The sequence below is a fragment of the Nelumbo lutea genome, chromosome 2, assembly GCF_056320005.1.
Source record: "Nelumbo lutea isolate HS-2025 chromosome 2, American lotus-T2T, whole genome shotgun sequence".
Lineage (NCBI taxonomy): Eukaryota > Viridiplantae > Streptophyta > Magnoliopsida > Proteales > Nelumbonaceae > Nelumbo > Nelumbo lutea.
Genome location: NC_142685.1, coordinates 16,739,958 through 16,806,954, shown reverse-complemented (window position 1 = coordinate 16,806,954; position 66,997 = coordinate 16,739,958). Strand labels below are relative to the sequence as shown.

General features: G+C 35.1%; 5 protein-coding genes and 2 long non-coding RNA genes across 14 annotated transcripts in view; 5 read left to right on the top strand and 2 right to left on the bottom strand.

Moving 5' to 3' along the window:
* The window catches only part of LOC148868865 (pentatricopeptide repeat-containing protein At1g20230-like), a 5,000-nt gene extending 2,272 nt beyond the window's left edge, over positions 1 to 2,728 (top strand). For both annotated transcript variants that reach the window (XM_088972420.1, XM_088972421.1), the window contains exon 2: positions 1 to 2,728. This exon is cut by the window's left edge and continues 437 nt beyond it. In XM_088972420.1, coding sequence (XP_088828546.1) covers positions 1 to 2,135 — 2,135 coding nt within the window. In that variant the 3' untranslated portion in view covers positions 2,136 to 2,728.
* Positions 2,729 to 7,156: 4,428 nt separating this feature from the next.
* LOC148868864 (mitochondrial uncoupling protein 1-like) lies at positions 7,157 to 21,694 on the bottom strand. Its single transcript, XM_088970482.1, has 9 exons — positions 21,289 to 21,694; positions 19,624 to 19,842; positions 19,435 to 19,513; positions 19,119 to 19,252; positions 18,935 to 19,033; positions 18,622 to 18,726; positions 17,278 to 17,352; positions 8,095 to 8,181; positions 7,157 to 7,491 (listed from the first exon to the last, which is right to left on the bottom strand). The coding sequence occupies exons 1-9, from the start codon at positions 21,598 to 21,600 to the stop codon at positions 7,462 to 7,464; spliced, it is 1,140 nt and encodes a 379-aa protein (XP_088826608.1). The 5' UTR covers positions 21,601 to 21,694; the 3' UTR covers positions 7,157 to 7,461.
* A 10,857-nt stretch (positions 21,695 to 32,551) lies between these two features.
* LOC148868863 (uncharacterized) lies at positions 32,552 to 34,402 on the top strand. 2 transcript variants are annotated; one of them, XR_016107853.1, is made up of 2 exons: positions 32,552 to 32,799; positions 32,865 to 34,289. It is a non-coding gene; the product is annotated as an uncharacterized LOC148868863 (long non-coding RNA). The 2 variants fall into 2 exon arrangements; XR_016107854.1 differs by having other exon boundaries at positions 32,647 to 32,799; positions 33,705 to 34,402.
* A 7,497-nt stretch (positions 34,403 to 41,899) lies between these two features.
* LOC148868862 (uncharacterized) lies at positions 41,900 to 42,936 on the top strand. The gene is made up of 2 exons (XR_016107017.1): positions 41,900 to 42,323; positions 42,460 to 42,936. It is a non-coding gene; the product is annotated as an uncharacterized LOC148868862 (long non-coding RNA).
* A 2,130-nt stretch (positions 42,937 to 45,066) lies between these two features.
* LOC148868861 (LIM domain-containing protein WLIM2b-like) lies at positions 45,067 to 52,466 on the top strand. Of its 6 annotated transcripts, none has more exons than XM_088972911.1 (7): positions 45,067 to 45,681; positions 45,761 to 45,807; positions 45,928 to 46,092; positions 48,115 to 48,214; positions 48,312 to 48,346; positions 48,473 to 48,562; positions 51,979 to 52,466. In XM_088972911.1, exons 3-7 carry the CDS (start codon positions 45,955 to 45,957, stop codon positions 52,192 to 52,194), a joined length of 579 nt encoding a protein of 192 aa, XP_088829037.1. In that variant the 5' UTR covers positions 45,067 to 45,681; positions 45,761 to 45,807; positions 45,928 to 45,954; the 3' UTR covers positions 52,195 to 52,466. The 6 variants fall into 6 exon arrangements, with proteins under 6 accessions (XP_088829037.1, XP_088829040.1, XP_088829036.1 ...); XM_088972913.1 differs by having other exon boundaries at positions 45,135 to 45,681; positions 45,931 to 46,092; XM_088972914.1 differs by lacking the exon at positions 45,761 to 45,807 and having other exon boundaries at positions 45,931 to 46,092.
* Positions 52,467 to 54,299: 1,833 nt separating this feature from the next.
* On the top strand, positions 54,300 to 55,926 carry LOC148868860 (DNA sliding clamp PCNA-like). Its single transcript, XM_088972908.1, has 4 exons — positions 54,300 to 54,943; positions 55,068 to 55,220; positions 55,310 to 55,407; positions 55,550 to 55,926. The coding sequence occupies exons 1-4, from the start codon at positions 54,625 to 54,627 to the stop codon at positions 55,778 to 55,780; spliced, it is 801 nt and encodes a 266-aa protein (XP_088829034.1). The 5' UTR covers positions 54,300 to 54,624; the 3' UTR covers positions 55,781 to 55,926.
* A 1,631-nt stretch (positions 55,927 to 57,557) lies between these two features.
* LOC148868859 (putative sugar phosphate/phosphate translocator At3g11320) lies at positions 57,558 to 63,277 on the bottom strand. Its single transcript, XM_088972907.1, has 4 exons — positions 62,191 to 63,277; positions 61,538 to 61,641; positions 61,201 to 61,429; positions 57,558 to 58,275 (listed from the first exon to the last, which is right to left on the bottom strand). The coding sequence occupies exons 1-4, from the start codon at positions 62,629 to 62,631 to the stop codon at positions 58,129 to 58,131; spliced, it is 921 nt and encodes a 306-aa protein (XP_088829033.1). The 5' UTR covers positions 62,632 to 63,277; the 3' UTR covers positions 57,558 to 58,128.
* Positions 63,278 to 66,997: the final 3,720 nt, after the last annotated feature.

The following is a 66,997-nucleotide window of genomic DNA, read 5'->3' as shown; positions in this document are numbered from 1 at the left end:
ATTCAGCGGTTAGGCCGAATCCTGCTACTTTAGCAGGGATTTTGCCCCTCTTTTCTGATTTGAGAAGTTTCGAACTTGCAAAACAGATACATGGACTCATAGTCACAAGTGGGTTTGAGTATGATAAATTTGTTGGGAGTGCTCTTATCGATGTTTATGCAAACTGTGGGGGTTTGGGGTATGGCAGGCTCATCTTTGATAGAGTAAAAGACAAGGATATAGTGTGTTGGAACACTATGATCAAGGGCTATGCTCAGATCAATCTATTTGAGAAGGCAGTTGAGTTGTTAAGATGCATGCACATAGATGGAAAATCTCCCAATAGAACAACTTGGGATTGTATCATTCCACAGTATCTTGAACGTGGATTATCAATTCAAAATATTCTCAACACGCTTAACCAATTGGAACTTTCAGGTATTAGACCAAGTGAAATATCTCTAACATCATTATATCAGATATGTGAACGTGTAGAAGGTATCGAACAGGTAAGGGAGTTTCATTGGTACTTAAGTAGATGTGGTTACATGTCAGACAGTGCTGTGGCTTCATGCCTTATAAGCATGTACTCGAAATTTGCATGTGTTGAAGATGGTGAAAAAGTTTTTGAAGGCATCAGTTCAAAGGAACTAGACTGCTGGAATTCGATGATTGCTTGCTATTCATACAATGGATATGCCAGTAAGGCTTTTGAACTTTTCAATTCAATGCAGAAGGCTGGGATAGAACCCAGTACTCTCAGCTGGAACACAGTAATTGCTGGATTCATTGATGCTGGTGATTTCTGGGCTGCGTTGGATACATTTTCCACTATGAGGTGGACATATCAAAAGCCTAACCATACAATTTTCAGTGCTATTCTTCCAGTGGTTGGTCATCTTACTTGTCCTATGACGGGGAAGCAGTTACACAGTGTATTTCTCAGAAATGTCGGTGAGATGAACACATTGGTGTGCACAGCCTTCATTAACATGTATGGAAACTGTGGGTACATAGACTATTCCATAAGGATTTTTGAATCAATTGATGCTAAGGATTTGGCATCATGGAATTCAATCATCTCAGGTTTGGCAAAGAGTGGATTTCTTGATGAGGCTTCAAGAATCTTCAATGAAATGAAAATGACAGGAGTAGCAGGGAACATTATCACTTGGACTACGCTGGTTTCAGCTTATGCACGGCATGGGGAAGTTGATGAATGTCTAAAGCATTTCCGTGAACTTCAATTGGAAGGACTAAAGCCCAACTCCATCACCATCTCAAGCATTCTTCCTGCATGTTCACAGTCAGCTATTTTATCTCATGGAAAATCTATTCACTGCTATATCATAAGAAGTGGAATTGGCTACGAGGATCTATTTGTTGCCAATGCCCTCATAGACATGCTTGTTAAATGTGGATCCATGGAGTATGCAGAGCGAGTGTTTAGGGGGCTTCCTCGAAGAGACATTGTATCATGGAATACAATGATCCAGGGTTTTACAGTTCATGGAAAAGCCAATGCTGCTCTGTCCTTATTTTATCAAATGTTGGAAGAAGGTGTAGACCCTGACAGCATCACTTTCTTAGGGGTTCTATCAGCATGTAGTCAAGCTGGGTTGGCTGAGGAAGGATGGAGACAGTTTAATAACATGGATTCAAGATATGGGATTATTCCTACTGGGAAACACTACACCTGCATGGTTGATCTCCTGGGGCGTGTAGGCAATTTTGAAGATGTTAGAAATTTCATTGTTCAGATGCCATTGCAACCCACTGCAAGCCTTTGGGGTGCACTCCTCTTAGCCTGTAAGACCCACCAGTATGTAGAGATGGCCGAGTATGCAGCCAACCACCTCATAGAACTACAGCCTCAGAACCCAGTGAACTATGTAACATTAATAGATATTTATGCTACTGCTGGGAGATGGAATGATGTCAATAGGGTGAGAAAGATGATGGTAGATAATGGTGTGAAGGAGTTGCCTGGTTGTAGTTGGATTGAGGTTGGCAACTCTATCCGTGCTTTCACAGAAGAGAACCAATTGAGCCAAGATGTGGATGAGGATTTAAATAGTGTATTGGTAGATTTATTAGTTGTGATAACAGATGAAGAGTATACCCCAGAGATAAGACAATCCCTTTTACTGGATTAGAGACAGAAGAGAACAGGAAAAACCAATCTGCATTGAAAAAATGTCAACAGTATTGTGGAGACAAATGGAATGCCGTGACAATGTCATAACCCATCAGCTCAAGTCATAGTTTTCGCATTCCAAAAACGGACATGGACTTTACCAGACCATTAAATCATTTTTTCAAATGTGGAATGTAAAGGACATGAGAAGGTAGAAGGAACTAACAAAGACGAAAGTTTTCATGATATTCCCACAACATAAGCTTAGAGGTGAGCCAGCTTTCAGCTTTGTGAAATAAAGAATTAAAATAAGTTACCATTATTTATGGACAAACAATCATCATTAAGATGTTTATCCAGTAAATTTTGTGAGAGGTCCAATGCACCATTTTTACCCACCAGAGGGGCAGTTCATCAATTTAAGGTGTCACTGAATTGACAATCATTGTCAAAAGCTATATTCTTAATTCAGCATTTCTTTAAAATGTTATATGAATAAATTTTGGTCTTAATATATTAATGGATAAGATTTTACACATTGGGTTGAATGTGTTTTATGTAAGGGAAATGTCAGTTTTATAAAATGCACCATGGTCCAGATTGTTTATTCTAGAACTGTATACACTTTAATTGTATAGTTCTTTATAATGTTGCTGTCATCCTCTAGCTTAGTTGGCATAAATGCAATGTGTTTAAGAAATCTATCTATCTAAGACATCTCTCTCTCTCTCTCTCTCTCTCTCTCTCTTGTCCCCCTTCCCACCACTCCCAATTTGCCATCTCAACACCCTCTCTCTTCATTCCTCTCCCTTGATTCCCTTCCCATTGGGTTCTCTCTCTCCCCCCACAACTCACGTCTCTCACTTTCTATAACAACCTAACTTCTTTCCTTAATTAGCTCAATATATGTTTTATCCTCTCCTTCACTTCTATCTCTAATTCCCCTTCTATTCTCTCCACTTTTCCATAAAAATAGAGTCATAATTTATTAAGATTTGGTTTTCCAAATCAAACAATATTTATATCTATACACGTGGTTTCAAGCAAAGAGAGGGGAATAAGGGGAACTCGATGTTTCCTATATATTCATGGCATCTTCCATTATTGTTAAATAATCTAATTCTTAAAAAATAATCCATTGTTAAATAATCCATTAGTAATGAAAATTATTAAAAATTTCTGGAAAATGTTCTACCAAAAACTATGAAATAATTACTTCATAAATAATCCATTATTTAACAAATATTAAATAATTTAATAATCTACCAAAATTAATAAACAATCCAGTATTTAATAATTTTTTGTTATTAATAAACAATCCATTATTTTTCAACATTTAGTGTAATTTACATTAATAATTGTAATTTAATAAATTTTCATTAAATTCTTACAATAATAATTTATTGATAAAAGATATTACTAATTTGCATTATTTAATAATTTTTATAAAATCAATAATTACAGTTAACAATTATCAAATAATTTAGGGAACTCTTTAACTAATTATCCATAATTATTTTTTAAATAAGTAATTAAAAAAATAAGAAATTAATCTATGAAAAAAATATTCTCCAAAACTATTTAAATAATAATCCATTATTATTCTTCAACTAGATAATGATTAAAAAAAATAGGAAAATTAAATTAGGAAATTAATCTATCAGAATTTTTTTCATAATTATTTAAATAACAATTCATTATTATTATTATTATTGTTGTTATTATTATTATTATTATTATTATTATTTCAATAAATAATTATTAAATGATTTAGGAAAATTATTAAGTCTATCAACACCAATCTAGACCACTTGGTTGACTTTGATCATACCTGGTTTTTCATTAATTAACATCAAATGGTTTACTTTTAATTAAAAATAATGTAATTTACCATAGTTATATTAATTTACATACATTTACTTTGATTAATAGTACATAATTTTGTCTTAAAAAGTAAATAATTTACATTAATTTATTGTTATTGTAAATAATTAATTTACTATACATTACTACTAATCAATAGCAATTTCAATAATTTTTTGGAAATTATCATAAAATATTATAATTTATTGTTACTTAATTTATTGTAAGTTAATTAGTTATAGAAAATTATTAGGATTGTAGGGATGTAAATTTTCCCTATAAAACTGGGGCCCTGGTTTGCCCTGCCCCGAACGGGGCAAGTTTTCTCAAATCTTAAATGGGAACGGGGCAAAGACAGGGTGGGGACAGGGAAAATATTTTTGCCCCAAATTAGGGATGTGGTTATATTGATTTTTAAAATATTTCCAAACTTTTTTCATAATCCCATAATCCTAGGATCCCATAATTTTATTTACAAAATACCCCCAAATTGTCACAATCCAATTCCTAAAATACCCCCAAATTCTCATAATCCTATTTGTAAAGTATCCATAAATTAGATTTTTTTAGGTGGTTGCTTCAGGGTGGAAAAATTTTGAGGATTTTCCATCCTGCCGGGGAATTGGTGTCTTGCCCTGAACCCACCCCGCCATTGGGGTCGGGGCGGGGATGGAGTTAAGTGTCTTAACTTACGGGGCGAGTCACAAAGAGGGGTGCCCTATCCCATGCATCACACAAGTCACCACTAGTACAATCAAATAGTGAGTTTCTTATTTCTTCTAAAATAGTTAATGTGTTAATGCATTCGGTGCACTATACTCCAGGTTTAAAATATAGATAAAATACGTCTGATATTTTGTATCGGTTTTTCAAATACCCCATACATGGCACAAGTGGAAAAACTCAACACCAATTTTCTCCCCGCTTATCAAAAAAAAAAAGGACGCATACAGACCAATTTGATGTATGTATCAGCCCATATATACATTAAAAATTTTGAATTCCCTCTCAATTTAAGTTTTGGATTTCATATTTAATAAGTCTTTAATAAATCTTTTATTAAATCATCAACCTGTTAAGCTTTGCAAGCTTTGAATTTATCTCCCATTTGAATTAGCTAACCTTATTAATTCTCAAATTTTGACAGCAAGAATCTTACCACTACAGACAAAACTACATTAAAATATCAAGAATCTCGCACTACCCCGAGATATTAGTGTTTTGCTTCCAATTATATATACATAAGACAAAGCAATAAGCTTTTCAGTTAAGCATCTTCAGTCGTTATAAAACAGTCCCTTAACCTTAAGTCTATTAGTTCCAAAAAAAAAAAAAAGTCTATTAGTTCACGCTTCACATAAACTATTCAAGTGTGTGCTTACCTTATTTATGGTCGTTTTAACCTTAGATTTTGTGTTATTAATACATTTATAAGATTGATATTAATTTCCCTTATGTATCCATGTTTATTTCAATATTTCATCATATTAGGATCCACATCTTAATACTGTATAGATCAAGGTTTTTAAAAATGGATTGGACAAGGAACCGTTCAGGGGTCTGGTTCCCAGGTCCAACAGTCCAACTGTAAACAATCCAATTATTTGGACCGAATGGATGGCCCGCTTTGATAAATAAAATAAAATATAAAAACAGAAAACAGCCAAATATCATTGTCTGGATTGATGGTTCAATAGTTCAATCGCTTGGGTCAGCGGTTTGCTGATCAAATCAACAGCTTTTGACCAAATAGTGATTTTGAGGTGAAATAGATCAGGTGACCGTTTCCCGTTTTTCCTGTCTGACCGTCCAATCCAGTCCGGTTTTGAAAACATTGGTCTAGACTCTAGATTGCCTCTCCATGCTATGTAATACCAATAATTTGAACCTTGGCTAAACTATAACCAATGTTCCTTTTTCTCTTTTTTAATGCAAAAGGCATTTTATTCTTGTTTACCTGTTGGTATTTCTTGTTTTTTCTGTATTTATGAGATTGGAAAACTAAATTGAAGCTCCCACCACCCAATACCCACTACAAAACAAGGAACAGTTTGATTCAATTAGACAATTTTCATGGTTCTTTGGTAAATCATTTTGCCATAACCGCATAAATACGCTTTAGAGAGTGCTTTCCACGTCAAAATTATATCATTTTAGTTTATCTCACAGTTGTGTCCATTTCGAAAAATAAAATCATACATATTGGCAAATACCCCCCCCCCCTTTGAGTTTCACAAATATTGTTGTATTGCATGCTGGATCTTGGTTGGTGCCTTGACCTCTTTGTAAGTTAAGGGTGTGTTTGAGGAAGACACAGAAACGTGGTTCGATTAATTAGGGTGATGTTTGGTATTGTGGTTGTTTCTGCTTGAAACACTGCCATTCCAGTACCACTCAGGCGTTTTGAGTTTAAATGTGAATTTTTCGTTTGGTTGAAACTGTTTTGAGTTAAAAGTCATAAAGCATTTCTTCTATAAATTGGTGTTGGGGGAACATCAAAATGATGTTTCCACCCTAAGCTGCTCATTTGAAGTTAAATGACCTGATTCTTAATTGGCATCCCATGTGGCAGTGTAGAGAATTATTCTGATTATATACTAGCAAAAATGGGCATATACCATCGAAAACCCATAAAACCTACAACCAAAACAATGGGTTTTTTTTGTTCTGTGTTTCTAGAACCATCAGATATACATCTAGATGTTATCATGTTAATTCTGTGCAATGAGGCAATCATCAGAAAACATTTATATTTTAAACTTGACCTTGGTTGAGAGATCAGTATAGTAGGATGGTGTCACATCGAATACAAACATTTCATTTAAACGTCTCAAGAATCAATGTCAATACCAAACACGGTACTGCTCAAAACACTTGTCCAAGGCCTTGTCAGCATAAGACCCAACAAACAAGTTTCATGGCAAAACACATTGGCAATTTGACATCAAATGCCATTGCCTCTGTAAATGTTTGAGCCTGAAATGGAAATGGTACCAAACACAACCATTATGATGTGTAACGGAACAAATTGTCATCACCACGGGATTAGGTTGGATTTACACAGCATAGGGCAAGTGACAACCAAATCCTTATTACAGTTTGAGCAGGTTGGCTTCATACAGTTTATCTGCATAATGGTCATTATCCTCTGCTTGCAGCTGCATATCACATGCTCTATGCCTCAACATTTTTCAGTGTATGGCCTATTGCTTGCCAATGTAACCAGGGTTGTTACATGTATAACCGATAATCGATCAAATTCAGTGGCAAAAAGCCTGTCTAAAAGTCCCAAGAAAAAAGTACAGGGAAAATGAGATGATTCCTCAAACAAATCAAGTTTGTGTAAAAATTACTGCAATTGTTCCATAAGGACATTTTACCAATTAAGAACCGATAACGATAAAAAAGGAGCCTTATTTCACTCCAGCAAGTTCCAATTGTTCTAAGAGCAACACCTACCCACTGATACTGTAAAGCTTCTTCTATACTTCCCTCATGAATCTTTTTTTAGTCTGTCAAGATCAAGGAGGAAAAATGAGCAAGACATGAAAGACAAGCGTGAAGGAATTTTGAAGATCACTCATAATCAGTTAAAAAAATGAACCATTGCAAGTGCCTCCATATGTCTAAATAGACTCAACAGTGAAACCAAATTTTCTATTTATTTGTTTCTTTATTTACAGAGGCACAGAGCCCACTGCTTGGTGTGATAGTAAAATCTCGGGCTGATAAGTGTGAAAACACTTGTTCAAGTCTGAGAGAAACTACTTTGTGCCAAAAAAAAAAGAAGCCAAATGCTAGGTCTGTATCCAGTCAACTCCCAGGACCCCAGCTAGTTGGGGTCATCATTGAGTAATGGCCTTTCATTTTATATATTTTATTCCTTTTTCAAATTTGGCATTACCCAACGAAATCAATGGGACTATAATCCCTTGGGGTCTATCAAAGATGAGATGGTTCTCCAGATCCAATGCTTTTACAGAGTCATTATCCCTACCTCTCTCAGAAATGGATTAAATTCGGTACTTCCTAGTATTAAACATTGGATAAAATTAGAATTTCCATAATATAAAAACAAGTATCAAAATGCATAAAAATAAATCTATAAAGCATACCTGCTCTAGAGTTAGAAACATGATCACATTCCAAGATCCCAGTCGACCAAAATTTGGAATGAACCCCTTATAAAAAGCAAGAGGCCCCTGAAAAGATTAACCATCATCACCACAATGTAGTCCTTACAAAAATCAACTGGCCCCTAAAAAACATCAACCAACTGCAGAACTATGTATTAAAAGAATAGTTCCTTATTCCAAGTTTTCCTACAATGCCAACAGCAAATACAGAGACAACTCCGTTGGTTAATGGAATAAAACATGCTATTCACACAAGTTAGCTAGTACTGGTCAAATCTTTAGAGATGATGAGACAGCCTAAACAATTGGATAAAAAACAAAATCACGTCAAAAGAACAAGAACAATATTCACTTCTAGATCGACTATAAGAATGAGAAACGAAGCATATAGAACAAAAACATCAACCCTTGTGAAGCTAGTAAAAGTATCCACTAAAGCAACTCATATTTGTTCACGAAGGATACATGACCCCCCCCCCCCCGCAAGGTTAATGTGTCTTGTTGGGATGCTACCTGTTGAAGATTAATTAGTTTTATGATGTTTTTCTGAGTAGATATTTTATGCTAGTTGTTAGATAGGAGGTGGGGACCACAGTAGTTATGTGAGTCCAAATTTTATTATGTTTTTTGAGTGTTATATATGCTGTTTTATGTTTTTCCACCCTATAAGGGCATAGTTGTCTTTGTATTGTTCTATTATTTTAGTATAAATAATAAGTGAAGGGGGAGGCCAGATTATTGCTCTCTTTTCTTTTCAACTTCTCTTCTTCTCCTTCTCTCCTCCTCTCTTCAAGAAACTACTTTCTTTCTTTTTTTTTTTTTAATTCAGCAGATTCCTACTTGGTATCAGAGCATCGGCTAGGGTTTCTTGAAGCATTCCCATGCAGCGCTGGATCAGCCGACTGCATGAAGTAGTAAAGGGCTGATCGATCTGCTATAGATTGCCCAGTTCTAAGAGTTTTTGGTGGGATCTAGACATCAGGAAGGTGATCTATTGTTCGGCATCAAAATCAGGAATAACTGGATTACGGGGAAGAGTCCCAAAAAAGTTGGACTATTTGTTTTTGATTTGATATTGGGTGCCCAGGTATTGTTAGTTTTCTTTTGATTTTCTGAAGAGGGCGGTTTGATTTCTGAAATTTTCTAAGCCTCCCGAAGTGATCGATTCACTTTTCTCTTTGTTGGGAGGCGTGGGGAGGAGAGAGATTTCCCTCCAGCTAGCGTTTTCTTCTTCCGGAAGGGTTGGTTTCTATGTGTGTGGTATTAAATTATTTTTTGAAGGTCTCCAATCTATTTTTTCTTACTGTTGAATTGTTTGAAGTAAAATGAAGAGTTGGAATACCGAGATGAAATCTACCGGTACTGTGGGATTGGGTGTTGGAGGTAGTAGTGATATTTTTGGGTCTGAGATCATTACTACAGTAAAACTTGATGGTACAAATTATTTGGAGTGGGCACAATCAGCTAAGATGGCTATTAGTGCCCGTAGAAAATTAGGGTATCTCACTGGGGAGGAGAAGAAACCTGACACAGACTCTTCCTGATGGGTGCAAGAGAATTACATAGTAATGTCCTGTCTGTGTAATTCTATGTTACCTCATATTGCAAAAAATTTCCTATGGGCTAATACTGCTAAGAAGATTTGGGATGGAGTGACTGAAACCTACTCTCATAAGCAAAATGAAGCCAGAGCCTATCAGTTAAGAAATCAGGTGATAAGTATGAAACAGGGAGAAAAACCTCTTGCTATATATTTCTCCATGCTAAAAACCCTATGGCAGGAAATAGATCACTTAGAAATTGTGGTATGGGAAAGTGTAAATGATGCAACAACTTATCACAAACTGGTAGAGAGGAATAGGGTTTTTGAGTTCTTGACAGGGTTGAACCCTGAATTTGACACTGCTAGGCAGCACATTTTTTCTAGGGAGGGTGTGACACTCTCTCAGGCCTATGCTTTGGTCTCTGGAGAGGAGAGTAGGAGGAATGTAATGCTGAGACAGCCTATGATTGACCAGTCAGCTATGGTTGGTACAACAAAACCTATGCCGAATGGAGATAGGGGGACTAGTGAAACTAGAAGGGAAGATAAGAAGGACTTGGTGTGTGATTGTTGCAAGAAGCCTAAGCATACCAGGGACACTTGTTGGAAGCTTCATCCAAATCTTATAACTGCTTGGATAAGAAACAAGAAAGGAAATGCAAATGTAGCCACTACAGGAGACTCTTCAGCCCCTCTCTCCCAAACTAATTGGGAATCCATTGCAGTAGCAGCAATGAGAACAGAATTGGAGAGGTTTGGACAGCTTATGAGTAAGAAAGATTCACCCAGCTCTAGCCTTCCAGATGGACAGCAGAATGCAGGAGCCAACTACACCACTTCCTTTGCACATACAGGTAGTTCATATGCAACTGCAAATCTTGCATCCACTTCAGGTAAGGAGGGACCTCCCTGGATTATAGACTCAGGAGCATCTAAGCATATGACTAATGCCCCTACCTTTTTTAGTTCCTATCAGTTGTGCTCCGGTAGAGACAATCTCTACAGCAGATGATTCGCATATGCCCATTGTTGGAAAGGGGACAGTTAGAGTGACCAATGATATAACTCTGTTTTCTATTTTACATGTCCCTAGACTTCATACCAACCTACTGTATGTTAGTTCTTTGACAAAAAAATTGAATTGTTCTGTGACCTTTCTTCTTGGTAATTGTGTTTTGTAAGATCTGAAGTCAAAGAAGATGATTGGGAGTGGTCGTGAAGTGAATGGAGTCTACCTTCTGGATGAGATTCCGAGACATCAGGGCCATCATGTTAGCAGCAGCAGTAGTAGTGGGCCCGAGTCAGTGAACCAGATTACGCTTTGGCACAATCACTTAGGACATCTTTCTTTTAGTTATTTGAAATATCTTTTCCCAAAGTTGTTTAAGTCTGTTCAATTATCTACTTTTGAGTGTGAGAGTTGTCAGTTAGGAAAGCATTGTACACAGTCTTTTAAACCAAATAATAAAAGAAGTACTTCTGCTTTTAATATTGTTCACACTGATGTATGGGGACCATATCAAATCTCTTCCATGGAAGGATTCCGTTACTTTCTCTTGTTTGTGAATGATTATACACAATATTCTTTGATATATTTGATGAGATCACGTGATGAGGCTCCTAACTTGGTACGACAATTCCACCAGATCGTTCTCACACAATTTGGAGTGAGAACTAAGGCTTTTAGATCAGATAATGCCAGAGAGTACTTTGAGAAGGGCCTAACCACGTATCTCTTAGGATATGGTGTAGTTCATCAGAGCAGTTGTGCATATACACCGCAACAGAATGGAGTTGCTGAGAAGAAAAACAAACACATTGTAGAGGTGGCAAGGAGTCTTATGGTGTGTGCTTCAGTTCCTGTGCAGTTCTGGGGAGATACAGTTCTTACAGTCGTACATGTGATTAACTGTGTTCCTTCACGGACTTTGGGGTTTAAGGTGCCATTTAGCCTTCTTTTTCCAAATGGAGAGATATTTCGTATACTTCTGAGGGTTTTTGGTTGTGTTTCTTTTGTTCACATTCTTGGCCCTCATTGCAAGAAATTGGATCCTAAGGCCAAGAAATGTGTTTTTCTTGGATATGCTCAGAACCAAAAGGGGTATTGATGTTATGACCCATTGTCGAGGAGCAGATTTGTCGCTATGGATGTTACCTTTTTTGAATCCACATTCTTCTTCCCGAGTGGTTCTCCTCAGGTGGAGAGTTTTGGGGAGAACTCACAATTTGTTCCTCTTCCTGTTTCTGTAGTGCCTCCGTCGGTTCAGCCAACATCTATATCAGTTCAGCCACCACCTACACCACCAGTTCAGCCAGCACCTGCACCTCCAGTTTCATTACATGAGCCACTATGGGTAGCCTCACAGCAATATTAGTGTCAGTAAATGATGGTTGACTCCACACATCCTCGACCCACACCACTCTCTATCAGTCCTTCTGAAACTCCAGATTCGGCAAATACAGTTCCAGGTATTCCTCTTGATCCTAAGCCTGTTATGTTTTCTGATGATAATGTTTCTGTCCCTAACACCATTGTTGCAACTGATCCCACTGACCTTAATCTTCCCATTGCACTTCGTAAGGAGAAGAGAAAGTGTATAACCCACTGCATTTCACACCATCTTTCCTACAATGCCTTATCACCCTCCTACCGTGCTTTTCTTTCTTCCCTGGATTCTGTGTCTATACCCAGGAATGTTACTGAGGCTCTCTCCAAACCTAAGTGGAAAACAACCATGCAAGATGAGATGGATGCTTTGGTCAAAAACCAAACTTGGGAAATAGTTGATCTCCCCCCAGACAAGGAGACAGTCAGATGTCGATGGGTATTCACAGTGAAGTATAAGGTCGATGGCAAGATAGAGAGGTACAAGGCAAGGTTGGTAGAAAAAGGGTATACTCAGACCTATGGTGTTGATTATCTGGAAACCTTTGCACCAGTAGCTAAGATGAGTTCAGTTCATATCCTTTTATCTCTAGCAGCCACCTATTCATGGCCCTTGTTCCAGCTTGATGTCAAAAATGCTTTCCTCAATGGTGACTTATAGGAGGAGGTATATATGGAAATTCCAGTAGGCTTTTATGAAAATGTTGGTAAAGGAAAGGTGTGCAAACTTAGAAAATCTCTCTATGGACTGAAACAGTCACCTAGGGCTTGGTTTGATAGGTTCAGAGGGGCACTCGTCCGTTTTGGATACACACAGACACAGTCTGATCACACCCTTTTTGTCAAGAGGAGAGATGCTTTGGTGTCAATTCTAATTGTGCATGTGGATGATATAGTGGTGACAGGAAATGATCTGGAGGAGATTGATGATCTCAAAAAATTATTGCAGCAAGAATTTGAGATCAAAGATCTCGATGAGTTCAAATACTTCTTAGGGATTGAAGTTGCAAGATCCAAGCATGGGATCTTCATTTCACAGAGAAAGTATGTACTTGACCTTCTGCGAGAGACTAGGAAGTTGGGGACCAAACCAGCAGACACTCCTATTGATCCAAATCACAGAATTAATGATGTGGATGGTGAATTGGTAAAGGATGTGGGGAGATATCAAAGAATGGTGTGCCGACACCTGTATTTGTGTATGACACGACCAGATATTTCTTATGTTGTCAGTGTTGTGAGTCAGTACATGCATGCACCTCGGGTTCAGCATTGGGAAGCTATTGAGAGAATACTTGCATATCTGAAAAAGCACCCTGGCAGAGGCATTCTTTTCTCAAATCATGAGAATCTGAAGCTAGAATCTTATACAGAAGGTCTACATCAGGAGTGTGTACCTTTGTAGGTGGAAACTTGATCTCTTAGAAGAGTAAAAAGCAAGGTCAAGTGCAGAGGTTGAGTATAGATCCATGGCTCATGGTAACAACCGGAGAAGTTTGTTTGCCTTATGTCTCTTCAGAGTTGCAACTGGTTGATGTTCTCACTAAAGGGGTGGCAAGGAACAAGCTTGAACATGATCTACGCAAGTTGGGAATGTGTGACATTTACTCCCAACTTGAGGGGGAGTGTTGAAGATTAGTTAGTTTTATGATGTTTTTCTGAGTAGATGTTTTATGTTAGTTGTTAGATAGGAGGTGGGGACCACATTAGTTATGTGAGTCCAAATTTATTATGTTTTTTGAGTGTTATATATGTTGTTTTATGTTTTGCGCCCTATAAGGGCATAATTGTCTTTGTACTGTTCTATTATTTTAGTATAAATAATAAGTGAAGGGAGCGGCCAGATTATTGCTCTCTTTTCTTTTCAACTTCTCTTCTTCTCTTCTTCTCCTTCTCTCCTCCTTCTCTCTTCAAGAAACTACTTTCTTTCATATATATTTTTTAATTCAGCAGATTCCTACTCTACCCTTCAAAACATCAACCCTTGTGATAGACTTAAAGGAAATGGAAACCTAGGAGTAGCTCCAATAGGTGATCAAATGAGATAAAGTATAATAAGATGTTTTGGTCATGTGCATAGAAAACCACCAACAGCACCCATCAGAAGCAATTTGTTGCAAGTTGAAAGGGCTAGAAGGGCTTGGGGTAGACCAAAAAGGACATGGGTTGAAGTAGTTAGAAATTATTTAAGTGCCCATACTTTAACAATGGATGTGGCATTAAATAGAACAGACTGGCGAAACAGGGTTAATATAGCTGACCCCATATACTTGGGTTAAGGTTTGGATGATGTTGATGATGCATTCTTTGTCTAAAAAGTAGAGAAAGCTCAAATCACCTTTTATTGGTTTGTCATTATATGTCTCAAGTGAGAAATCGCATTTCCCCTCTCTTTTTGGGAAGTCATGGACAGCTCCACAAAACATTATGGATGCAAAATGCAACATTTTGTCAAATAAAATGAAATTGTTGTGACAAAGCACATGGGCTGGTATTTTATGGAGAACTTATGGAGAAAAGAAGTGCTAGAGTATTTGAAAAGAAATGACACTGTGTGGAGTTCTTAATTGATCTGGCCAAAGTGAGAACAGCCCATTGGGTGTTGGCATGTAAGGATTGAGAAATTTAAAGGTGTCACAGTGCATGACCACATGAGAGGATAGTATATTCTGGCTGGAACAACCAACAGGGCTAAATTTTGATGGTCACAGTCTTGGCAATCTATGTGAATATGAAGTGGGTAGAGGATGAAGGAGGTAGAATCCTGCTTAGATTTTCAGAACCGGTAGAATTTGGAAATTCTATGAGAGCTGAAATGGTGGCTGTAATCCAAGGCCTAAAATTGATAGCTCAGCAGAACTGGAAAAGCATGGTTGTTGAAAGAGATTGCCAAGTAGTTATCACATGATTAATATCAGTCGGGAAGCCTCTTTGGATGTTTGCTTTTCTTTTGAGAGAAGCTAAGGCCTTAGGAAGAAACCTGAACTGCTCATTCAGGTGGATTCTAGGTCTGCGAATGTGGTGGCTGACAATCTAGCAAAAGCTGGGTATCATAGACACATTGTTTTGATCACTGTTAGCTGACAAGGCAAGACTGTTTATGGGGGTATGCTACTATGCTGAGACCTGGGAATAAATTGTAAACTGTGTATCATAGACACATTGTTTTGAGCACTGTTAGCTGAAAGCTGTCTTTGTATTGTCCGTGCTGTCTACCTTTGGACAGTATAGTTTCTGAGCTTTTCTTGAATGAAGTACATTATCAAAAAAAAATTATTAGATATAATATGAACTCAGTCACTTGTTCTAAGTCAACAAGCCTTAACCTTAAGCAAACCCAACTATGGAAAGAAAATAATAGTGCAACCTTCATTTCTTCTAGGAGCCTTAACCTTTAGAAAAGAAACTAAAGGCTCGGTTTGTTTGCAATGCAAATTTGACATGGATGCAAGTTTTGCACCTGGTTTGTTTGTAACCATGATTTGCTCTCCTACTTGATGCAAAAGTTGCACTTTTTTCTAAACCTATACTCCTTGGCAGTATGAACTTTGCATCCTGAAAACTTATGCAAAATTTATACCAGCTTCCTCCTACCTTAATTCTCTCTCTCTCACATAAAGTAGGGGCACATGAATTTACTTCCCATTTTCTTTCATATAAAGTGGGGACCGTATCATTCTAGTTCCATTACAAAAAAGCAAGGTCAAACCTGAAACAAAAGTAAACCAGAATTTACACTTGGCTCATTTGCATTTCTATGCATTTAGACCAATTCAAATTTCAAATACACTGCAAACAAACTGAACCAAAAGAAATGGGAAAGAAATAAATAAGCAATGAGTAAATACATGCTCTCTAGAAGTAAAAAAAGATGATGGAAGAGATGAAATTATAAAACTCAAACAGGGATATCCATTTGATTGCCCATAGTGAAGGACAGAATCAAGACACAATGTTATGCAGGTGAAGCACTTTATCATACCTTGCAATAACAGGTGCATGCAATTTCCTATCATTTAAATAGATGGCACAAATCCAAGAAATCATGCTTCTGATCTTGGTAGCTGAGCTGTATAACTACTAGATGCATGGTTTCAAATGTCACGACATTTCACTAATGCGCCCGACATATGTCGATGTCGAGATTCACCGACATGAAAATGGATGGTAATATAAAAATTACATTATTTTGGTCGACATTTCCTGTATTTCGGAAATGTCGACCAAATCGGTCCAAATAACAAAAAAAAAGACAGTTTTTCCTATTATGTTGATAGGATGTCGACTAGTGTACATCAATAATATAATATATTAGTATATTATATTAATATAATACAGTATATTAATATAAATTATTCCATTAATAATTTCTATTTAATATTTCAAATAAAATGTCTATAAAAAAGAATTAACAAAATATAAAAACAAAAGAATAAGTTAATTACTTTATAATATAAAACATAAAATATTTTCAAGTAATAAAATATTAAGTAGTTAGTATTTTAAAATATTTATTAAAATCATAAAATGTTTATTAAATTTTATAATAAATCATATTCTACATTTAATATAAAAAATCAGAATAAATTTATTAAATTTTATACTAAATCATAATTTATTATAAATTTAGTACTAAAAATCATAATAAATTCATTAAGTTTTATAAGAAATCAGAATTTATCATAATCTTAATACTACAAAAAGGAGAATCAGTTTATTAAATTTATAATAAAACATAATGTATTATAACTTTAATATTTAAAAAATCAGAACAAATGTATTTCCATTTACTAGTGTGAAATAAATATATTAGAATTTATAATAAATCATAATTAAAAATAAGAAAAGAAAATATCTGATAACCTTGTAAAAACAGCAAAATGCATAATAAATCAGTAAATTGTCATTTACTAATTTGTTATTGATATTAGTTTCTTAGCTTTATATAATCGTTGGGAATAAGATAATAGTCTAGAAATATGTATTAATGCTTCTTTTATCATTTTACAAAATATCATTGCATATTTCATAATATTTCCACAATGTCTCTAATTTTTACAATATTTCCCCTCGACATTTCCGACATATGTCCTATATTCTGGTAAGCGACATTTCCATCGACATCGACATTTTAAACCTTGACTAGGTGTAGTTTTCAAGTACAACTATGGCAATATAAGGTAACTAATTCAACTAGATGAAAAAGGGAATATGAAAGGAAAATTGAACCTACATCATTTTTCAATGTCTTAATGAAACAATCAAGTGTGCTTTTGTAGGTTGAATCTCCCATCATTCTTGACTTCACCTACAACATAACAATACAATATAAATATTGTCCTTTCTAGATGTAAAATAATATACATATATGACTTAATGTTTTATTAACAAAATGAATAAATTGGCAAGGATGTTTAACCAGTTTAAAAACAAACAAGCAACCAAATCATTTACTGCATTGTCAAAGTAAAATGGAGACATCTTATGTTAAACCAACTTCATCACAATTAAGAATATGCAAGTGAATAGCCCTCTCCATAAGAAGAGTCATTCCTTAGATCACGGAAGCCAGAAGCATTTTACAAATTTTCACTGGCACTGTCTCCACATAACCCAGAATGAATTAGAATTCAGATTGTACTTAGTAGAAGATATCTTGATAGCTAAAGAACAAACTATTTTAGTAATTGACATATATATCTCTGGTCATGGTAACCAAGGTCCAATTTTCATATGTAGCTCACCTATATGCAAAATTATGTTTTAATAACTTGATCAAAACTTTAGTAGTACTAACAGGAAAATTGTTCCATGTTAATCTTCAGAATTTAGAGAATTTGCAGTTGAAGGTCCTTCATTTTTCTTGCAGTTTATAAAAGTCAAACTTGTCCATTTGATTTGATTTTAGTGTCATTAGAAATATCTATCCAAAAAACCAAGACCCTGTGAATCCAATGTTTCTTGAAAGAGTTAGGACCTTTTTTAAGTAAGATTTAGGACCATTTTATTGATGTAGTTGACGATGAGAATTTAGTATTTCTAATTTCCAAGTCTATCATGCAGTTGCTTCAGGTTTATCTAATTATGGTAGGACAAGTAGTGAGTATTTGGCATATCTTATGAGTTAAGAGTCCACATTCCACATTTAAGGGGTCATTACTTGGTGTAATGGTAATCTCAGGCTGACATGTATGAGAACACAGGTTCAGTACCAAAGGTTAGGTCCATATCCAATCCACCCCTCTGAAGGCCCCAGATGACTGGAACCAACAATGAGTAATGAATGACCTTTATGGGTAATATATGGGATCTGCAAAAGAAGAGGAGGGTCAGATAACCAAGCATTTCCTACTCATAAGTTTACTAAACTGGAACCAGAAGGAATTAAAGGAAAAAGGAATTTGCATTTTAAGGGGAAAAGTACCATATTATCTACATGATCTCAACCAGAGAATAAAAATATTTTCATTGCTGGCAAACCACAAATGCATCTAATAAAATATTTATAGAAAAAATCATACACAAGATACTAAACCAATCAGTTTCAAGTTATAGAAAACTGACAAAGAAAGCTTACCACATCAACTGGAGAACCAATGCACACTGCAAAAAATCCGGCCCCCAAACCGGCTAGAAGATGAGTAAAAACATTATCTGTGAATCCTGGAATGTTCAAAATTGTCTGCATTGGGGTAAATATATCAGACATGAACTCAAAACATCATAGGAAAGAAAAAGACTACCAATCAAACTCATTAGGGCTGCAAGTCAGGTTGCCCGATTTGAAGAATTTAAACTACATCAGGAGGGCTCAGCCCAATGAAAACTTAACAAATTCCCAACCTAACCTGACACAAGTTGCACCCTTAAAATTCATGTTCTGATTTCACCTGTTTCACTTGGTCGTAGCTGGCCAGTTCAGCAGCATTTATGATAGCATTTCGTGCTATATTAGGCCCAAGCCCAGTCCAAAGAGCCCCTAGTCCTTCCTAAACATCAGAAAATAGTTAGTAAAGTTGAAGAAACAAATCAAATGAACAAACACCAAAGCATTTTTCTTTTTATAAACATAACTTGTCTGATTATTGTGGAATAAGCATTCAGTGCCCCAAAATAACGCCTTGGCACCCCGGGTGACAACTTTCCTTCCGCTTGGAGTCGAACTTTAACAAGATCAGTTGGATTAGCCACTGTAATAGCTAGAGCACCTATATGATTTACATGTACTGCGTTCAGCATATTGAAAGACAAATTGAATAGTAAATTAAAGCAATATGAGAAGTTAATGCACACTATAAGATAAATACAAGGGGAGCATAAATGAACAAAAAGAAGTTGATATGATGCATTTCTTAAAGAGAGAAGGGTTAAAGTCACTAGATGTACTCACCAGTCGTAAATGCAGCAAGGATTTTCTTGGATAAAGGTACATCCCCAACAAAATCATTACCAACATAGAAGGTCTTGACCTGTGCAACATGTAATTATACATAAAATTTCAAATACACACCATGCAAATCACACATATGCACAAAAACACAATTTAAAGTCGGTGGGACAGAATAAATTCAAAACTTGCCGGTTCATATAATCCGATTCTTAAACCTCCATACAGGCACTGGCGATGTAATCCTGGTATAATGCCTTTCCAGAGTGCTGCCGCACCTTCTTCCCTAGCAATGGTAGCAACGGTACCCAACATGCCCCTGTATTTAGGTGAAACCACTCCAGCTCCAGAAGCTGCCTTTTTTTGGATCTGCAGCCTAACTTTAGCAGTGTCCAAAGGAATAGTACAAAGCTGCATGGAATCCATACACCATATAGATAAACACAGAATTTGATTTTTTTTATAATTGTCAAATTGTAATATATAGAAGTTTCATTCCATTCAGGAACTCATTATAAATGTCTGAAGTAAGCCAATGTGAATTTAGCTCATTGCTTCTTATGAAGAAATTGCACTATTTAGATATACAACTGAATTAAAGCCCTATCTTCCAAGTCTTTGATTCAAACTAAAATGAGGTGCAAGTTGAGCTAAAGGGGCTAAATTGAGATTCTTTCCAAAGGAGTTTTTCAGTCATTTAGTGTCTCTATCTTTCAGTAATATTAATGAATGGGTTGACTGCTCAATAGTTCTTGGCTCTAACACCTTTTTTTTTTTTTGGAGGGGGGCTCAGTAATTCTCTAACACCATTGACTTGTTGATAAGGGATTTGTACATCTTGTTTCACACTTCACTTGATTATTTCACATTTTTCTAAAGTCTACTAGAACTAAATTTTGGAGGATTTGTTTCTACTTCATATCTGGCATCTAGTGTTATATCATTGCTTCCATCCTGCCATTGGAAAATTTTATATCACCATAGATGTCACTTTCTTTAAATCCACCCCTTTCTCTTCCCTAGGTGCCTCTCTTCAGAGGGAGAATTAAGAATATTGGAGAAGAGCAGTTCTTTACATTGCCAATTCCTATGACGGATGATGCCATCTCTCATTTCCTAGTATTACAGACATGTCATGCAAAGAATTGCAAGTGCGTTGGAGAAGACCTATAGTGGCTCCTATTGCTGATCTACCACAACCATCAGAATCTGTGAAAAGAAAAATGTGGTGTGCTTCTCGTTTCATTTAGAATTTTATTTTCTACAATTGCATATGTCCTTCATATAGTGTTTTGTTTTCATCTATTTCTATCTCTAAAAATATGGCAGAAGCCATGTCTAATCCTGAGTGGAAGGGTACCATGAAGCATAAAATGGATGGTTTACTATGCCTAGATGTATGGAGTGGAGTACAAAGAGACTTTTGCATTGGCAGCAAAAACGAATTTAATCTGAGTGTCAATATCTCTCGCTGCTCGTTTCTCTTGACCATTATACCAGTCCAGTGTCAATAATGCCTTTTTGAATTGGAATGTTGAGGAAGAAGTTTACATGATCCCACCACCAAGATACTTTAAGTGAGCTCATGGACATAAAAATTGAACCATTAAAATACATAAAGAATCGTTGACCTTAAAAAATGCATAAAGAATTGATCAAATAAGAAGTCACATAAAATTAGGAATCAAAACTTCTAACAACCGCCCAAAAATGCATTTTGGTTGCTGGAAAATGTAAAAGCATAAAAATTTCGTAAAAAATACATATAAAAAAATGTAAACTAACGTGATCAGACCAAACACAAATGGTGAATTGGTCTTGTAAACTGAAGCAACTCAAGTCAGAGATCATATGTACCTCGGCAAAACAAGCGGCGAAAGCGCTGCTAGCGAAGGTCCCAGCAAGCGAAATTTCGGTCGTTGACCTGGAACCGGCCACCATCGTTGAATACAAACGACGGCGGGAACGAAGTACGGGATGCTGGAGAACGATTTCAGTGAGGATGAGCCAGGAAGGGATCGAGGTCTTACATAGGAGATAGAATAGAGCAGAAAAGGCGGAAATAAGGAAAAGAAAACGGAAAACGGCCTTCGTTAATGGGAATCTACGAAAAAGGAAAAATCGAAGGTTGAGCAAATGGCTCTTCACTCTGCTCTTCCTCGTCATCATCAGTTACTCGCATTGCCACTGGCACTGGCACCAAATATTTCCTACTTTCCATCTCATTTGCACTCATTGCACTGAACTTATTTAATATTCACGCGAATAAAGACAAACAGAAAAAATTATTTAAAATTTAAGAAAATTAGATAAATTACGATGTACAACTGTTCCTGCTCTGCGGGAGTCTTCTGCTGATCTAAAACCGTTTCTAAACCGATAGTCAACACAATCGACGGTCTGTAGAGTGTTTAGGAAACAGTTGCTTTCATGAATGCAAGCAGTGTTGTAAAACTCAGACCAAACCGGACGGTTGACCCGATTGTAGAAGTCCAGGTTTTTATGTCCGGTTCCGGTCCAATCATACAACACTGGATTCAAGCAACCAGCTGATATGTGCTTCTGGAAAAGCCTAATACAGATTTTCCAATCCTTTGGGTGCCGTTGTGATGTTAAATGGGTCCACTTAGGGCTGCAAACGGATAGATCAGAATTTGATTCATTAAATTCGAATTTGGATAAAATGTAATCCGTTAGATTTGTATAGTATAATCACACGCCGGATTGCAATTGGATATTAAATACCATTAATGAATTAAACTAATAATGATTAAAATATATGCATTGAAATAAAGGAATCAGGGAATGTAGGTGTGCAAGTAAAGAAAAAAAATGAAAATATATCTTAACTTCTACTGCTATACAAGGTTTGTTAAGGTATCTCTTTTCCATCCTTTTCCTACATTTTTTTAAAATAAAAAACAGCCTTAGATATAAAAATTGCAATTCTTTTAAGTGTCTTGATTTTTTTTATTTTTTCATATATCTTAACTTAGGCTCTGCTTGGTGTGTCTTTTTTGTGCAACCTATCAGTTTTATAGAAATCCGGTAGTCCACGTTTTGGTCTTTTCCTATTTGGTTGGGAAAAGATCTATCCATCAAAAGTCGCAATCCCAAAAAGACGTGAGAAGCTCCAAATGGAGCTTTTCACCTTTTTTTTTCAACTCATCTTCATGTGGAAAGACATGCCTTAACCAAACGATCACCAAGCTGCTAAGATCTTAGTGCAAAAACTCACATTATCTTTTGATTGTCAAACCCCTTAATAATTGGATCTAAAGATTAAAAAACTATTTTTAACAACATATATAATGAATTTATTTTAATGTAGAATATTAAATTATTAATAAAAACTTACATATAATTACTCTCTCTCTCTCTATGTGTGTGTGTGTGAATATGTGAATGTATTTTTCCTAGAAGTGTAAATTGGATTGTACCGCCGACAACTCGACACGACGAACTACGGGCCGTGCCAAGCACAATACGATTGTATATGCCATGTTGGGCTTAGGGGTTAAGGTCCATGGCCCATTCAAGCACAACAAAATTATGTTAAAATTTTCATTGCTTTTTCAAAAAAAAAAAAGGCTTGGCCCGATTTGTGGTTTGCCTTGTCCCAAGGCTCAACCCATGGAATGACATGGGCCCGCATGGGCTTGGGCTATGGGCCATGCCAGGCCAACCCCCCAAAGTATCCTAGGGGGGGAAACACGGCCCAACTCAGCTCGCAAGCCGTCATGGCACCTATTTACACCTCTAATTTTTCCATTTCATAGTTGAAATCAAAAAAGATGTTATCAAATTTATGGTGTCAAAAATGTGCTTTTATCTAGTTATGTAATATCATGATCCATAAAAGCCATACAATTTCTTCACAACAAAAATTGCTTTGTTTTGAAAACCATGATTTTGATTATTCCCAAAACACGTATTACTTTTTCATTTGAAAGCAAACAGAGTTAAAGAACATATTTTTTGTTTTGTTTTTCTTTTATTTTCCTGATCTTGTGGTTTTGAATAGGGAAAATTCCCAATTAGTACCCTATACATTGAGCCTAATGCCACTTTTGTCCCCAAATTTTAAAACGCGACAATCCGGTACTCAAACTTTCAAAATGTATCAATTTAGTACCTATCGTTAATCAGTCGTTAAATGGTATTTGAAAAGATACAAATGCCCTTCGAGTGTCATCTAATTTTCTTTATCAACAATCCAAACGTTAACAAAAAAAAATGAACTAACCCCAATTTTTTTTAATAGAAGAGGTAAGGATTTGGAACAGATCATTTTTTTTGTCAACGTTTGGACGGTTGATAATGAAAATTAGATGACACTTGAAGGGCATTTGTGTCTTTTCAAATGTCACTTAATGGCTAGTTAACAACAGGTACTAAATTGATACATTTTGAAAGTTCAAGTGCTAAATTGTTGCATTTTAAATTTAGGGACCAAAGTGGCACTAAGCCCAAAGTATAAGGTACTAATTGGGAAATTTTCCTTTCAAAAACAAATAAAAACAAAAACATTCATGTTCTAAAACACCCCCTTAAACTAGATCCAAATGGGCTGTTACCCATATACAAACCTGCCAAATAGATGGATGTTTCAAGTGTTGTCTTCAAAGTTAATTGTTCTTGTTGCCAAAAGATCAAACAAAATAAAACCATTTGGTTTGAAAACAAATTGGTTTAGAATAAAAACACAAAAACATGTTTTTGGTTATATATGTGCTTTTTTGTTTCCAAAACTGAAACAAAAGAACGTGTTATTGAATTCTTGGTTTGAAAACACGTTAAAAAAAAAAACTAATGATTTCTATACTGCAATGTCTGAATTTTGTTTTAAAAAACATGACTTGATAGTTTATAAAACATTTTGTTTTTATCAACTTATTTTTAATTTTCAAAACAAAAAGCATAATTCAAAAACATGTTTTTATTTTTTAATGTGGCAAAACGAGAAATTAATTTAATCTTAACAACCTAAGGATAGCTCCAATATGTGATAAAATGATAAAAAGTAGACTAAGGCCCCATTTGATTTGTGGGAATAGGGGTCTGGAATCGGAATCGGAATTGACTATTTTGATTCCAAATGTTTGGTTGGATGGAATTGGAATCCCATTCCCATTTCTTGCTGGAATAGTATTCCCCCATTTGAGGGAATGGTCATTCCCTGCCCCTCCCTTGGGAATGAAATCTCATTATTGCTGATTTTAATTCACATTCTCATTTCTATATGAACTAAATAGATTATAGGAATTGACCATTCCAATTCTGATTCTAGAGGATTTTGATTCCAATTCCAACCATGAACCAAATGGACCCTAAAATGGTTTGGAGACAAGCATAGAAGACCATCAATTATGCCAATTAGAATAAATGAATTGTTATACATTAAAGGAGCCAAAAGAGTTAAAGATAGACCTAAAAAGACATGGGTAAAAGTAGTAAGACAAGATTTAAGCATTAATAATTGGGTAAATTAACTACCCTTATGTTTTATCTAATTGACTAAGTGTATCCTTACTGTTTGAAAATTGACTAATGCTACCCCTGTTATTTCTGACAATTGACTAATACTTCCCTTACCATTAATGCTAATTAAGAAAAACAAAAAAAAAAAAACTATTTCACCCTTTATTCTTAAAATTTTCAAAATAAAACAGGAAAGGAAAAAAGAAATGTTGGTTCATCAAACCCTCTTAGAGCTCTTGAAATTGGTTGACATTTTAGGAATTTTCAATTCGGTTTCTTAAATAAACTTTTGAAATAATAAAATTCTAAAAAATCTTGTTCCTTTTCGGCCTTCTATGGATCGAAGGAAAGCAAATGTTTCAGAGATAGGTAGCCAGATTTTGTAGAAAATAATTTTGTTTCCAGGGCCGCACCGCTCATGAACTACAATTTCCATTTCCAGATTTTGAGGCCTACATTGTGGGTTTTGTTTATAAGGGAGATCTGTGTGTACGCTTAGCCCCCTTGCAACAGCGGCAAACTGAGAAAGAGTTCATGATCATGGGTTGCTAAACAGGGGTTTAGCAGAAAATGGAAATCATAGTGCGGGTGTTTCAGAGATAGGATTGAAGGAAAGTGGCAAACTGGGAAGGAGGTCTTCTATGGATTGAAGGAAAGTAGTGTTTCAGAGATAGGTAGCCAGATTTTGCAGAAAATATTTCTGTTTCCAGTGCTGCACAGCTCGTGCACTACAATTTTCATTTCCTAATTTCCAGATCTCGAGGCCTACATTGCGGGTTTTGTTTATAAGGGAGATCCATGTGTACGCTTAGCCCCCTTTCTGCAGCAGGAAACTGATAAAGAGTTCATGATCGTGGGTGGCTGAACAGGGGTTTAGCAGAAAATGGAACTTGTAGTGCAGGTGTTTCAGAGATAGGATTGAAGGAAAGCGTCAAATTGAGAAGGAGGCCTTCTATGAATTGAAGGAAAGCGGGTGTTTCAGAGTGGCCAGATTTTGCAGAAAATAGTTATGTTTCCAAGGCTGCACCACTCGTGCACTACAATTTCCATTTCCAGATCTTGAGGCCTACGAGTTTTGTTTATAAGGGAGATGTTTCTAAGCTCTCCAGGAACTTATAGATTGCAGAAAATAGTTCTGTTTCTAAGTTCTCTACGGCTAATTTTTATAGCTCCATGGGAATCAGAACGAGGGAGGGGTAATATTGGGTTTTAAAAGAATTTTAAACACTATGTGGATACGGATTTTGATGGAATAATAATGGATGCTAACAGTAAGGAAAGTATTAATCAATTGGCAAAAACAATAAGGATAGTCTTACTCAATTTTCAAACAATAAGGGTACACTTAGTAAATTAGCTAAACCATAAGGATAATTTAAGATATTTACCCAAATATGATTTTAAATAGAATAGATTGACAAAATTGAATTTATATAGACAGCCCATATAATTGGGATAAGACATGAATGATAATGATGTGTGGCCATTTAGAAAGCAAATTAATGAAACACTCCCTTAGTTTTAATTAAAGGTTTTCTTTTCTTCCATATTTTGGTAAAGAATATATATATATATATATTGAATGGATTACACGGACAAGTGAATGAACTGCAATCTCGTCTCCATGGCTAAACAGTCGCCCCAAATTTTTATCATTGACTTCCTGTCTCTTATCTTTTGATCCTAAATTTATCAAATCTGTTTGCCAATATCAAGAATACAAAACCTCACACTTGGAATCAACTTTATGCTTATGAATTCAACCTAAACCCATAACTGCTAAACCATTGCAAATATTGACATTCTTTTTCTGTTCGCATTTGATGCCTACTCTCCTCCAATCTTTTCTTTTTTTAATTTTACGCCACTCGTACACTTGATTGTACCAACCATCAAACTTTGCACTTTTTTCTTTTTCTTTTTCTTTTTCCATTGGTTCATTTGGGCGATGTTTCGCATCGATGCCATTGCTCTAAAAAAGGTACACATCAGCACTACATTGAAAAAATCGGTGTTCCAGGAAACAATGACATATTTAAAACCGTTTTTTCATAAAAAACATTGATCCAAACCATACATTGGAAATCAATAAGGCGTGGCCTGGGGAAACACTGAATTTGACATTTTCTCAATTTGGAACTCGTTGTTGCCAATGGCAACAGATGTGACAGTAACGTGGCATCCAACGTGTATTATATTTAAATTGATATGGTGCATCACAATGCACCATTTTTTATGTCATTTTTATGGCATTCTATTCTAGGTTTTTTATTAGTTTTTGTCTGTGAGTGTGTGTATATTCTGTTTTTTCCCATGCAATTTCATTCAATTTTCTGATTTTCATAATTTGTTCTATTTTTTTCTATTTGTCTGGATTTTTTTTATATTAATGTATGAATTTTTCTGTTTTTTTCATGTAATTTTCAGATTTTTTGCCACTTTCCTCATGCTTTACTTAAGGCTGTGTTTGGTTTAAAGGAAAAAGTAGGGAAACCTTTACAAAACTTGTATAGGTTTCCCTACCTTTCCCTACCTTTACCCTCAAACCAAACATAGCCTAATTTCTTTTTTTTTTATATAGTCTATTCAACAATTGGGACCATATGATGAAATAGGTATTTTTTTCCACCTTTGGATATAAGCACATGGGTACCAATGCTGAAAACATATATGGAGAACTAACAGAAGGTGTTGTTGCTGCCCCAGGAAACGTCCTACTTGGCAGCAACATTTTCAAACAAAAAAAAAATTGTTTTCTCATAAAATTGTGCTTCTAATTCACATTATTCTCTAAGAAAATGATACTGTATATGTAGCATCGATGCCAAATACATACTTGAAGTATAAACTTTGCCCTCATTTACCACCACTTGTCAGCATTTTTTATCTCGTTGTCACTGTTGTATTCAGTAAATCTGTGCCAATGTTCCCTCTTGGCCCCCCCTCCCCTTCCCTCTCCCCTAAGAATATGGATTTCTTCCTCGCAAAATTGGTCTTTACACTCACCTCAGAACCTATTCAAGGGAACATCTTCCCATGAATTAAAACATACAATAACAACTTTACAGTGATGTCTCAATGCACAGTTGCAAATGTTGTGAGGTATGAGGAGGAAATCCAAATTCTTTCCCTAAGGTAGGGTTACTAATGGAATAAATCCAAACTCCTTCCATAATGTAGGGCCTTGGTATGCATTATGTGTCCCAATTATAATTGGGTTTGGATTGGTTTTGGGTATTTCTGGCCACATTGACCGGTATTGATTATATCTTTACAATAGAATACTGATATTTGTTTTGGATTCACACTCAAGCCATAATATTTAATTAAATAAAAAAAATTATAGCATTATATTATATCATGTAAACATTTGAAATAGGTAATTGTCCAAATCTATACTACTTTAAAAAGCACAAATGGCCTCAAGAATATTTCAGTAATTTTCTAAGGACAAAAGTTACCCATCTATATTTAAATTTATTGATAAAAAAAGGGCAAATAGGTAATTGGTTATTGATATTAAATGAGTTGAAAAGAGGTAATTTAAAGATATTCAATTCATTCAATTCTTTCTCATTAAATCCAACATTTAAGTTATTAACTTGCATTCATATTCATTGAATCGTATATTTAAGTTATTTTTGTTTATTCTCACCATTAAGTTCTATTAATTAAATCCATACTTAATAAATTAATAACTTCAATAACATAAAAGCTTTTGCTTTTAAAATCTACCTAGCAAAAATAGTGTTTTCAACTAGGTGGTGGTAAGAAATTAAATCATTTTGAGTCAAATGGGTTAACCATGTTCCCACGACTAAATAATAAAATTAAAAATAGATAAAATGAAAAAAATAGAAATTCAAAAAAATTGAGGACATTTTTAACATACATATTAAACAATAATAAGTATGATAAATAAGAAATGCTTTTATTAATGATGGAAATATAATGTAAAATTTAAAACCAATTGGAAATAAAAATATTTTTCTATTATCTCTCATTAAGTCCTATATTTAAGATATATTTTTCTCATCATTAAATTCTTGTAATTAAATCCACATTATTAAATTTAATAGTGTAAAAATAAATATTTTGAAAAGTACTTGAAAATAAAACCATTTTCTTCACTCCCGGTGGTAGGCAAGCAATTTAACCATTTGGGGTCAAATGGATTAATAAATAATGTCATAATTAAATAATAAAAAATTAAAATAAATAACTATGAAATGTAAAAAGTATTTTTTATTAATGATAAAAATGGAATGCCAAATTCTAAATCTACCTAGAAATTAAATGATATCATAGTCAAATAATAAAATTTTCAATAATAGAAAATACATAGAATCGTAAAAATAAACAAAAAAAAAAGATAGAGAAAATTTTAGGCACATATATAATGTTATATATTTATAAAAAAATAAAATATTGGATACATCTCTAATATTGTGCATTCATTATATTAAACAAAAATAAGTTTTATACAATAAATAATTTTATCAATGATGGAAATGTAATACAAAATTTAATGTCAACCTAGAAATCAAATAGTTTTTATTTTTAGATGGTGAGTTAGTGGTTTGAGTCAAATGATACCATAGACAAACAAAAATTAAGTGTGAAAAGTAAAAAATATTTTATATAATGTAAATGAAATATATAATTTAAAGGGAAAATTATAGTCAAAGTTGGTCGTACACCTAAAATTAGGTTGCAAGTCGGTCTAGAAACCAACAAAATTCTCACAACTAGCTCAGTATTTCAAATTATAAAAAACTCTGTCATGTCATCGGAGGCTTATGTGGTTGTTGCCAACATGGGACTTTTAGTCCATGTTGGACATAAACAAAAAACCTATACCGAAAATAGGTTTTCAGTTTCTCTCCCACTCCCTTTGTCTCTCAATCTCCCTCCCTTCTCTCTCACTCTCATAGTCATCTCCCACTTCCTCTATCTCTCCCACTCTTAGCTTCGGTCTGTAGCCAAATCAAAACCTCTCTCTCTCTCTCTCTCTTTCCCTATTATTGTTCTCCCTCAATCTTTCTCATTCTTCTCCCTCTTGGTCAATATTTTATTCTCCCTCAATTTCTATCGTTCTCCAGTTGGTGTAAATTTCATAGCCAAGAGTTTCTTGTAAATTTTTATCAAATTGGTGTAATAATTTTTGAACCATACCAAGTTGGTCTCATGTTATTTTGTACGATCTCATTAATACCATATAAGTATGTAAGAAAATAAAACAAAAGAGAGAGGGAGCGGGAGAGAAACTAAAGGAGAATGATAGAAATTAAGGGAGAAGGAGAGATCGACTGAGAAAGAGAAAGAGATAGATTGAAGGAGAACTATAGGTAGAGAGAGAATGAGAGAAATTGATATAGATAACATAAATACAGAAACCAAAAACCATTTTTATTTATTTTCAAATCACATAGTAATTGAGCAAATCAAGATAAATGTGAGTGAGATGGTGAGAGGGAGAGAATAAAAACCCTTTTTTTTATTTTCCAATCACTCAACATTAAAGGGCAATTTTAGTATAAGTTTTTTGTTGCATCCAACATGGATTAAGAGTCTAATTTGAAATGTAAAGTCGGTTGCCAGAGTTATGTTGATTTATGGATCAACTTGTAGCCTAATTTTAAATGTACAATCGACTCTGATTATAATTTTATCTAATTTAAAACTAATTCAAAAGCAATGCTATTTTCTTATCTAAATGGTGAGTCAATTATCCAACTTTTCTAAAAACCCATGATGTCATAATTGAATTACAAATATTTAAGTTTATTTTTAATCATATTGTTACTTTTGTTCATTTTCTATTTCTATTTTAACTATGATGTATCTAAAATTCAAGTAATTAATATGAAGAAAATTTTCTCACATGCAATGCATGCGCTTAATTACTAGTGTTTTAATATTTATATTCAACTATAGAGGTAAGGCATCTATAAAATCATACCACAACAATCTTTTAAAATCTAAATGTGTTTTGCATGCTACAAAGATACCCAAGTATAATACATGCATCTCTCATAGTATCAATGATCAAAGTATCGGTATCGGATATTCTATTGGATAAGTTGGATACGGATACGCATTGGAAATGCATGGGTATGAACAAAAAATATATAAAAACGCTTGGATACGCTAGTGAAATGCATACAAATCACATAAATACATTAATAATACTAAACCAAAAGCTGAATTATCTATGAATAAGATATAAAGACATGAGAAATGCAGACTTTAATAGGTTATCATTCTTTCAATTTTATAATTATAAATTTCAATTTTTATTATTTTTTGGGAATATTTATTAATTTAGTATTTTATTTAAATAAAAAATAATTTTAAATAGTAAATATGTTTTCACTTTTAACATATAATGTTTTTATTTTACACATAATTGTAAAATGAAACAAATAAATCATTTAAGGTAGATAAAATAAATTATATTTAATTTTCAGTTTTTTATTAAATCTTTTAGGAAAATTAAATCTTAAATTATTCTTTTTAGTTTTTTATAATTATAGTTTTATATTTTTCATTAATTTTGTTGGGAAATTTTATTTATTTAGTATTTTTATATAATAACTATAATTTCATTTTAAACATATAATTATGTGTAAAATAAAATATATAAATCATATAAGGTAGATGAAATATATTATTTTTATAATTATTAGTTTTTATTAATTTTTTTGAAAAAATAAATCTTAAATTATTTATTTCAGTTTTCATAATACTATTTTTTAACTTGTATTAAAGATGAATAATAATCCAAAAGTACCCAATGTACAATTTTGTCGAATTAGACACGGATACGCTTCCGTGTCAGTGTGTATCGGACCATATCCACCGATACAATGCGATATGACTTGATATAGAGGCATATCGTATTGATATACACAACTCATGGGATACGTATCCAGTCATAGTGTATCCTATATCCATAGTCATGGATACAGATATGATATGCCTCATATTGGGAGTAATGTATCGGTCGGTACCTTAATCCTTGGGTATACTCATAAGGTCATCATGTATTATCATGTGCAAATGTATTTATTCAACAAATGATTAGTGGGTTTATTGCCAAATAACATATTAATCTCAAGCATGGTTTTAAAAAAATGACTCGAAAATGGAACCATTCTAGCCACTGGTTTTATAGTTGACAGTTCGTTGTTCGGTTTAAACAGGCGGCCTGTTCTGACAAAAATTTTAAAAATAAAAAATAAGAATGGTCAAAAACCATTGAACGGGTCGACGATTTGACTACTTGGGTTAATAGATCGTTGACTAATTCAACAATTTTTTGTCAATGACTATGTTTGAGGTAAAACGGAACTGGCTGCTTGGACGGTTCCCAGGCCAAATGGTCTGACCATCTAAGTCAACCGCGGTTCAAAAACCATATTCTCAAGTCTTGACCAGCTTCCACTTCTTTGCTTGAGATGGGATTAAAATCTGTGATATTGTTGATTCTCTGTGGTAAGGCCAATGGTCCTCATGTATACTCTGCTATGTCTACTATACCTGAAAACATGTTTGTGCCATTTTGAGGGTTTTGGTAAGGCGAGTAGTTATTTGACTCACTTCAAATCACATGAACCCGATTCTATCTGAGTTCATCCGGGCACGTTGCGTCTAGGCCCTTCACTCCAAATCGTGTGAGGGGCTGAAGCGTGCGAGAAGCCTTCAGCCCCATTAGTCACCACTACCGTTAGTCTGGGTTAAGCAAAATGCGAGTTTTGATCCTCTCCTCTCCTCTCCTCTCCTATGACGAACTTCATGCTCTCTCTCCCCATCCGCCTGGCAATGATTGCACAATCATCCCCGCCGGTGACAAACAATCATCACCGGCGGCGGGATCAACCTCAGGTATTGTATTTTTTGCATCTCTTATTCTTCCAATGAAAACTAACCCTAATGGTTTTGGATGGCAGCCATCCACTCGACGGCGACTGCACAGCCATCACCGTCAGCAACAAACAACCAAAAATATACGCTGGTTTAGAAGGCTTCAGATCGTCTTATACGCTGCAGAAAAGATTTTGTGATTTTGGAACTTGAGTTCTTTTTTGCTAATCGTGCTACTTCCCAAATGCTTGGTTCTTGACGGAGTTTCAATTCATCTAGGCTCACCAGAAGTACTATTTGGATAATACTAAAGTTTGAGAATTTTAGTAAAACTGCCGATTGCCGTATTTTCTTTTTATTGCTTCGAAGGTTCAAAATGGTTTGATAATGTAATGATCTGCGAGCATTAATAATCTACCTAGGATAACCGAGACATCTTAATTCCTTCGAGAAAAAGAATCAAGAGATGAGTTATAGTCAGTTGACGGCTCCAAGTTTGTGTCGTCGCTTGTGTTAGTTCTTCGGATTTTGAGATTAGGACCTTTTGCTTCTTCGGAATCTCATAGAAATGGAAAACTAATTCTGCACTTTACTCTATCTCGCTTTATGATTTCATGGAAAACTTGCATAGTATCAATCCAACGCTTTCGTGCTCATATGATGTTGTCGAAGTCGAAAATGTCGCTCTGCCGTTGAAGCTTCGCCATCAGCTAGATAATCTACTTCAATTCGAACCAGGCAAGGCGGAGATTTGTGGATCGGAGATGTCCGATCTGACTAAAGCTCATATAGCTAATCGTCCTTATTATCCTAACTTAGTGTTTGCTTACATAGAATGTCGAAAAGTAACCGGTCCTCTCATGAACTCGTTTGATCTCCATTTGAATTTCTCGACGAGATTTTAAGTACTTGTCCTATTTTGACAGGTCGGAGCACCACCAAAATTGGCTTCGCTTCTTGAAGAATTTGGTCGCGAAAGTTATCCGAGTGGTGACTGTAGTACTGAGATCGGAATGGATCCCGAACTCGATGAGTTCATGGTAACCGTGGCGGAAGAAAAACTCACGTTTGAGTTTCGGTCGCCACCAAAATTGGCTTCGCTTCTTGTGCAATAACCGCCGGACGGATGGGGAGAGAGAGCGTGAGGTTTGTCTGCGAGAGGAGAGGAGCAAAATTCACATTTGAGTTCAGCTTCAGTCTAGGCGGTGATGGTTGTGCAATCGCCGCCGGGTGGATGGGGAGAGAGAGCGTGAGATTCGTTACAGGAGAGGAGAGGAGAGGAGAGAAGCAAGTTTTGCTTAACCCAGACTAAACGGTAGTGGTAATTAACGGGGCTAAAGGATTCTCACACGATTCAGAGATATGTGGTGCTTCCTCTGAATGCACAAACGTTGCCTGGACACAACGAGCCTGAACTGAAGCCGAATTCATTTCTATCTGTGTTTTCAAATGAAATTTTGGTTTTAATGGCTAATTTGGATGCCGCTTGAAATATAACCATTTCATTTTTTTTAATCTTTTGTGAGTATTTTTTTTTTCTTTTCTGAAGGGGCCACATCCATAATTATAATGAAACGGTATATGTTTTAAAGATAAATTTAACCCTATTTATTAAATCCCATCATTACATGGTGTCTTTCATCTTTTCATAGTGGATCTCAGGATATGATTGATTTGTGAATAAATGTAACATACTAAATCAATTCCCCGCATTTCTTTTCATAAATTTTCAACTTTTTTCGGCAGGCAAAAGAAAATTATCATTATAAAACAGCATGGGTTGTTTCAAGGCAAACATGTGCTCCACAAAATAAAAATAATAAAAAAAGAAAAAGAGAAAAGAAAAGGCTTTCATTAATTAATTTTATAAAACTTGAAATTAATTTGATTCCACTATTCTTATTGAGTTCTTACCGAGGGGCGAGAAATGGTATCTATTGATGATGACATATTGACATTGTCCTCTAAAATGTAAATATAGCTCCTTTAAGGGAAAATGTAAAAGGATTAGTAGAAGTAAGATCATTTCATATATGGAGTCCAAACTCCAAACTCGAAAGTCAGAGTAAAGTTACAAAATGATATCGGAAGAGCTTTTACCAGTCAACCCTCAACGGAATTTTGAAAAATACTATCTGATTGTATATCACTTTTATGATACTAGTTTTTTAAGCTAATTGATTGGTCACAAATTTTTCTGATATTGATGATGACATATTGACATTGTCCTCTAAAATGTAAATATAGCTCCTTTAAGGGAAAATGTAAAAGGATTAGTAGAAGTAAGATCATTTCATATATGGAGTCCAAACTCCAAACTCGAAAGTCAGAGTAAAGTTACAAAATGATATCGGAAGAGCTTTTACCAGTCAACCCTCAACGGAATTTTGAAAAATACTATCTGATTGTATATCACTTTTATGATACTAGTTTTTTAAGCTAATTGATTGGTCACAAATTTTTCTGATTTGATGATGTCTTTTCAGTTTCATAGTTAATGATTTTATGTTGCCAAAGGCAGTGTAGATCCATGTATGTCGAGGCTTAAAATCCATTTCTAAACATTCAGTCGAAAAAAAAAATACTGTATTTACATTTAGTTTATGTTTGATTTGATAGAAAATAAGAAATAAGCAGAAAGTAATGAAAGTTCTTAAATAAATTTTGTAAAATTTATTACGAACTTTTCCTCAATTTTTTGCCCCTCTTTTTATTTGCTATCAAAATCAAACACAACCTTAATCTAATGCCGTAGTTATTTTGTTTTGAAAATAAAATCATACACATCGGTGAACACCTCATCAATCTCTTTGCTGGATTATCAGAGCCAATTTATCATTGGTGAAAATTTTTGTTGTTTATACTTTTATCTTCATTTTTGGGTTTGTGTTTATCATGTAAACATATGAATAGATTGAAATTGAGCCTTGAGATACAGAGAATGGATTTGCTGAACTTGATAACTGTGTTATGGCTGGTGTGGGGCATTATGATTGATCCAAAGTCCGAAACACAACAAGCTATCAAGCTCGGCCAATCTGCTCACTGAGATATAAACATATAAAATTGGCATCCCTCTTTGTAGAGGCGCTGATTCAAACCCGCAAAAGGGCAGGCTGTCTATGTTGTAAATGCCAATGAACATGTGGATGCATCCCTACTAATACTAAGGTTGTGTTTGATAAATTTGAAATCTGATAAGTTAAAAAGATATTAAAAGGGTCTGAAATTTGAAAAGCGATATAGTTGTTTTTTGATTTTTTAGAGGCTCTGAATAAAGAATGTTGTTTGTGTTTGATCAAACCTTCAGCATCTAAAATTCACTAATTTTATTATTTCACCCCTAAATTAAACTATTTGGTTGCAGTGGCAAGGAAGAAGAAGAAGAAAAAAAAAAGGGGGAGAGGGAGAGAGAGAAAGAAGGCTGGAACTCATTGCCACTAGTTCGTCAGAGGAGTTGCAGCAGCGAGAGGAGAAAAAGAATAAAGGAGAGAGGCGAGATTTCAAGGGTATTTTGGAATTTCAGCCGGGTCTGGAAGGCATATGAGCACATTCAGCGCTGGCCCATGTCTTATTATTTCAGATCAGAAAATGATTTTCAAACCCAAAATTATATACACTTCCAAACATCTCTGACATCTAAAGAGCAGCATTTTCAGACTTTAGAGATCTGAAAAGTATTATCAAATGCCACCCAATTCATTAACTCTTCAAACTGGGTCTTACATATAACATCTCACCCCTATCGGCCTAATGTGACATTGCATGTACCCAAAAAGAATGAGGAGAAATAGAGAAGAGAGAAGAGAGGAGAAGAGAAGAGATGCATACAAAAAAAAAGCAAAGAGATATTTAATAGTGGATATAACTTTAAATAGAATGGATTGATGAAACAGGATTTATGTAGCCAATAACCCCAAATAGTTGAGATAAGGCATGGATGATGATGAGGAAGAAGGATGGAGGAAGGGATAGAGATATTTCTTTTTTTTTTTTTTGGCATAGAAATATATAACAAGAAAGCACACTCTTGATGCATATGCAAAATTTTGGGAGGGTTTAAAGGTCAAGGAGATCCGGTGTTATTTGAGTGAGAAAAGGTTCTTAATGAAAAATTCTACCCATGGTAGTTAGAGATAACATGTAGAAAATAGGTTGTGGCAATGTTTTAAAAATTGACCCAGAACTTGAACCATTATGGCCACTGGTTTTCAATCAATGGTTCAACCGTCTAGTTCAAATGGATGGTCCATTCTGATGAAAAATTAAAAAATAAATAAAATAAAAATGACCAAAAAATGTTAAACGGATTAATGGTTCAACCACTCGAATCAACGGGTCATTGACCAATTCATCATTTTTTTTGCCCAGGGACTAGGTTTGGGGTAAAACGGAATCAACTGCCTGAATGGTGGTTTGAAAACATTGTGTTATGGTGCATACCAAGCTTATATCTACTATAACCACCAATGAAATATGGACACATCAGCAATAGAAATTAAAAAGCAATTCATATCAAGGTTTTTAAAACCGGACTAAACATGAAATTGTTTTGGGGACTGGTTTCTGAGTCGAATGGTTTGGTCGTCTGATTCGAATGGATGGCCGTTCTGATTTAAAAACTGTTGTCTGGTGCAACGGATCAACAGTTCAACCACTCCGGGTCAGTGAACAACTGACCAAAATAACGATTTTTGTCCCATGAACATTTTTAGGGTCAATGATCAAAGTATCGGTGTCGGGTATCGTATCGGACAACTTGGATACGGATACAAATACGCTTAGGAAACACATGGATACAGACGAAAAATATATAAACGTTTGGATATGCTAGGGAAATGCACACAAATTTCATAAATATATTAAAAATATGAAGTTTAATGTCAAAATAATTATAAATAATATATAAATACAGATGAGCTTTATATTTCAATGGTATATATGAAGAAATATATTACAACTAATATAGCGAGATGCATAGGTATCATGCAATTTTAATGATAGTGCATCAATAAAGAATCTAAGACATATTATATGGATTCTTCGAAATTAATACATGCACAAAGCCATTATTATTTTATTTTCTATTAAAGTAGAGGCACAAAACATATGCAAATATTCTATTTGAATTATTATGTCAATATTTCTATTTTACTATTTTTATTTTTTAACATTAACAAAAAATCAACAAAAAAATCAATTCTCAAATGAATATGTTATTATAAAAAAGTAATATGTTATTTTCATTTTCTTTAAATAAATATGTTATTATAAAATGTAAAGTAAAGTATTAATTAATAATTTATAAAAAATATATAATCTTAAATTAAAATATATAAAATCTATTAAAAATTTGAAGATATATGTCACATGAAAATTCCTAAATTTTAGTTACTAAAATAATCATTCCATTATTAATATTTTTAATTTATAAAATTTCTAAAATACCAAATTATTTTATTTTTTAATAAATGTGGATTAGTGGAATTGACCAATTCAATTTATGTTATATTCTCAAATATTTTGTAAATAATATATTTTTTTAAATAGTAAACATTATTATTTAATGCGAATTAAAATGTTATTTAATAATTTATAAAGATTGAATATACATATAATGTGCAAATTTATAAAATTTAAGTAATAAAATAATTATTCTAGTAATAATAATTTCATTGTATAAATTTATTGAAATTAAAAATCAAATTTTGGTATATATATATATATATATATATATATATATATATATATATATATTTGATAAATTATTTATTCCATTGTTCATAAAATACTAATTTTAAAAATTATTCTTTTTAATTTATAGTTGGAGTTTTTGAATATTAGTATATATTATTTATTTGGGTTGTATGTAGACTACTAGACTTTAATATTTGATAAAGGTTAATATATTTCTTTTATTATTAAAAAGTTGTAAGTGGCTTGGTGGTTGAAGAGGCATATGCTCTTGGTAGTTGGATGAAGGCATGGATGCACGGTTTATTGTTGTATGTTGGATCGTATCCTGTGTTGGTGAGGTCCAATACCGATATGATACACCCTGTATCATGTCATATTGATATTTTAATCATTGTTTAGGGTGAAATGGAACTGATTGATAACTGGAAACCGCCCATCTGATCTAGTCTGATTTTTAAAACCATGGTTCATATCTAGTCCTATAAACGAATCGAATTCGAATCAAAGCAATTATTAAATAATATTTTAATTTAATCCAACCCAATCCAATCCAATATAAAATTGTTAACGGACGAACCAAATCCAATCCAATCTAATAAATATTTTATTTTGGACCGGATTGGCCCAATCTAATATGCCTTATTGATCCGTCCAATCCGTCCAAATAAATTTTGAACTGGACGGGGTCCAATCCAAAGCCGGTCCATCAGCGTGTGTCATAAAATTGATGTTTCTTCATTTGCTGTACATCTGAAGAAAAAACATCAAATGACTTTGGCTCCTAGCCGGCGTCCTATGTGGTAGTGTAGAGCTATATTCTGGTGAATTTTATACTAGCAAATGATATCCAATGTCCGTTAACTGTAGCTCGATAACAAAGGTTCTTTCATTCGTTCTATTCTTCCAAAACCATTATATGTGCATTGAGATGTTACTGTATGTGTAATAATGAGCCAATTATTAAACATTTGTTTTGACCATTGGATGAGAGGTGGGTACAGTTTATAATGGAACCACATAAATTGATATTATTAAGAAAGTTCCCACAAGAACTAGTTTTTAACTTAGGACCGGGTTACCCCTAATCAAGCCCAAAAATGTTAGGTTGGTTTGGATTAGAAGTAGGGTTAATAAGTATGGCATATTTATATGTATAAACATTCTATAACATCTATTCATGAGAGTAATATTTTTTTAAAGTATTTGTGTACCTATATATATTTATATATATAAACATATGTATGTATGTACCTATTCATCTATTTATACATGTGTATATTTGTGTATCAAAAACAATTTTAAATTTAAAAAATATATTTTTTTAAAGAATGATGAACATGCCCTATGGTAAAACTTAATTGTCGTAAACCATTGAATTTAGGAAACAATAACATTTGGCAAAGGAAATAGAAAAAGTTGGACCAGCCTAACTATGGCCCAACAGATCCAGTCCAATGTAAATCCATTTATAAATGGATCAGACCCAATTCAGTCTAAATTTAATATAAATCAAATTTAATCCAATCCATTAAAATGTAAATGGACTGGATTGAATCCAACACAATCCAAATCGAATGAAATATTAAAATTCTTTATATAATCCAACAACCATGCTAGTAGAAGCTTAAATTAAAAATACAAAAATAAAGAAAACTGAAACATTAAAATCAAAGTTTTTAAAACCGGATCAGACAGGGGACCGTTGTGGGGTCCGATTATCAGGTTGAACAGTCCAACTATCCAGTCTGAACGGACGACCCACTCTAACAAAAAAAATTAAAAATAAAAATAACCCAAAAAATGGCCAAAAACCATTGACAGGTCGAACGGTTTGATCGCTCGGGTTAGTGGTTTGCTAACCAAATCAATAGTATTTGGCCAAATAGCGGTTTTGAGGTAAAACGGAACTAGTAAAATGACCGGTTTCCGATTTGTCCAGTCTGGTCCAGTTTCGAAAACATTGATTAAAATCAAAACTTCTTCACAAAATGTATTTTTTTTTATTTTGTTCGGTTTATAGATTAATCTCCTTCACGATAGACTATTAATCTTCTTAAGGGATGTTTGGAACCATGGCCATTTAAAAAAAAAAAACCGGTGCCACGTCGGATCACATAGGCGTTTCAACAAACGCCCATATATTTCATTGTTTGGTTCAGACGTTTATTGAAAAATCGGGCTTGCCTCGTAAATCGGAACCCCACCGATGCATGAAACATCAAATTTGGTGTTTTATGCATTGGTGAACCATTTCCCCCAACGGTTGATTGATTGGCGATTACGTGTATCCTATGTGGTGCTTACCTGTCAGCACATACATGAAAAACGGTAATGAAAATCACCTTACCAAACAACACAGTATTGCTCACTGCCTACGTGGTAGAAACACTTCCAAACAAAATTAAAGTTTTTTTTTTTTTGAAAAACAGGTATTGGAAGCATGGTGTTTTTTCTTGAAAATCGGTCCCAATAAACACTCACGCTTCCAAACACCATCTTAATCTCATAAAGCTCTTCTTTGCAAAAATTCCCCCACATATGCTCTGATAGCCAATACCTGTAAAACACAACAAAGTTATGATTTTCGGTTCTATTGTGAACGTTTGATTTAAGTTCAACTCAAACCGATAAGAGTTTGGATGAATTTATTTGGATTTAGTCCAACCCAATTTCTATCATAGGCCGTTCAAATCCAATTTAATTAGTTTCAATTTGGATTGGATCCAACCCAAAACTAGTCAATTGACACCCCAAAGCCTAACCCACCCTATGACTAACTCGAACCCAAGTTAGTCAGTTGTCCGTGTCAGCAGCCCTCTTCTTCCTCATGTCTTATTTTTTCTAATTTCTAATGTCTGCCATCTTGCATATTTATCTCTAACTCTCACCACCTTTTAAATACATGCACTTAATTTTTTTATCAAGCTTATTAAAATATTAATGTTTATGTAAAAAGAAAACATCTAAAACACTAATAAGAGAAAAATAGACAATAAATTAAGATAAACGACAAAAGTGTGGTAATAAAATCAATAATTAATTATAAAATCTTATTATAATTATAAATAACTATTTAATCTTATATATTATTTTTAAATATAACTTTTGTCTATTTAAATTATATTTAAAATTATAAAAACTAATATAAAATCAATTAATAAAATAATAAATTTAGTAAAAGTATTAATTTGTTTTAAAGCCCATTTAAATTCCTTTTCAAAATAATTAAAATTGGTAACAAGAATACTTGAATTAGGATTGGACTAGATCAAAAAGATAAAAAAAACTTGGATAAACTCAGCTCAATTAAAAATGTCAAAGTGCTAATTTTAGTTTAATTTCTTTTAACAAAACATTTTGTAACACAAGGGTCCCAACTACTAAAGAAATTAAAAGCAACTCCTACCAAACGTTTTAAACACTTGTTGTCTCAAAACTCGTTTCCCACAACCCATAGAACGGAGACTAAAATTCAAAAGATAACTGACATTTCATCATTTAAGGGGTGTTCCTCTTATGATTTTGTTTTTTTTTCTTTTGGAGGGAGAGAGCGTCGATTGTCGTTTGGTGTGAAGGATGGCTTCAAACACAAGGCTACCAGGTGAAAAAAAAAGGTTTGACAGGTCTTTAGATCTCGGTATTTGCTGGACGACCGCTGACCGGAGCCAACCGGTGAAACTCCGAATTTTCACAGAGCAGTATGGTGGTGGTGTTGAGCTGCTGTTAATAATTCACCTGACTGCTTTTGTGCATCCACGGAATAAAGGTGGGTTTATTGTGGTTGTGGCCTTCATGCGGGAGCAATAAATCCACTGTCCACCACCAAAACAAGCAACCGTAGCGTACTGGTACAGGCATTTTCCTTTTCTCTTTTCGAAGACAACACAGAATTGTCAAAAAAGCGTAAACTAACCCTAATTATCAATTATCACCACTTCAGCTGTCTCGGATGATCTGATCTGAGTATGTTTCTAATCAATACAGGTTTAAGGAAATACACAAAAACAAAGAAATCAACCAATCAATAATCATCATTCAATCGAGTGCTTGCGAACAGATTTGAAAAAGGTAGTCTCGGTGCCATCATGTTTTCAACCGTTTGATTGGAACATGAAAGATGCACTTGTGTAGATTCGAATTCAATGGTCGAAATCCTTGTAGCATGTGTTTTGCCATTTTAAGCCACGGTTTACTCATGGAGGGCGCCTGGATCAGAGTTCACAACTCAGAAGGAAAGAATGCGGAGCAGACGAGTTGGGAACATCAGAATCAGTGGTGAAAGTGAAAATATACGCATCCCCACAACCCCCAAAGTAGTTCAGTGCACCACAGGATTTTTATTAGGGTTTTGGGTTTTATTTAACAATAGCTTCACCAATGATTCACTATCCTCTTGAATTTTGATTTGATTTCTATGAGTGGAGTGATCAATAAAAATTCTAAGTAAATTTTATATGGGTATCTCGTACGTTGGGATAGTCTTAGGTTATGTCTTGAATTTTCAAATGTCCCACTCTAAGAATATTACAATGATAAAATTATGAAAATAGTTAGGGGTGAGAAAAAAAACTGAAAATCCAAATTGATCAAAATCGAACAGAAAAATCGGTTAACCAAACCGATGGATTCAGTGTTTTAAAAAAACGAAGGCATCGGTTCGGTTTTGGTTAATCAATATAGAAAATTGGTGTTTAATTGAACCATGGTTTTTTAAAATCAACCCGACAACCGAACCGGTTAGGGGTCCGGTTACTAGCCCGTTATGACAAAAGAAAAAAAAATTGTCAAAACCGTTTGAACGGTTAACTGGTGGTTAGGTGATCGGTTCCCGGTTTTTCTGGTCCGACCATCTGGTTTGGTTTTGAAAACCATGGACCGAACCGATTGGTATACATATATTTTTATATTATATATATGTATTATATATGTTTTTTATATATTATAAATTAATAAACATGCATTACATATAAATGTATTTATAATATATTATATATTATTTATAATATAATATAATATTTATTTATATATATCTTTATAATATATATTATAGAAAAACCAAAAAACCGATAGTTAACCGAACCAGTCAATGGTTTAACCGATTGGCTTCTGTTCGATTTCGATTATTGATTTTTACAAAAAAAGGTCCATGATTCGATTAACCAAATTGTGAGCACCCCTAAAAATAGCTATGTTGTAATTCTCTTTTTTTTTTTTTTTACTATTCTTCTTCTATTTTCATACACCAAAAGCAGAGTTGATAAAGATTCAATTTAAGTGTGAATAGTTGTAAATTATAAAAATGTTACCGCTGGTTTGCATTTGAAATCCAAATGTACAAGAAGATGGATAGTGAAAAAAAAAAGAATTAGAATATAAGGGTCTCTTCATTTTTTTGGATTTTGAGAACTAAAGAAAATTAGTCGATTGATTTTGGTTCACATTTACCAAGATATTTATGTTATTTTTTCATATTTATGTGGGATTCATAAAAGCTCTACTTTCCAGTGATGCCCATCTCCTTGGTAAATAAATAGCTTTTCCACTTGTAGGACATTGCCAATACTTGTATGGGACAAAGTTATTTATTTTAAGTATATTTTTATGATTAAAATGGTCATTGTCTTATTTATTTAAAAACAAAATATATATAAATGCACTTACCCTGATAAATATTTCATCGGAAAACAGGACTTAAGGCTGAGTTTGAAAAGAATACAAATGCAAATATGTAGAGTGCAAAACCTTATATTTTATATTATTTTAAAATATTTACCTTGTGCATATTTGTATTTGTACTGCTTCCAAACTGAACTTATTTTTTTTTTTACTTTCCATTAAATTATTTTAAAGGAGTTTAACTTAAATGTATATTTTTAACAGTTCAGCCATTAAAGTGACACATGACACATTTGAAAGTTCATGTACTAAGCTGAAACTGGCCCCAAAACATATAGGGATGCCTGTATGCATTTTACCCCCATCTGACAAAAAACATAAGAGCACAAACAAGCTTCTTTGTTCACTGAGGTGTGTGGATTGAACCCTTTGGAGAAACTACCTGAGATAAGGTCAATTTTATGATTCATATAAAGCCGTATCTAGAATTTTCATCGATAAACCATGGTTTTTAAAACCGATCTAGAGATTGAACCGGTCAGGGGTTCGGTTATTGGATCGAATGGTCAAACCGTTTGAATCGAATGATTGGCCCATTATGATAAAAAATAAATCAAATGATTGGCCCATTATGACAAAAAATAAAAAAATAAAAAAAGGATCAAAACCGTTTGAGCGGTTCAAACGATTAATCGCCCAAATCAGCGATTTACTGACCAAAATCAACGGTATTTGAAGAAAATCTGATTTTTGGGAAAGCTAAAACCAGTCACCTGAGCGGTTCCAGTTTTTCCGGTCCGACCGTCCGATTTTGAAAACCATGTCAATAACTCAAGCTGTCCGCATGGGCTCACATTGGAAAGCCAGAAGCCGCTGCGCTTCAGCCTACACCCTCCCAAACGGGCACCTAAAAAGTTAAAATGTATGGAATGGCGGGCCGACAACATATACATACGCATAAGAGCTAAAACAAGCAGGATAATAGGGAGAAAGCCGACGAGTAAAATATTCCAACTCATAAGCGCTGTCGTCAACGCAGGGTTAAGTAAAAAAAGGCGCGCTTTGATTCGTTAAGCGAGACGAAAATGGAGGGAATTCCTGTTCTCTGAAGATATTTTATCTCTCTCTCTTTTTTAATTTTCTAACCTCATCCCTCTCTCCTTTTCTCTCTCTTTCTTTTGTTGTTATAAACAAGTATAAATCCATCACTTTCCCTCTCATCCTCACTTCGCTGCCTCTGCTCGCTGCAGAAAGCGTCCAATTCCTTTTCATTTCGTCTCTCTTTTGCCCTAAAAATAATTCATACTCGTCGCGCTCCATCGGTCGTTTTTTCTCCATTGCTCCTTCCATTGATGTTGATTTTAGCTGAGTGATTGAGGGATTAACTTTTATCGTGCTCAGCATCGACGATCCATTCAATTCTGGATCTTTGACTTGACGAAGCTGAACTTAACTATACCGTTGAAGGAGATATTGTTAAATTTGTTGCTTGTTTTGGTTGTTTTTCTTTTTGATCGGGTCAACAGAGTTTGCTGGGAGGGGTTTAACCGACGATCTCTGTCTGTAAAGGCTTCAGATCGCTCTCTTTCAGTGAGTACTTTCAATTCCATTATGTTGGAATGATATTTGCAGCTCCTTACTGTAACAATTGTCCTTGTTGCGTTGAAAGGGTTTGGAGTTGGTGAGATCTTGATAGAGGCAATCCGAAGAAAAACAGTTGAAGTTTCCAACCTTTTTTTTTGTTCTATTCATTCCTTTTTTTTTTTAAGTAAATTCATTCGATCTTCCGCTCTCTCTTGTTCCTCAACTGATTGCGACCGCTTTTCATTTAAAAAGAAGAGCGTCCGATCTAGAGCTTTACCGATGGCTTTCTTCGGCGGCACGCAGCAGAAGTGTAAGGCTTGTGAGAAGACTGTTTACGTGGTCGATCAGCTGTCTGCTGATGGAGTCACTTATCACAAGTCCTGCTTCAAGTGCAGTCACTGCAAAGGTACTCTGAAGGTAAGATTTTCTGGTTCTTAGGTGAGAAATAAAGCGAGTTCATTTTCCTTTTCGATTATTATTAGCTCGAAGGTGGAAGATTTATCACTTCAAGTATATTTAACTTGTAAATCGATTAGGAACAAAGTAAAGGAAGATTTATCACTTCAAGTATATTTAACTTGTAAATCGATTAGGAACAAAGTAACATTCTACTACTTTGTGTTACATTTTAGGAGCATTGTTTGCTTACACGAATAACTTAAATCAGGACCTTTCATTTAATCTTGTTTAATATATTAGCCCTGAAATAGGGAATCATGTTACACCTCTTCTATGCACGTTACCCATCATCACCTTATTGAATAAAAAAGCCTGTGATTCCGCCCATTTTAAAGAAACACTCTGTTAATACGCATAAAAAAGATCGGTATATTTATAGTATTTGCTCTCTGCATTTGTCTATCTAAGCAAGTCCATGCATTTATGACAACTTCTCTAAATGGATGCCATATCCCCTGCACCCCTGCTCGTGAGAACCGGGTAAGATATTGCTGAGGAATACATAATTATGTCAGTTATGAGCCATCTGGAGTAAAAGAAGAGGAAATCTGTTTTCGTGATGGGGCATATTTAGTTGTCTATGATCAAAGTTTAATCAAATGTTAATTCACTTTTTGTAACGCATAGTGGATTAGTTGCATTATTTCTTGTTCATTTAAAGCTGTATGATAGCACAAAAATACATCCACTGTAGAGAAAAAAACTACAGTTTATGCCACTTTGTCTACCAAATGTTTGTATTAAACCTTGAGAATAAGTTTTATATAACGGATGTGACTATTGAGCCTAGATTCTGTCATTCTGCTCTTAACCAGGACGTTTTCCTCCTTTTTTTTTTTTTTATTCTAAACAGTAACTCATTCAACAGATTACCCTACATCAGTTTTAAATGGACACTAAATGGATAAAGGTGCATGTGGAACATGCATCAGATTCTGATATTCCTTGGATTCTTGAGTGGATACTTCTATGATTTCCCTCTTTCTCCTTGTTTCTTTGACATAAAAGAACATGTAATATGCATAATGAATTCCGATTTTTTCTCATGGAACACTTGTGTAATAAAAGTAAACTTTTACAGTACTTATGCAATTTTTAGGTGTTTTATGATACAATTGAGAAGAGGAAAAAAATAATAGTAAACACAGATTTCCGGGTCCTTTCTTTCCTGTTTTGGCTAGTCAAAATCTCATACCTGCATTGAATTCTGACTCCTGTGCCCATGTTCATCCAACACTGTTCTGCATACAATGGTATTCTAGGTGGATGGAGAGATGTCAATGGAATGAAATGAAAAGGTTTAGATGGCTTATCAGGAATATGAACCTTAGGATATAATGGGTGAGGAGGTCTGCAAATGGGATGGTGGATGCTTTGGCTAAGCAAGGGGTGAATAGGAATTTTCTGTTCAGGGCTCAAATTTAACTTGTTTTTGTTGTTTTATAGAGAGGCAGCATCTTTTTCCTCTCTATGGGATGCTTGTAAAGCTTATCATCTGAAATTCTAATTCAAGTTATTTATCAAAAAAATAGTTGTTATATTCCATTGATATCTTTCTGATTTGTTTGCGTCTATCTTGAGATGCTATTCATTCTGCCCATACAAATTTAGAACATGGTTTATGGCAGTCTTGTAGTGTATATTAGAATACGATTTTCCATCTATTGAAATCTATGATTTTGTTGAACTTTTTTGTGTTTACTGCATATTGATGTCTCACAATTATAATAATACATTGGCTTAAAGCTATGTAAACTGAAAGCTTCTAATATTATAAATAAGTGGGTAAGATATGATGCATCTGAATGCGTGCAAGTTTAGATTCATTCCTTAAGTGATAATTGAGTTTGATATCAATTAAAAAATGTAAGAAAGAGGTGTCTCACTATCATGGGAAAAATAGAAGCTTTCTGCCTATGTAGTTAAAGGTTTGACTTCAATAGAAAATTCTTACCTGGTAACTAATATTTCTGTTTTCAGCTAAGCAACTATTCCTCAATGGAAGGTGTTCTGTACTGCAAACCTCATTTTGAGCAGCTCTTCAAGGAGACTGGTAGTTTCAAGAAGAATTTTCAGTCACGTATGCCCTATTTTATGCCAATTTAAGTTTTTTTATTTGATTTAACACCAACTTTACTACTATATTTTAATTGCACAATAAATTTCATTTTTGGCAGCTGCAAAGTCGGCTGAGAAGTTAACTCCAGAACTGGTAATTTTGCTCAAAGGCACTGAATGCATCCATAATACTGATTCAATCAAAGAAATGAATGATGATGGTATGTGATGTTATTGTTTGACGTTGTCTCTCATTTTCAATGCCTTGTATGGATTGCAGACTAGGTCGCCTAGTAAAGCTGCTAGCATGTTTTCTGGTACACAAGAAAAATGTGCAACTTGTGGCAAAACTGCTTATCCTCTGGAGAAGGTAAGTTTTATTAAGCAGTGGTTCTGTTACAACGTTTTTCATTGATGGTTGCATTTGCTGTCTTTCTTTAGTTGCTGCCTTCAGGCAGGTATTTGTGCTATCCATACCTCAAAAAAAAGTTGTAGGACTTGACTTTTAAATTTCTTTATTACAGAACCTGATCTAGCAAAGTATATCAGAACTGCAATGGGCATGTCATTGTTAAGAAACTTCTCATGGGCATAAAAAATGCTGAAGGCAATCTCTTAACCAAAGAAAATCGAGTCATTTACTGTTCAATATTCCTGCCTTCTGAGCACAATGATCTTAAGTTTCTGTTTTAGATTTTGTCTCTTATACACTTTTAGTATAAGATAAGTCTACATGGTAATACTTGACTTTGACTGCTTTTTGCCATGGTTTTCAAAATCGGACTGGACCGAACGACCAGACTGGAAAAACCGGGATGTTTTACCCCAGAACCGTTATTTTGCCAAAAACCGTTGATTTGGTCAGCAAATCGCTGACCCGGGCAGTCAAACCATTTGAACCATCCAATGGTTTTGGCCGTTTTCTTTTTTATTTTTTATTTTTTATCAGAATGGCCATCCGTTCAGTTTGAACGGTTGGACCATTTGATCTGGGAACCGGACCCCTGACCGGTTCGGTTTTAAAAACCTTGCTTTTTGCTTGAGCTGGCTTAATTGGGGGGGGGTAATTGGACCAACTCTTTCATTTGATGGGTAACAGTAAAAGGATAATTCATAATGTTCCAAGCTATCCAAAAGCTGGATGGCCAAGACATTAGAAAACAGCATTATGCTGCCTACTCCTGTGGAGTACCAACCTTATGGCTCTCTTAATGATTACAAAGGGCTTTGAATATTTTAGTAATCATCAAAGACTCCTCAAAAATCATCAGACTTCAAAGCAGGTATTTTAAGATCTTGTATACTGTGGCAGCCATGAAATTTATATCTAAGTTAACTCACAAGTCTGTCAGTGATTTTCTTTTAGGTCTCTCATAACCATAGATTCCCTTTGGTAGATGATTCAATATTATTTGATAATCATTCTGTCTTTGGATACAGGATCCATTTGTGGATGTAAGACCTGTTAAATACTTATCTGACATATGCTGTACAGGACCCATAAGCTTTGACAATTGTTAGGTGACAGAAATATTCATGAACTTAAGTACAAGTCTTGTCAGTATGCGAGCAGAATGCCCAATGTTACACAGTTCTGAGATTAGTATACCATCTGAAACTTAATTTGAAGACCAGTGGTGCATGAATGGAAACAGAACTCAAATTAACAGTAGTTCTTCATCTTTGATTATCCAAAGCCCTTCCTTTACCCCACAAAGCCCACCACCAGATTAAAATTTGTAGAGCCCCTACCCCATCCTACATCACTCCACCTTTGTCCTTTAAAACCTTGGATCATACTAAGCAATGTTCTTTTAGTGGGAAAACTCTTTGATAGGTCACTCACTTTTTGCTGGTTAGTAATCCTTGATAAATAGAACTGAGTGCTGGACTCCTTTGCTGAAGTTCAGGGGGATAAAGTGCAGGTCCTACTTTCTTGATTTTGGTCTTACAACAATTTATCCTTCATTTAACAAACATACAGTAGACCTAAGAGGATTTATGCTCTCAATTTGCTCAGAAAAAATGTATATATAATTAACTTCAATTATCTTCCACCGAGCCACCAAGGAATGAATTTTAAAAGCCCTCAAACATTAATCTCTTGCTCTAAATGAATGTGATTTGGTTTAGTCTACAGGAAACCATATTTGACAAATAATCTATTACTAGTCCCAAAGATGAAAGTTATTTGTAGAGCCCAAAGTTCGCTTGTTCCCTTTGTTGTGGTCTATAAGATACTGAAGATCTTTTCTTATAGTTTATGAGACATCTGAAGAGGGAGAAGTTTATTGAGCTACCATTTATCGGTCACTCTTTGTAGCCTAAAGCAGGCTTGAGAAGAATTCAGGGCTTACTCCATTTGATCTTGGTCTACAGGAGACTTGTTTTTTCAAGAAGTTATTGAAGGAATTTGAAACTGAGAAATACTTCTTGTATTCATTCTCTCTCTCTCTCTCTCTCTCTTAATTTATTTGAAATGGTGAAGGTTCAATACTTTTGTAATCTGTAGGATGCAGCAGGACTCAGCACCTTTCCCCTTTGTTTTTTGATCTTCAAGAGGCATTCCTCTGTCTGTTTCCTCCAGATGTTACAGACTGGGACAAGTTCTAATTCCCTGGTTCTTCATTTGTCAGATTTAGAGAGTTTGTTGAATCAAAATTTGTTTGTAGCCCATAGGAGCCTAATTACTAAAAGGAATCAAAATTTTCGTCCACATAGATGCCCATGTTGCAGGGGAGTTCATAGGGTTGATTAGCATTGTATGTTTGAAACAAATATGATAATCATCCTTTTAAACAAGCGAAATTTTTTATTAGAAGAAGAAAATACAACTGGGTGAAACTTTACCTGAACTCTTTTCCAACACAAAAATCTTTTGCTATTCCTGCCTTTTCAAGTTTCCTAGTTTTCTCTCCTTGCACTTCGATCTTCTTCCTTGTTTAGTATCTTCCTTTCTCTCTAGGGCACCCTGTCTTGTGTCTCATTTCATTTGGCAATCTTTCTTTAATGACTAGGTTAGGCATATAGATTGATGCCACCTGTCTTGGGTTACAAATTTGAATTCCCATCATGTGGGCTAGTCTTTGGGTTTATTAGTTTATGAGTAACTTCTGCCAGAGGGTAAGGGTGTCAATGGACCGGTTTTGGACTGGACCCTGTCCAGTCCAAAATCAATTTGGTCGGATTGGACCAATCCAGTCCAAAATATTTATTAGATTGGACTGGACCTGGTTCATCCTTAATAAATTTATATTGGATTTGGTTGGATTAAGCCAATATCTGGTCCATTGATATAAGATAAGAATATAGGTGTCAAAGGACCGGGTTTGGGTTGAAAGCAATCTAAATTAAAACAAATTTGAACAGACTAGACAGTCCGGACATTGAATTGGGCCGGTCCAAAATGGTCCAAAATATTCATTGGATTGGATTGGACCTGGTCCATTTGTAATGGACTCACATTGGACTGGATCGCATTGGACCAAATCCAGTCCAGTTGACACCCCTACCAGAGGGGCATTGGATTGGTAGGTCAGTGGAGGTTGTAGATTGGGTGGTATTCATTCTAGTGGTGTAGTTGCAAGTAAAACTGGGATTCATCAACTATTTGTATTAAAAAAATCCGATTCAGCAGCTGCGTTACTGCTTTTGGGTTACATCTTACTGTTTTCAGTAAACTGAGCTCATTTTCACAAACTTTCAGATACATAGTTTTACTGATATATGATACAAGTTCAACTCACCAAATATATAAACTCAGTTTGTTGTACCAAATTTTTTCAGGTAACAGTGGAGAGCCAGGCCTACCATAAGTCCTGCTTCAAGTGTTCCCATGGTGGCTGCCCAATTACCCCATCAAACTATGCTGCTCTGGAAGGCATTCTTTACTGTAAGCACCATTTCTCCCAACTTTTCAAGGAGAAAGGGAGCTACAACCATCTAATCAAGTGTGCATCCATCAAGCGCCCAGCCGCCTCAGTTCCAGATGCTCGACCCTGATACCCTAATTTATATAAAGAAGATTATGTTGTCCTTGTCCAACACGGTTTCCGTGTTTGATGGAGTCCATTACCCGTCAGGGTATGATTTCTCTTGATGTCTGTTTGATTTTCTGTTCTGGGAACTGGCAAACTTGATTCTCTTCGTTTTCTTTCCGCCGATCTTTGTGAGCATTGTTGTGCATTGGATTCATGAGATGTGAATTTGCAGTGCTTACCTGCAAATGCCATCATCATTATATCAAGTATAACTAGAGTTTTGGCTTGTTGTTTCGTCCTTGTTATTGATTTGATGCGAGAGAGCTTGTCTGAAGACAGGTGTTGCTTCACAGAAGCTAGCGTGGAATGGTTAAAAGATGATATTTTCAAGTCTTGTTAATTTGTTTTTATTATTGATTTGATGCGAAGGAACTGGATATAACTATATAAGACGCCTGGTTCATGCAACCATATTAACCTGAGTATGTTTATTTATTACTTTTATCAAGGCAAAGTGAAGGAGTTGGGGGAGGGGGTGGTGATAGCCAGACCATGATCCCAATTCCCAATCACTTGGAACCGACGAACCGTCCACGGGCTTTTTCAGCTGAGCCATCTGGCACCCTCAACTCAACTCAACTAAGCTAATCTATAGCCTTGTTCCAGCTCCCAAGGGTGAGAACATTTGCACATTTTTTGCTACAAAAAATTAACAAATTCGGGCAAAAGTACATCAAAAGGCTGTCATTGCTTTTCAACAAATATCTTATAATCCTTTTCCAACTAATTATTGAAAGCTTAAAAAAAAAAGATATCGATCTCTCTTCGGTGGGATTGATCTTTTTGTTGGCAATTATCATTTGTCATGGCTCCTATTTAAGTATCTCATAAATGCCTATGTAACCATCAAGGTTGATCTTGAGGTGTCTCCATCTTTACAAATTTGTGAAATTAATATGGGAAAATAACAGTATCCCTTAAATTTTTTATTAACTGATCATATCCATCGGATGTTTCAATCTTTTCCTTGGCCGTGCCTCTCTCTCCCTTAGAATATTTTTGGGGTTGGCACAGCACAGCTCACGGCCCAGTTTGCATGGGCCCGTGCCATGTTGGTCCGTGGGTAGAGTTTTAAGTTAGTTTGAGCCGTGGATCAGATCAAAATTATTTACTTAAAAAATTAATGAAAAAATCTTAAAATTTTTATTTTATATAAATTCTAATGTATACAATTGTTTATATATACAATAATTAAATAAAATAGTATAATAAAATTGAAAATGATCATTTATTTTATTAATAAATTAATATTATATATATGGGCTGTGCCAATACATGAGTTGCAAGCGGTACAATGCACTTGACCATGCCATATTGGCCCGGCCTACGGACCTGAAACCCCAAATCCAACACGACGGACCCGTGAACCATCATGCCAAGCCATGAGTGATATAACCCAATTTACACCTCTACGGTCCCTTACATGTTGATATCATTTTCTAAACAATGACAACAATAATAATGAGAGTGAATTTACTAAAACTTCCCAGTCGAACCAATTGGACTACTGAAGTATAATGAATCTAGGTTCTATTTGGTGGTAGCCAAGCCACCTGACTATGTTAATTGTGTCGTAAAATGCCATTAATATGATTATACGATTAAACTGTTCTCTATCATTGTTAAGATTTTGCCTAAAATATTCATGAATTTGCCATGGATGAATTGTGATCTTTTGATTCTTTTCCTCACGTACAATTACAATTGAAAACTTGTTGATGCGTGGAATAATATGAAATTCAGTTTTTATTTTAGATGAACCTAAACTATAGCGCTTTCATTTGTTTCACCTTCAATCATCCTACTTCTTTGTTCTTTTCTAAGAAAAAGCCATTAGACTGCTCCTTACTTGGCGCTCCTTACACCGTCCTCACGGTCACAGCCACATCATAACATAGTTACGGGAGATGTTTCCTTTTCGTTTCCGATATGCGACCGGTATATACTGTGACTCCGTGAGGTCGGTGTGAGGAGCGACCAGTGAGAACATATCCGGACTCCTTCAAACCTCCTACTCCCTTCAGGAAAAAAAAAGTTCATTAGGTACCTGATACCGCCAAATCGGGTAGCCCATTCTCCATAGCCCCCAAATGTGGCGGGAAAGAATAGTTTAGTTTCCCGCCAAATAGCAGATTTAGGTTTCGATACTCGCAGACCTGACCCGCCACATAAATAGAAAACGCCTTCACTCCCCGCTTTCCCTTGTTCTTCCTCTTCTTTCTCATTAGAGTGTCCTTATTTTCGCTCTTCACACTTGCATTCATTTCCTTCCCTCGCAAACTTCTGGGAACCCTAAGTTTTTTGCCCTTCGTTTTCTCTTATATTATCCCGTTTCCTATCCTTCTTTTCTTCATTAGAGAAGAGTTAAGATTGAGAGAGAGATACAGAGAAGATGTTGGAGCTCAGGCTGGTACAGGGGAGTTTGTTGAAGAAAGTCTTGGAAGCGATCAAAGACCTGGTGAACGATGCCAACTTCGACTGCTCGGCCACCGGGTTCTCACTCCAGGCCATGGATTCCAGTCATGTGGCTCTGGTGGCCCTCCTCCTTAGATCGGAGGGCTTCGAGCATTACCGCTGCGACCGGAATCTCTCCATGGGCATGAACCTCAACAACATGTCCAAGATGCTAAAGTGCGCCGGTAACGACGACATCATCACCATCAAGGCCGATGATGGCAGCGACACTGTCACCTTCATGTTCGAAAGCCCTAGTAAGTTTTCAATTCTTTTACCTTTTCTTGCTATTTTATCAAGATCTTGAGGAAGGAAATCTGAGAGAAGGGCGCATCAATTCCATTTATTGATCTCAGCTTCTTGCTTTTGTTTGCATCATAGATCAAGATAAGATTGCTGATTTTGAGATGAAACTGATGGACATCGATAGTGAGCATCTTGGAATTCCCGAAGCAGAATACCAAGCCATCGTTCGTATTCCGTCAGCTGAGTTCGCAAGGATTTGCAGGGATCTCAGTAGCATTGGGGATACCGGTAAAAACTCCAGTTTCCATTACCACTATAATTTCCCCTTTTTCATTTTATTGTTCAAAATTCAATTTTGGGGTTGTGGGTGGTGTCAGTTGTGATCTCGGTGACAAAAGAAGGCGTGAGGTTCTCCGCACGAGGTGACATCGGGGCTGCAAATATTGTCTGCCGGCAGAATACAACCGTGGATAAGGTGTGTTTGTGTTTCTTTTATAGTTTAAATTTCAAGAACTCTCCATTAACGACTGTAAATCATGGAAACTTGGGTGATAAATTTATAATTGACTAATGGGTCGTTTCTGTTGAATATATTCGTTTGGGATGAAATGTAACAGCCGGAGGAAGCTACCATCATAGAGATGCAGGAACCAGTGTCATTGACGTTTGCTCTAAGGTACATGAACTCCTTCACCAAGGCGACCCCATTATCAAACACAGTGAGCATCAGCTTGTCTTCGGATCTCCCTGTTGTGGTCGAGTACAAGATAGCTGAGATGGGTTATATCAGGTTCTATTTGGCACCCAAGATCGAAGACGAGGAAGAAGGGACCAAGCCTCAAACCTGATGAAATTCTGGACTGAATGCTACCCTAATTAATAGTTAGAGGGGCTCTAACATGTTTACTGGTGTATGCTTTTGTTTATCATTCTTGTAAGTTCTGCTGTTGGTTACCTGAAACTTTGGTTAATCAAATATTATCGGTTATGAGCACAGGATTCCTCCCAACCTATTTGATATAATCACTACTTCACTGTTATACAAGAGCTCATAAGAACGTCTGTGTTGACATCTCTGTGTTAATCCTTGGGAAGAGATGTCAAACTCGTTGATGGGTAATTTTAGATTTTATTGCTGAATATCCATCTTTTTTGACAAGTGCTCTACCAACATAATTTGCCTAAAGAAGCCTGCACAAGAAATTTATCCATTGAATTCTGAGCGCAAAATTTATTCATTCCATTGAGGCATTTGTATTATTTTCTAATTAGCATTTTTCTTAATGTTTGAAAGTTTAGATTGATTTATTCGTTAAAATACCTAGTGAAACTAATGGAAGGAAGGACTACTAAGTTTGAAGTACCTACAACTGAAGTCATCGGTGTATTGTTAGTAAACCTAATTATTTTTTAACCTAGAGCAATTAGTGCAACACTGTAACCTGCTGGATCCTTGTATCTCATTCATGCCTAGAATTAATACCATGCAGGGTGTGTTTCCATCGTGAAGCATGCAATATTCCTATCCGATTTTATTTTTTGTAAATACTGAAAAATCCAATTGTATTTGATTCATGCCATCCTTTTACGTAATCGGATTGGATTTGAGTTTTAGAATATGCATCTATTTAATACTTGGATTGAATGTGGATTTAACTCTTATAGATTAACATGCAAGGCCAATTAAATTTTACATATTTGTATTTATATGAATTTGTCCTACAGGTGTTGCCTAAGGGATGTGATTTTCTTGAATTGATGCATGGAAAAGGAATGTTTTAAAAAACGACCCGGAAACGAAACCGTTTTGGTCACTGGTCTGATCATCCGGTTTGAATGGATGGTTTGTTCTGATAAGAAAATTTAAAAAATAAAAAATAGTCAAAACTGTTGAAGGGATTGATGGTTCAACGGTTCAACTGCCTGGGTCAATGTTTTGTTGATTTTTTCAACAGTTTTTGACCAGATTCTGGGTTTATATAAAAATGGAATCAGTTGCCTCGATGATTTGCGGGCTGGGTTTATGTAAAAATTAAACCAGTTGCCTGGATGATTCCTGGGCTGAACGGTCCAACCATATGGGTCAATGGCAGTTCAAAAACAGTGGAAAAGAATCAATTAATCCGTAGATCTGGCCAATCTCTAGCATCTTTAACCATTCAATTATGCTTTGCTAGGAAGCTGAGTTTCGCATGTTTAAAACCAAGTGCATGTTCTGGTTGATGATCCTCGGGGTCAATTCAGCATTACTTAGAATTTATTGTCATTGCTTCAATTAGGTAAGAACAATTTTTCTTGGCTAGTCAAAGGTTTTAGAAATACCAAAGGCACTGAAAAAAGGGTCTCCTAACAGATTCGAGTTCAATTTAAGTAAAGAGAAAAATGTTTTCACCTCTTTGATTCTTCATTCTTGGAGTTGGAGACGCACAATACGGAAATGTTATCAACCTAAATGTGTGACAAATGCCAATTGTATAGCAAGAAACTTTAGTGGAACTCTGAAAGCTTTGTAATCGGTTCACAAAAAAATTCAGCCATTCCACATTTGATAACCATTCATTCCCTTCCATTCAGCTAGTAGATACATTTTTTTTTCTCTCAACTAATAGGATACTACAACTCATGTTTAAACAGAACAGTGAAAATGTAACTGCATATATCAGAACCTCCAAAGACAAAAGTATTCTCTCCTATACATATTAAGAAACATTTTACAGCACCTATACCACATGACTCAGTTTTCAATACCTGAGCAAAAGGATAAAAAATAAGAAATAAAAATTAATAGTAAAAATTATCGCAACATCTTTCATTAATTAATGAAGGGATGATAGACTAAAAACACACTGATCGGGCTGCAACTTAATTCCGCACCCCAAAGAATAGCATTCTTCCATTACCCCAAGATGGGAAGAAATGACAGACCAATCAGTCGTTTTATTGAGAATTCCCTACGTTCGTCTAAGCTGGTGGTTGCTGTTTTTTTTTTGGTAAGCAGTGGTTTCTGTTGATACAGGCGGAAACCCTCTTCCTGGCTTCCCCCGAAAACCAAGAAAAGAAGAAAGAATTTGAAGGGCACAATGTATGGCCCTGCAAGAACTTGTGTCCCAATCTCCCGCTAAGAATGTCGCTGTTCTCTCAAAAAAAGACAAAAAGGAAGGAAAACGTGCTTGCACGGTGTTCCTGGATAAATGTTTCACTTGTTCCTTTTCTTGGCTTCACTGTAAAGGACTACACCAAATACTGTGAGAGTGTAACCAAGCATTCCAGTCACTGAGACGGGATTTCTGAAGATTAGAATTGATACTACCACAGCCACAGCCCCTTTTGCATTCCCCAGCACCTGGAAAAGAGGATAATCTCAAAATCAACACCAAAATCCAACAAAAGAATTTCTCAAGAAATGTAAATTGGCAGAAGAGAACAGACATTTTCTTTTATGATATTTTGGCTCAGTATTAACAGAGTGTTGACAACTGGTTTCATCACAAACCCTTAAAGTGACGAAGTAAAACCATATGCTCTATCATTTTAAATAATCAGAAATATTGATCCGTTTTTATCAAAGAAACATTTTAAATAATTAGATAGAAACACAAACAAATAAAACTTTAAAATAACTTTATGATTGACTAGTTGTTTATTGATTAGTTGACGAGACCTAGTCGATGCTTAGTCATCCCAGGTGACTGCATTTTGAGAGTCGACCAACTAGTTAGTGGTGCAGTCAGTCTGGCCCTCATCTTACTAGCTGGATAACAAGTTGATACTTCGATAAAAATACTCATGCCAACACAAACTTATACTAGTGACTTTGATGCTCAACCAAGTAGATGTAATGAGGGAAGCTTCCTAGAAGGGTGACTAATGACACAAGTGTTGAATCTGTTGATATAGAGCTAAGGCCATCCTCCACCATGATCTTGGAGCCATTAGGACCTACTAAGAGTTCAATAGGTGTGTTTATGCATAGACCCAAGCACTACAGGCCTCGCCTGGGAGGGATTAAGCTTTGGTTGAGTTGCTTTTGCAGAGCTGCTTAGGAGAAACTAAAAGAAGCTTCAATGGAGAGTTGTGTCAAGTGGTCAAAAAAACAGTCAATTTGGGCTTTCTGGAATTTTTACCAAACACTACTTTGGCTTTTGAGTGGACCCAGCCTCAAAGCCAAAAGAAGCAATATGAAGGCCCTCCAAAATGGGCATACAATCACAGGCAGCTATTAGAAAACAACAGACCTACAAAACTAATTGCGGTTTTCTTAAGAGTGAGGCTGCACCTCAAGCCTCTAATTGGGCTTATTTGTAACAGTTGATTAATGAATTAATTTTCAATTACCAAAAAAAAAAAAAAAGAAGAGGCTGGGAGGAGCAATACCTCCAATGTTAGGCCTGAAGCCTGATAGCAGGGGAGTAAGGTTCTTCGTAATGGAGAACGGTTTGAACACAAAATTTGAAAGGAAGTAAGCTTTTGAGATTTCCCTTCATATTAGGCTTATAATCCAAAACAAAGAACAGATATCACAAATTTTGGCAATGCTAAGCTAAAGGATGAATGCTTAATAACATTTAAAAGTGGGATCAAACATAAGTCAAATAGATTTTTCCTTACTATGGGAAAATCAATATTTTGGAAAACTTGTAGAAAAAATGACATTTTCTTTGTCTTTCCCCGAATTGGTATTCCTTGTGTAAGGCCCATAATGAGGACTGTTTCCATTTGCTGATTTCATGTTCCTTTTCTACAGCCTTATGGAGTTGGAGCCTTAGTTTATTTGGAGGTAGTTCACCAATCTTGTCTTCAATCAACATTTAAATGTCTTTCAATTGTTGAATTCTCAGTCGATTTGGTGTTTGTAATTGGGGTTGATCCCAGTCTTGTCCTTTCCATGGCAGGAAATAACAAAATTACCTTACCAGTCTTGTGCTTTGTAATTGGTGTTTGTATCTTCAATTTTCCTAATAAAATTACCTTACCATTTCCAAAAAAAGAGGTGTCCACATCAAAAAGTTGTTAGAGACTCATGAGGCGGGAAATAACAAACATTGTAACTATTTGAATCGAATCACTACTCTATACATATATAAGGCTAGTTTAATCTTTAGAAAGATTTTGAATGGTGAATTTTCCAAGAACTCTCTTATTCTTCCCTAGTTCCCCTTCTTTAATTTCTTTGACATCACTTGAAACCTTGTGAAGTCTGACCTCAATCTGATCAATTCTGGATTCTACAAATTAGGCCAGCTGATAGGTCACTGCCTATCTTAGGCTTCCTTCAAGGGGAAACCAATCTCAGAGAGAGAGAGAGAGAGAGAGAGAGAGAGAGAGATTGGAAAATTCACTGTTCAAAATCTTTCTACAAATTAGGCCAGCCTAATATATGTATAAAGTAGTGATTTGAATCAGATAGTTACAACATGTTTGTTATTTCCCTCTTCCTGAGAGTCTCTAACAACTTGTTGAAGTGGACACCTTTTGTAAACTTGCTTGATAGAGAGAATGCCACATACAATAGGTTGGTGTAGTCCCTGGCTCGAGCTGGGCCTGATATTCTTGGGCTCTTGACATTCCTTAACACATCCAAACTGGAGTGTAGTGTTGAGTGGGCAAGGGTTTGCTAGGATGGTCCCCATAAGGAAGGACCAAACCAACGAATACAAGATAGCACATATAAAGAATCTCCATAAAGAGGATCTCCAAAGGAGGTATTATTCTTGCCATGTACAAATGTAAAAGAGGATTCTTTGCTCACGATTTGAGAAATCTAATAAAATAAAAATATTCAAAAAGAGCAACTTTCTACAGGGGTGTTGGTAGGAACTCAAAACCAAAATCTACTAGACCAAAAATCTTTTTGAACACAAAAGAAAATCTCTAAAATGCCCGGATGTATAACATTTAAAACCTGACAGAAATTAACTTTAAGACTGCAATACTAGTCTTGATTCTTGACTATCATACAGACAAACTAGTTCTTCTACCTGTAGTGATGACTAAACAGTCTAAAGCATGACAAGTGCTGATCACCTAGAAAACCCACATGGAAGGCATTGATAGGAAAAGTTTCATGCAACACTGTAGCAAGGTCCACCATGCATATAACCAATCAGATAATGGTCAGAATTCCATAAGATCCCACAACAAAAAAGTGATACATTAAATGTTCTATTTAAAAGTTATATTCTCTTGTTAAGGGAAAATAATAATAAGTTTGGTGGGAATATTATAACATAGAAAGAAGCATGCATCTGAAAGGAGGCACGGGGTATACCTGAAGAGTTAAAGCGCTGGTGTGTTTAGTGACCAAGAAATTGGTCAAGTTTACAAAATATGCCAGTGAAGAATTGAAGAGAAGATACCAAATGATCTTGACATCATCCCTTGCAAGCGCTAGTGTGATTCCAACCACATTTTCCTCCATAAAAAGTGTTGCAGGAAGAAGGAATAAAACAGCTATCGGAGCCATGTAGAGAAGGAGGTTCATGGAATTCAGCTTTTCCCTAGGCAATGTGAATAACATTTCAGTAAAGCTACCCAGTTTCAGAATATTTTCAAATGAAACGCAAAATCTCATGCCACAACTTTAGATTAGAATGACAAATCATTACCCTTCAGAAGAGAGCAAAATCCCTTGAAGAACTGATTTGAGTGCCCTTGCAGCCGTAGCACCAACGCACATTATAAACCCAAATAGATGGAAACTTGGTTCACCCTATAGTCATGATGATTAACAATTTTCGAGTTTTAGAAAAGAATCCGTTTAAAAAGAAAAAAAAATAAGAAAATAGCCAAGAAACAATATCTATGACCAATCGATTGATGGAGAAAATGTGTCAGTAACAAGATGGAAAAGAACTGAAGTAGTAATTAAAGGCTCCTCAACCAAATTAAGACATAAACTTTATTTGACAAGGCCTACCCATGCCCATGTTCAATTGCAGAAATCCTAATACGACTTAATAAATTGGTAGCAAGAAATACGTCGTGAAATGCGAAGAAACGCATTTTACTTTCATATTTCAGCATCGTGCGTTTTTATCTCCTCTATCTTTCCCTTTTCTTTGGTTGGTAAGATGGACTAAGACACCATTATTCTTCAGTAACCAAAACAAATAATTTAAATCCATAATAGAAAATTACAACTATAACAACTCAAATCCATCAAACCAAAACCATTTTGCTATTCAGACGGCCAATCCGTCCTGAGGGATCATCAAGATGAATTAAAAGATATATCGAAAAAAAAAAGAGGAGCTCTCACCCCGCTGGCGATGATAACCCCAGTAACGACAGGAATGAGGGTGACATAAGTGATCCAAGCCTCCCTCTTCACCGTCATGATGTAGGCGAATACGGCTGTAAAGAATGGCGTAGTAGCACCAATTGCTTGGTTGAATGACACTGGAAGGAATCTAAGCGAGATATTTCCACTTACAACGGAGGCGCAGAAAATAAGACTAAGGGCAGCGATCTTCATGAACTGGACGCGGGATCGGATGGTCTGCATGGGAACCATCTTCATCCAAGCAATTGCAATGTAGCTGAGCAACGAACAAGCTGTCATGTGGCACATTGTAAGGAAGATCGGATACTTGAAGCCATAGTTGCTGAGGAGGTACTTGTTAAGCAACAAAACCCCGATGTTCGACGAGTACCACGCCGTCACGAGCCCGATCGTGAACCAACGGTTCGAGGCCTTCATTGGATAAGAGATTGAACTCTAGGGTTGGGTTTCCCTATTCTTTTCTCTCAAATCTGTAAGAAGGGAGCTCGTGGCAGAGGAGACGTCGCCGAACCTCCTATAGGAAGAGCATGGATCTGCGGGGTTCAGGGTTAGGTTTTCTGAGGATGAATGGAGGGAGGACGGTGAGAGAAGACGAACAGAGATCTGGAAATGGAAATGAGCATTCGTGATTCTAATGACAATAGGAGATCAAGAAACGACGGGGAATTATCGTCCATCGATCCGAGTAGAGTCTCATGAGAGATTGTCTGAAATTAAATGTCTGAAAGATTGAACACGACGACAGAAACTCCTTCTACTGGACAGAGACAGATAGATGGATAGATAGAGATAGAAAAAGGAGGGAACAGGGAAGAGAACTATCAACTAGCTTGAAACAGAAACAGTGGAGGTAAACGCGGATGGGAGTTTTCTTTTTTCTTTTCTTACAATAAAATATGTAATTTTGTTGTGTTTATTTATTTATTCTATGTAAAAGGAAGTATTTCACAACGATGGTTTGAAATTAGAATGGAGAAAACGAGGAGCAGGAGGGACACAAATTATTCACAATGCGCGCCTCACACCGATTTTACAGCACCGCACATCGAGAACATCTCCCGTCTTTAAATTTATTATTAATGGGAGATGCTCTTATTATAGAGATCGGTATGAGACGCGCTTTGTGAAGAGCAGATCTCAATTCCTCCACTTAGCACCGTTTCGACTTTCGTTGGACCTACTAAGGTGATTTCCTTCGCGTGGGTCCCTTGTTCTCGTGACTCGTTAGTGACGACTGATGTCACGATCTATCTACTGGAATGGGACCCATTAAACGGAGGGTTATAACTTATAACCACTCCGAGATCGGCTTCTATCATATGATAAAACTGTGTTCATACCGTCTTTTTTTTTTTTTTGTGTTCATACCGTTCTAACAGTCTTTTCATTCTTACGTTGAGAATATTTACTCATGAAATAGAGCACACAAATACTACGAGAATATTTTATATGTAAAGTAATAAAGGGTGCTAGAACCGGCATTACCCTGACTTAAGCCGAATTCAACAATGAATCACCCCTTGTCTTATGGAGAAATGATAATGTGTTACCAGGAGCATGGTGTTAATTTCTGGATTCTCTCACCGACAGCTAGTTTGTCTCAATTTGAAATGAAAATCTTTGTATAAACTAATGCATCTCTTTTTTTTGTATAGTATAAATGTAATATGTATTATCTATTTCAATCAATCTATGGTCCATGGATTTGAAAACAGTTAACAAATAACAGTTGCTTGTGTATATCTATTAAAGTGTGTAGTAATTTGTGCAGTGCCTATCTCTATTAGTGCTTCGCTGTGATTATGAACCCAACATAAAAACACTGTTATTATTGTCAGGAATTCACCAATTCAGGATAATGTACACAGTACGCGATACACTGCTACAGAGATTCCACTGAAAGCATTTAACGTTTACAGTCTTCCATCTGTCTCGTAAGTCGTAATTTATAATTGACTTCACGTCTCATGCTCTTTATGACTTTTTTTTTTATTAAATTGTTTTTTATGGCAGATTTCATTTATTTCTACAAATTGAATCCGCTCCTCACGCCGATCTCACAGCCATATCTCATCGTATATTTAGGAAATGTTCAGTGTGTGAGTGATATATGCTGTAAAGTCGGTATAAGGAATGGTGTATGAAGAGCATCCGGACTTTGTTTTTATCATAGAAAATGATTTGCAGGATGCATTATTCGTTAACTCATAATAATAATAATAATAATAATAATAATAATAATAATAATAATAATAATAATAATAATAATAATAAGGGTAAATTATAAAGACCCCCTGTATTTTGAAGTCTGTGACAAAAACTCTTGTACTTTGTTTTGCAATAAACATGCCTTTTCTATTATCACCATGAGACAAAGACCTCTTTGCGTAAGTTTTCAGTTTAAAAAACGTTATAATATTTTTTAATCTTAACATTACCCTTGAACGAACAAACACTGTTCATCTTCCCTGACCTCATACACTAACCGTAGCAGCACTAATCTCATCTACCCCAGATTTTTTCGAATCCAGAGTTTTATGTTCATGATATGCTAACAGATCTGAAGGATAAAAATCTGGAGTGCACTGGCATGAATTCTAGGGGATCACGTTCTATAACAGTATCATAGACAAGCTGCACCTTCTTCATAAATGATAAATCATGTGCACCTTCTTCACAAATGATAAATCCCATTTAACTAAGCTGCTAGTATGCTGTAGGAGGGAGGTTTGGAGATGTTAATCCTACGGGGATCGTGTTCTATAACAGTATCATAGGCAATCTCCTGCTGAGAGGTGAGTTAGAGACTTGGAATTTAATTCTAACCAAATCTGCTCTGATAGACCTCAAGACTAGAATTCCAACAGTATGATAGACAATCTCCTAGACTCCTGTGTTCCTCCTATGTCTGTAACAAATTTAGGCTTGTGTCAGCAGGGATCGAACCGTTTGTGACCTTGTATCATTACGACCTGCCACAAGAACTGGAGGACGGATATGGGGATGGCTGAGCCCTCTAATACAGTAGCCCATGAACATTTGTTTCTCTAATTATCTGAATCTTGTTTAGATTTTATGAATTATAAAACACAGATTTCTGGGGAAGTCTGTGTTTGTGTCTCACTGTCATAAATCTTGTGAAGAAATCGTAAAGAGAGCTTGACTGGAAATATAGAAAATGGGACTTTGATTTTGTTGGTGCTTATTATTGCATGGAAGATTTTGTGTATTTTGCGGAAATCTGTTTTAGGAGCTTCGGGGATCGGGTGAGTTGTGGAGTAGCTTGAATGAGCCCAACACGTATGCTGTTTATGCATATCTCAGGGGAGTGTATCCACTGGGCCATAGTTCGAAATTGAACTTGTGACTGTACTTCACACCACAAGGCCGCTAATTTGTACCGGATTTTTATCCTCCACATCTGTTAGTGTATCATAAATAGTGCACTCTGAATTTGAAAAAATCTAGAAGAGAGAATTTTGAAAAAATCCGAGGTAGATGAGATTAATGTGGCTACTGGTAGTGTATGAGGTCGGGGAAGATGAATAGTGTTTTTATAGAGATTAAAAAATATTGTAATGGTCTTTTTGAATGGAAGACTAACACAAGAGAGTCTTTGTCTCACGGGGTATATGTTGCAAAACAAAGTACAAGGGGGTCTTTGTAATAATAATAATAATAATAATAATAATAATAATAATAATAATAATAATAATAATAATAATAATAATAGTAATATAGTTTAAAATTTAGGTTGTATTTTCCCATGGGTAAAATAGGTTTCTCAAGCAAAATGGGAAATATTTTGATATACGGTAAAACTTTTAGGAGCAATATGATAAGCGGAATGCCTATTTTTTATCCTTTTGCAAATGCGTAGGTGGTGAGCTTCTAAACTGTTGTATTATCAAAAAAAGCCAATCAACTGTTGAAGTGGACATTTTTATATTTGAAAATTGTTTTTTTTTTTCTTTTTGCATTTTGCTTTCTAAGGGTTTTAACTATATTCAAAAAACTGATTTTTGAATTTGAGATTCGACATAATCAAATCAAATTCGAATAATTCAAATATTGAATCGGTTGAATTCGGATATAACCTTATTAGATTTGACATATATATATATATATATATATATATATATATATATATATGAATTCAACCAATTATTTAATTCATATATATAATATATACAATATTTAAATGCCCTATACAATAATTAAATTATAAAAATAATTTAAATATTTATATACTTTATATAAATAAAATATTTATTTTATATACTTATTAATTGCCTAAAATAATTAATTAGTTTAATTTGAATTCAAATCAAAATGAAGATTCAAATATTTAATCAGATTCAAATTCAAATATTAATTTTCAATATCCAATCAAATTCAAATATCAAAATTTCTAATCAAATTCGAATTAGAGTATTGCTTGATAACCATATCCATTTACACCCTAGTGCTTTCAACACCTATTCTATTTCATCAATTTTTAGACACCACCTCATAGCCATTAATAGTATTAATTAGGAATTCAGACATCACCTCATTACCTAAAAAATTAGTAATGCTGATTTTTTAAAATATGGCCAATGGAACCAAACCTAATTTGAATAAGGTCAAAGGTTATCTATTTTATAAAACAAATTAGTCTGATGGGTTGGGTCAAGACCAACCTAATTGAATGGGTGGTTGAGAACTTAATACAATTATTTTGATTGGCCAGAGTGTGGTGCCAATGACATACTTCTAATAATTTTGGTAGAAATGCACCAAT

What these genes read in the sequence shown, in the direction of transcription:
- LOC148868861 (XM_088972914.1), top strand. Translation starts at nt 45,955, where the DNA reads ATGGCTTTCTTCGGCGGCACGCAGCAGAAGTGTAAGGCTTGTGAGAAG. An exon ending in CAAGAAGAATTTTCAGTCAC is followed by an intron (nt 48,215 to 48,311) that starts GTATGCCCTATT and finishes CATTTTTGGCAG; the next exon opens with CTGCAAAGTCGGCTGAGAAG. An exon ending in AGAAGTTAACTCCAGAACTG is followed by an intron (nt 48,347 to 48,472) that starts GTAATTTTGCTC and finishes TATGGATTGCAG; the next exon opens with ACTAGGTCGCCTAGTAAAGC.
- LOC148868860 (XM_088972908.1), top strand. Translation starts at nt 54,625, where the DNA reads ATGTTGGAGCTCAGGCTGGTACAGGGGAGTTTGTTGAAGAAAGTCTTG. An exon ending in CAGTAGCATTGGGGATACCG is followed by an intron (nt 55,221 to 55,309) that starts GTAAAAACTCCA and finishes GGGTGGTGTCAG; the next exon opens with TTGTGATCTCGGTGACAAAA. An exon ending in AGAATACAACCGTGGATAAG is followed by an intron (nt 55,408 to 55,549) that starts GTGTGTTTGTGT and finishes GAAATGTAACAG; the next exon opens with CCGGAGGAAGCTACCATCAT.
- LOC148868864 (XM_088970482.1), bottom strand. Translation starts at nt 21,600, where the DNA reads ATGATGACGAGGAAGAGCAGAGTGAAGAGCCATTTGCTCAACCTTCGA. An exon ending in CCTTGCTGCATTTACGACTG is followed by an intron (nt 19,253 to 19,434) that starts GTGAGTACATCT and finishes TAAATCATATAG; the next exon opens with GTGCTCTAGCTATTACAGTG. An exon ending in GCTACGACCAAGTGAAACAG is followed by an intron (nt 18,727 to 18,934) that starts GTGAAATCAGAA and finishes ACCCCAATGCAG; the next exon opens with ACAATTTTGAACATTCCAGG.
- LOC148868859 (XM_088972907.1), bottom strand. Translation starts at nt 62,631, where the DNA reads ATGAAGGCCTCGAACCGTTGGTTCACGATCGGGCTCGTGACGGCGTGG. An exon ending in ATTTTGCTCTCTTCTGAAGG is followed by an intron (nt 61,430 to 61,537) that starts GTAATGATTTGT and finishes CACATTGCCTAG; the next exon opens with GGAAAAGCTGAATTCCATGA. An exon ending in CCAGCGCTTTAACTCTTCAG is followed by an intron (nt 58,276 to 61,200) that starts GTATACCCCGTG and finishes CCTCTTTTCCAG; the next exon opens with GTGCTGGGGAATGCAAAAGG.